Here is a 72,089-nt window from a genome sequence, read left to right as displayed (position 1 = left end):
ACCTCCCAGCCACCCACACACACACTCAGCCTCCCATTCAAATATTTGGGCAACCAATCAATAACCCATATGGCTACTCTTATAGCTACTGATCAACACAAGCAGCAGTTTACACAACAACAAACATACTGATGCACGAATTAAGACAGTTTAGTCACTAACCCATGCACTCAGTGAGACACATTTAATCACTCACTCATACAGTCAGTCATGCACCTACTAAATTCTTCATCCAGACACTTATACATCCACTCATTCTTCAATATGTGAAACATATTTTAACTTTACAGAAACATACAGTCACTGGATGTTGTAATCAGTGATGTCATCAGTGATGTCACTGACCATGTCATGAATGATGTAATATGTGACATCATCAGCAGTGGATTGCGGGTGCGCGATATATAGTTAGCGCTTATAGTTAGCTAACTATATATGGAATTTCAATGGTTTTATGCGAGTAAAATAAGGTTTTGTAAATGCTAATTCCTAACTATATATGGCCTATAACCTATGGTTTTTTCATTGAATATATATATATATATATATATATATATATATATTTTAAGCTCAGTGGGGTGTCCATCAGTAAAGCAGCACTCGAACACAACACCACTTTTCCCCATTGAAGCATTTATTGGTATGTACAGCTTCCTTCTTGGTCCTCAAAAGCATACGACTGCTGCTTTACGCGTTTCGTGGGCTTCTCTTCTTCGGAGGCTACAGCAGTGGAAGAAAGCATTGCGTGCCACAACTTCCTTTTAAGCCAAATCGTACGCTGACTTTCAGATGCTCTTGATGAGACTGTATGTGAAGGTTGCTAGGAGATGCAGTCAGTTTATATAATCCTCAGATGGATGCCTCCTTTATTGTTGCTGATTTAAAGCTCTTCGTGAGCCCCGGGAAGCGAAGTTGTACTCAATCCAGGGTGCGCGTTCCACTCAGAGCCCCATGTTTGAAACTCCGTGGCCCCCTTTACCAGGGGTGGTGCTCGCTATATATAGGCATATGAATGTGTTTTATTGTCCATTCATGAATAAACTTGAATAACTATAAGATGGCCACGGCTACCATCCCAGCTCAGAACCTGGCTACATGCAAATTAGTCTGTCCCTGGCCCAGTGCATCATGGGAACAGGGCAGACCCCCTTTTCTGAATCGTTTTGTCCACCATAAGCGTGGAAGGGTATGCTCAGACATGAGTCCCTTGCTCATTGCACCATCAGGATTCAAGCAAGCCGGGCCGAAGACGGCTGTAATGCCAGAAACCGGTCCCCGGAAGCTTGTTTCCTTCCCAGTAAAAGAATTGGATTGGTAGTTTGGCCTGCCCTGTTCCCATGATGCACTGGGCCCGGGACAAACTAATTTGCATGTAGCCAGGTTCTGAGCTGGGATGGTGCAGTGAGCTAAAAAACGGTGATGGATCAAGCCCTGATCTCTTGACTGGGTACGAGTGTTCTGCTTAATTCAGATACTCTGTCCATCACCACCCCCTTTTCTGAATCGTTTTGTCCACCATAAGCGTGGAAGGGTATGCTCAGACATGAGTCCCTTGCTCATTGCACCATCAGGATTCAAGCAAGCCGGGCCGAAGACGGCTGTAATGCCAGAAACCGGTCCCCGGAAGCTTGTTTCCTTCCCAGTAAAAGAATTGGCTTGGTAGTTTGGTCTGCCCTGTTCCCATGATGCACTAGGCCAGGGACAGACTAATTTGCATGTAGCCAGGTTCTGAGCTGGGATGGTGCAGTGAGCTAAAAAACGGTGATGGATCAAGCCCTGATCTCTTGACTGGGTACGAGTGTTCTGCTTAATTCAGATACTCTGTCCATCACCACTCCCTTTTCTGAATCGTTTTGTCCACCATAAGCGTGGAAGGGTATGCTCAGAAATGAGTTCCTTGCTCATTGCACCATCAGGATTCAAGCAAGCTGGGCCGAAGACGGCTGTAATGCCAGAAACCGGTCCCCGGAAGCTTGTTTCCTTCCCAGTAAAAGAATTGGCTTGGTAGTTTGGTCTGCCCTGTTCCCATGATGCACTGGGCCAGGGACAGACTAATTTGCATGTAGCCAGGTTCTGAGCTGGGATGGTGCAGTGAGCTAAAAAACGGTGATGGATCAAGCCCTGATCTCTTGACTGGGTACGAGTGTTCTGCTTAATTCAGATACTCTGTCCATCACCACCCCCTTTTCTGAATCGTTTTGTCCACCATAAGCGTGGAAGGGAATGCTCAGACATGAGTCCCTTGCTCATTGCACCATCAGGATTCAAGCAAGCCGGGCCGAAGACGGCTGTAATGCCAGAAACTGGTCCCCGGAAGCTTGTTTCCTTCCCAGTAAAAGAATTGGCTTGGTAGTTTGGTCTGCCCTGTTCCCATGATGCACTGGGCCAGGGACAGACTAATTTGCATGTAGCCAGGTTCTGAGCTGGGATGGTGCAGTGAGCTAAAAAACGGTGATGGATCAAGCCCTGATCTCTTGACTGGGTACGAGTGTTCTGCTTAATTCAGATACTCTGTCCATCACCACCCCCTTTTCTGAATCGTTTTGTCCACCATAAGCGTGGAAGGGTATGCTCAGACACGAGTCCCTTGCTCATTGCACCATCAGGATTCAAGCAAGCCGGGCCGAAGACGGCTATAATGCCAGAAACCGGTCCCCGGAAGCTTGTTTCCTTCTTAGTTAAAGGATTGGCTTGGTAGTTTGGTCTGCCCTGTTCCCATGATGCACTGGGCCAGGGACAGACTAATTTGCATGTAGTCAGGTTCTGAGCTGGGATGGTGCAGTGAGTTAAAAAACGGTGATGGATCAAGCCCTGATCTCTTGACTGGGTACGAGTGTTCTGCTTAATTCAGATACTCTGTCCATCACCACCCCCTTTTCTGAATCTTCTAGTTTTTATGGCTGCTTGTAAAAAAGATGCCATCACAAGACCCACATATGGCGTTTCCAATTGCTGAAGAACTAAGTGTGCTAAAGTGTGGTTGGTTAAACTAAACTTTTGCAGTAAAGGGATGATATACCTTTTCATTTCTTTCCCAATGAAGCAATTACATTAAATTATCTTTTCCTTTTGAGACCGCTGTGGGTGCACATCTTTGTTCTAGTTCGGTTGAGCGGGAGTTGTGCTGCTAAGTGTGTGAGAGTGTGTGTGTGTGTGTGAGAGAGAGAGAGAGAGAGTGTGTGTGTGTGTGTGTTCGCGGACACATATATATGTCCAGCACTCAACATCCAAACAGATCTCCTGGGCAGCATTAGAGGCCATTTAATGACTTTGAAAACAGTAAATTAAATTATATAACAATATATTGATTTTGCTTATTAGGTCACCCATCCTACTGAAAGCAAAAGGATTTGCTAGTTTTGTTGGAAATCAGTTTTCATTACTATGGCCTTGTTAAAAGAAGGGTGAATAAACGTAATGCATACATTTGCACGCAGGGGTCAAGTATTGTAGCGCCAACGCTCTTTTTATTCCAAGTACAAAAGAAAAATAAATATTCAAGTATGATTGTGTGACAAAAAGACAACAGTGTATGCGAATCGAATACAAAGCACATCATACAAAAATTGTGCGATTATTCATTTATTTACTGATCACCAAGAGTGATCTATTTAGGATTATTGGTAAGCATGTGCCCTGGGAACACAGTGATTACAGTAGTAAGTGAAGACTTTCATGATGAATCTTTGAACAGCCCACATTATTACTAATAATCTATAAATACTTGATCGATGAGGTTATTTGTGTGGCGCGCCAGTGTGAACATCAGGTTTAAAGTCGGTGTACAATTCTAGCAAAAACTATACATGTTGCAGACACCAGTTTATACGCTGTGTCAGAATCACTAGTTCTGGCTTGCATTTTCAGTTATATGCTTTACTTGTTGACCTTGGCAAAACCACTGGGTGTTGAATTTGTACTGTAGGAGTAGGGGAGCTGGCAGGCATGCTGAATTTTATTAGCAAACCATGGGTGAATTTGGTTGCTAGAGTCCCCAAAGTGTTGTTCTCATAATAGAAAGCATTCGAGGAGCAACCTTATGATCTTACATACAATTACTTTTGCCATAAAACTAACAAATATGTCTTGCAATAAAGAAAGACCAATAAACGATAGCATTTTGTATATACTGAATGTAGGAAATATAGAACTGAATGTAACACAGTCTGAGTGCACTTTTCAGATGCAGATATTATAGTCCTATCAATGGAGCCTCGTTACTAGGAGATGTGAGGATACACCAAAGAGACATGAGGTGTGTGACGCATGCGCCTCTGGGCTAATGCAAGATGGGATTGGTGCTTTCCAAAGCAATGGCTGAAGGTGTCTAAGCGAAACAAGCCACTAGTTGAAGGGCGTAGAGAGAAGCCACTCTCAATCTTTATTGTAAACAATAGATCTTGCATGTAGCTACACTATCAAGCAATTCTGCGATTTTCATGTACGAGCATCGCAGCTTCAAAAGGAAACTTTGAACAGTAGGACGACAGAATGTCTGCAGACACATTAATCTGAAAATGCCCTGCAGCATTTTGAAAACATTGCAGTTTCCTTTTTTGGTGAGGTGCTGATTCAGTGTATAAAGTATTACAGTGGTTAATCATAGCTGGAAAGAAAAAACGTCGATTGGTATTAAATCCCCCCACCACCCACAGCTAATTAGTCAATATTCTTTTTGCAAGATATAGAAGAAGTCGGAGTTCAGCACTTGAACTTAAATTGCCAATAGTAAGGCATTATCTAAAATACTTCACTTCATACTTGGAATACATATTTTGATTTATCACAGCATAATTTGCATGAGTGGTTTAACATCTCTTGATTGCTAGCTAGAAAGCTTCCATCTCCTCCAGATTCTAAAATGTATTAAAATGGCTGTTAGTCAGTGGGGCTCCTTACTATGGTCTCAAGAGAATTTTATTTTTGTACTTTTATGCAGCACAGACAGCGTCGTAAAACATAAGGATGCTTTACTGATACAAAGACTAAGTTGCAAATGTAAATTAATATACAGTTCCTGTATAGAGACAGAGAAAGGGATATTAATAAAAATAATGACAGGTTATGTGAACAATGTTATAAAGAAATTTGAAATGCAGATTTCAATACGTTATAGAGCATCTTTTATGACCATGCCGTAGCCCACAATGGAGATATAGTGTAAACTTAAAAGCTACAGCATGTTAAGTGTGGTCTAAAAGGGTAATAAAGAGTAAAAAAATATTGAAATAAGTTTGCTTGGGGAAAGAAGAAATAACATTCAAAAGATTGTAGTACTAATTATTTGTAGGAAAATGCCTCTTCTTGCATGATCACTACAATTTAATTTTGACTGATGCTGCAGTTCTGTGCACTGAGTCTCTGCTATCCAGGCCTCTGTGCATGTGCTCTCACCCCAAAAAGCATATTGAAGTTGAATATACCCTTAATTGGCATATCTAACTCACCTGTATGCCCTTAGTATAGGGCACCACGTGTGTCCAGGGCCTGTCAGTTAAATGTTACTAATGCAGTGCAGCGCCCATTGTGCCACACACTACAATGACAGTACAAACAGGGCTGTAAACCTACCACTGTAACCTGTCTGTGCAGTTTTAAAACTCCAAATTGGACCAGTGAAAATAAACTTTTTGGCAGGCCTAAACCCTCCCTTTAAATATTGATAAATCACCCCTAAGTAGACCCTCATGTCCATAAGGTAGGTTGCATAGTATTTAAAAGTAGAACATGTAAACGTTTTATGTTAAACATACCCTTACAATGACAAGGCTCTAAAAGCTATTTTCAGTGTTAAAGTGTAAACTGTTCCATAGTAAAGCATTGGGATACCATAATAAAATTAATAATATTATCTCCCCATACAAAACAGCTACAGAGCTCATTCAATGACTTTTTAAAATATTTATTACAATGAGAATTTATTGGTAAAGTCGGATTTGTAATACATATTCTGCAAATATTACTTTTAGAAAGTCACATTTTTCATGCTGAAAACCTCTAGACGCCCATTTGAATGAGCTTAAAAATATCACCCAGGAGCTGAATAGACCACTTGATGAGGTGTGAACTTGCTCCCAGAGCTGAAACAATTGACTTGGGTGTTAAGAGGTATTCTGTTTCTTTGGCAAGACGACTTCCTGGGCTATGCCCAAGAACTAATTTAACTTAAAAAAGGTTTACTCTCACACACAGATGTAGCTAACACATGGGAATGCCCCTTCCTTTGTCCCTCTACTCAGCCTGGCAACAATCCCAGTGGAAGAGGATTTGTGCCCAAAACTGGTTTTAACAGACCACAGGGAAGGGTTTGCTCATTTCTCAGACCACAAATTTAGGATCCGCACAGGAGCTCTGCATAGGGAAGGAAAGGATCTGGAATGTTGGATTTAGGTAGAGAGGGGCAATGTGAATTTGTTTGTTGTAGCACACTCAGGAACTGCTGAAAAAGCTAGCAGAGTTACCCCTGGGAGCTTTTACCCTCTTGGTTAGGGAGAGGCCAGAAGTCACCCCCACCCACAAGCTAGTGCCAGGCATACATGTGACATCCCTGAGCACCCTCTTCAGAACACTACTAGAAATATGGAACAAAAGAAAGACTGCACCTGCTGATGGGGAGACCTAAAAGTCTGGAGCTTCTCCCACATGTACCCAGGACAAGGATGCGGGCTCCTAAGGTCAGTTGACTGACCACCTGTTAAGCTACAGGTACACTAAAAGCTGGCAGAAGTCCTAATCCTGAAGAGCCCACCTGATCCTTTCCAATTGGACCTGCCCTGGACCCTACTAGTGGCTTCTGCTGGAGTGAATCTTGACTTCCCAAGTGCTGTCCCACGGTTCTTTGCCCCCTGACTGTGGTAAAGTATACTCCTCATAAAGTCCTGAAAAACCTGGGTCTTAGAAACTTTTTGGTTCCAAAGAGACTGAGAGAACAGGAACAAACCTGCCAAGTTAATCCAATGACAGTGAATTGCTGCTCGGCCAAAGTTTCAGGTTGCTCTTGCTCTGAACTTTTCTGCAATAGCAAATCCCTTTCAGCTGGACATTGCCAAGAAGGCTTTGTAAAGCCTTGATTGGCTACAGCTTACAGCTTTCCCCTGCTGGAGAAATCTGAGCTCCTAAAATGTGACTAAGTTCAAATGTAGACATTCTCGCCCAAGGGAAAGCGGCAAAAGTATCTGGCCAGCAAGTGGCCGGTATTGGTAAAAAATGTTGAAGTTGTCCGGCTAAAAGTCAACAGATTCACTGGGTCTTTAGCAAATGGCTCTCCGGCTTTGTGACGCTCGTCTCATCCACAGACTGCTACCATGCCTTTGCTCTGCAGAGGATTTCTGGCTTCCATTTTGGAGACTACGGGCCTGATTACACTCTTGGTGGCAGGGTTACTGTGTCAAGAACGTGACAGATAGCTCGTCTGCCAAATTACAATTCCATTATTTTCTATGGAACTTGCAATACGGCAGACGGGATATCAGTCACATTTGTGACGGAGTATCTCAGCCTCCAAAATTGTAATCAGGTCCTAAATCAGAAGGTAAAACTTCAGACTGAGATTATTCTGCTTTCTGTATTCGACTCGCACTCCTTCATGGTTAGCATTAAATCGCACCTAGTTTCCAGTCAAGCACAGCCAGGTGACTGCTGTAGTGCTTTATGCTTTTCTGCGCTATTTTCACTTCAAAGGTAAAAAAATCATATTGTCAGTTGCTCTTATTGGATGTTTGTTGTTTAGGTTTCATTTTGTTCATTAAAGTCTTTTCTATTTCTATGAATTGGAGTAGGATTTTTATTGTGTTTTGACTTTTTAGCTGTTTTGGTACTTCTAAATGCTTTTCTTATTTTCTTTAGTTAGCCTGTCTACTGTGTTCCACCGAGCTACCATGAGTTGAGCTCAGGTTTCAATTACTGAATCATTTTACAGACCTAACAAAAATAGTGATAGTATTATTTGTACTGGACTCGCATCCACCCCAACTAATAATCTACTTTCTCACAATATCGATATTAAAATATTGAGATGTAGAAATATCAAAGCCAAAAAATTGACACTCATGATATTGTTAACCAAATATTTATAAAATTAACAAAGAATGGTATCCAAAATATCATTATATGTCTAAAATTTAAAAATATCAAAAACCAAAATATTGTTAAAAATAATATAAACTTTTAATATTGATATTAACCCCTTCGATGCTCATGATGGAATGGTTCCGTCATGAGCATTGGCGCTCCTGTGCTCATGACAGAACCATTCCGTCATGAGGACAGGGGAGGGATTTCTATTTTATTTGTGCCTCGAGAGGTGGGGAAAAGCTTCCCCATCCTCCCAAGGTCCATCAGCTGTTTTCAGTCTAATGACGATTGCGAGTATGGTTAGTTTCAATTAAAGTGTTTCAGTGCTCGTGGGACTATCTCAGCCCCCCAGCACTGAAACACTTGGGAGAGGTATAGTTGGAAAGGGGAGAATCAGTTCTTTGGCTCTGAGGCAAGATGGCGCCCGAATGACATCTTCTCCGCGATGCTCCGCTGATGGGAACCCCCAATCACTGCCAAAAGTGCTTTGTATGCCTTCTACGCTAAGTATGCAGTAAACCAAACGCAAAGCCTCGGAAAAACCTTCCACGTGTGTTAAAAGTATTCCTTTTCTACACGCAAGGATTCACGCTCCCACCTCTTCCCAGCCTCATGGCTCGGGCTTCCTGGATTATTCCTGACCTGCATGATCCTCCATCAGCACGATCAGAATGCAGGAGCTCAGCGAGGACATACAGTGCGCTCTCTGCCAAACGGGAAGCTACGAGGATTACACAGTGCTTGGTACGGTACAGCGATCTTCTGGAAACCAGAGTCGATTCTGTGATACTTTGTTGCAGCGTCTGGAACTGCCACAAACAAGTAAGGATGGCCGGCAGGGAGACCAAAGCTGTCAAAGGGAAGAATGTATCGGCGCTTAGTGCTTAAACACATGCAGCCTCACAACCCAACTCAGCGCTATCAGTCACCCGGCAGAAAAGGCTAGACACTCAGGGCACCTGAAGCAAAAGTGGGGGAGAGAAAGGGGAGAAGGGGGAGTGTATTGATAAAAGCAGTGATAAAATCCCATGTGAAAACCACTCAGAAATCACTGAGCCTATTAAAAAGGTCTAGCTAAATCACACAAAGAGACCAGCTATTCTCAAACGTTAATCACTAGCAGTTTTAGCGCAACAGGGGGGCCTGGCACTAAGCCTAAGTCTTTAGAAGAAGCTTTAAGTTGACAGCAGAGATAGTGGAGCAGATTGAAGGAGCACTGACTGATCCGAAATTGCCAGCTGCACTGTATGAATTAGGGCCTCGAAGCACTCCCTTCCCTGCAGATCTGGGGGATAAAACAAACTTTGAGGCTCATTCTACACCTGTGACCCAGTCAGTTGAGGTTTGCTTTGCGGACAAGGTGGCAAGTTTCAGCAGTAAAATCAGTAATTCAAGTGATGGTGCAAATATCGCTGGTGGAACTGTAGAATCTATACCAACACCGCAAGCTGCAAGCAAGGCTCCCCAAAGCCATTCGTTCAAAATACCTGACAATCAAGACAAGTACCATTCATTAACAGATGAATCAGAGCTGTCATTCATAAGCATTTCCAGTGTCAAGCGGGGTGATGGTCCCAAACGGTACAGTAGCTCTAACACGGACCCTCAGAAAAGCAAACATGGTTCAAAAAACTAAAAAAAAAGAAAAATGGGGTCATCAAAAAAAGAAACATGATATCCCAGACAAAGAAAGTGCTACAGATTTTAGGTGGGACTATTCTGATACTCAGCTTACAATATTAACTGACTCTATGGCCGCCTCAAGTGGTAATCAAACAATTACAGGTGGCAGCCTAAGCGGAGACAATGGAGGACCGAAGAGCGAAAAGCTCTGGCAGTTGTTCTTCAATCTATCAAAAGCTTCCAGGAAGAAGCCAAGGCAGACAGCCGTAGATCATGCCTGGCTGCCAAGAAACTGCAAGGGGGTGTCAGGAGGGTCGGTAAAACCTGCGCTGAAATCGCAGATCGGATGGCTTCCGTGGAGGAAAGGACCGAGCATTTAGAGAAAGATGTAGCCACACTTAAAACTCAAAGAAAGGAACACAAGAGTGTAGTCAAAAATCTAATGTGGAAGATGGAGGAGAAGGAAAATAGGCAGCAGCGCAACAATCTCCGCTTCCTAGGGATCCCAGGAGGGGTGGAAAAGGAGGATCCCAGACGTTTCATGACTACATTTCGTAAAGGGGCTTTTCCAGAGCTAGATTCCTGGGACTGGGATAAAGAAGTTCAGACAGTGCACAGATTCCCTCTCTCCCCTGCCAAAAACACCCTGTCAATGCAGCAACATCCTCGTGCCATGTTGTTGTTTTTTGGCAACTTTCTTATCCATCAAACTCTCTATGATTTGGCCAGACCCACGAGCAGACGATCCTTCGATGGAATAACTTTCTTCACTAGACCTGATTTTGCGCATGCCACAGTCGAACGCAGATGGAGGGTCAGGCAGCTCTTTGCTCCTTTTCAAAAACTTGGACCGATGTATACCTTCAGAATCTTGCCAGACTTAAAATTGTATATAAAGGGACCACTCGTAGTTTCGTTTCAGAGATCCAGGCTGAAAAATACTTAGAGGAAGTTTCTGAAAATAAATAGTGGTAGCAGTAATATAATGTTCTTAAAAACCATAAGGACTTCTATCCTGACTTTAGGAAAATCATGTAGCTGCATCATCACAGTAAATAGTATTTAATGTTTCTGCAAATTCTTTTTTTTCTTCTCTTTTTGGGTAAATATGTTTTTTTTGTTTTTTTTATTATTTAGACATGAAGGTGCTACTTTTGGGGGAGATGCTCCGGTGGGCCCGTGGGGCTCTGTTGTCTCGGATGTCAAACCCCTGGCCTCGGTTAGGCCAGGTAACCTAAAAAACTGGTTGGGAGTGGAGGGGTGGGGGAGGGAGGGGGGTGAACGTTGTCAGACAGGTACTTAAAAAAAATTATATGAGTAACAATCTTTGTTTGAATTGGTTTGTTGTTAATACCAAGATATTTGGCAACATATGGGTTGTGCAGTGCTTTGAGCATGGAGGCACATCTGGTATGCAGGCTCTAGCTAGATGGGAGTACTAAGGGTTTTGTCCATGAATATCTGCGGGCTTAACGATATTAAAAGAAGGCAAAAAGTAGCTGTAGGATTACAGGCAACGGGTGTCAATATTGTCTGCTTGCAAGAAACACACATCGAAGGCTTACAAACACATACTTTAAAAACACTAGGGTTTAGGTTGATATGCGCAGCAATGCAGGGTGCTAGGGTCTGTGGGGTAGCTATTTTAGCCAAAGGGAGTGGGCTTGTGTTTAGTCGATCTAAAGCTGACAAATTTGGCTGCGGGGGAATCACCGAATGTCAATATGGGAGTGGGCAAAAGCTAACACTTTGTGCAATATAAGGAAGCAACACTAATGATCCGACGGTTTTTGATGAGATCTCAAATGAACTTACGCACTGGCCACTTCCCTTAATGATCTGCGGGGATTTTAACATTAACCTTCCTAATAACTGGTCTCCGAAGGAGGACTGGAAATATGCTGGCCGTAAACCTAAAGTCTTTAGGGCCTTGAAGACTATGTGTCAGACATATTGGCTAGTGGATGGTTGGCAGACTTTAAAACCCAACGATCTAGGATATACTTTTTTTTCTAATCCGCATCTCACTCATGTAAGAATGAAATCAAAATGCCAAATGGAGAAGCTACCACGTGTCCTATCGGATCACAACCCATTAATCTGCACCTTACAAATAAGTATGGGTAAGCTACCATCAAGGTTCTTGACCTTCGAGAAATCCCTGCTTTTTAGATGTTGAATATTGTGCGCACATGAGAGACTGGATCCCAAACTTTTTAGCAGATAATCTAGGGAGCATGTCAATTGAAGTGGTGTGGGATACCTTAAAATCACAAGTTTGTGAAACACTGAGATTCTCAAAAAATGCCAATAAACTGGCTAGGGAATCTACGAAATTACTTCAGGAAAAATTAAGGTTGGCCAAGAGGTATTGGTATGGTTGGCAATAGGAAACAGTGGGGCAGAAGAACTGTCAAAAATACAAAGTCAGGTTGCCATTGCTAAGGCAGCAATTACCAACACTTTTACCGACAAAGCTGTTAAAAAAGCTTTGTCACAGAAGGAAATGGTTTATGAGGTGAATGAACAAATAGGTCACCAACTGACCGTACGCACAAGGCAACAGACCTGTGCAAATCTAATACGAGAGATATGTGATCCTCTGTTAGGCCAAGTAGCCGACCCTGAACTTATAAGAGATGCCTTTTGGCATTTTCACCGGGACTTATACACTGCGGAGGTAGGGGGTGATCTATTAGATATCAAAAGGAATTTAGATAAGGTAGATAATGAAAAATGTGACTATGTAGATTAGGCCACCTTAGAGGATACACCGGACACGGAAGACGTTTTAACGACAATCAAAAGTTCGGCAAAAGGGAAAGCAACAGGAATGGACTGTATCCCATCTGAATTCTACATCACCTTTTTGGATCAAATTAGTAGTATTTTCACAGATCTCATTATACATATATTATTTTTAAAGGTGACTAGCCTCCAAGCTCTTGGTCTTAGGGCTAAGATAGTTATTTTTCCCCCAAAAAACAAGCCTCCTGAACAACTAGACTCATACCGACCAATTACTCTCAAAGATCTATTAAAAAATCCTTGTCAATAGAATTGCACACTGTTTTGTGCCAGGGAGATCCACTATATATCATACTTAGAGAGTGATCACACTGTTTGACTGTATGGAGGCTGCTGGAGACTCTATGGCATTGGTTCTATTGGATGCCGAGAAGGCCTTTTTTAGGGTCTCCTGGCAATATTTGTGGGCTGCCATGTCTAGGGTTGGAATCAATGATGTGTATATCTAGGCGGTGCAAAAAATGTATACTGAACTCATAGCGGCAGTAATGGTGAGTGAGATTTTAACTAAAGAATGTACAATATCACACAGAACACGACAGGGTTGCCCAGGCTCAACACTTTTATTTGCCATATACATCGATCCCTTCATTCGTAGAATTGAAGAAAACAGGGAAATGAAACCTATTTGGTCACAGGATTATCCCACAAAATCCCTAGCTTATGCAGATGATATAACTGTGGTAACTGCCGATCCTAATCTGGCCATTATAGCCATAGAAAGTGAGGCTGACAACTTCGGATTAGTATCCGGATACGCACTGAATCAAGGTAAAATACAGTTAGTATTGAACAACAATGCTAATATGAATGAAATCTGTGTAATAGAAAAGACTACATATTTAAGAGTTTGTATTTCATCTAAACTTGGTAATGTGGTTACTCTAAATCTAAAACCAATGATGGACAAAATGCAGTTAGATCTCCAACGCCTAGATAACTTGCACCTTTCTATCATTGGTAGAGTTAATGCTGTGAAGATGGTGTTTTCCCCTAAAATTCTATACCTATTTAGAGCGATTGCCTAGAATTTTCAGCTCAATGGTTTAAATCAATAGAGCATATGTTCTCTAGCTTTATTTGGGCATACTCTCAACCTCGGCGGGCCTATAAATTCCTCACCCACCCTAAAGATAGGGGAGGGTTAGTGCTCCCAAACTTAAAAGCATACTATTGGGCCCGTGTTATTATATAGCAGATTGTTAATACAGAACAAGGAGGGGGCGGAGGGACCCGGGGACAATACACCATCTATCTTCCAACTGGTCCTAGGCAGTAAGAGTAGAGGATATCTCTAGCGTCATCTACATGACAGCTAACACAAAAAAGTTAGCTATAAAACGCTTTATAGTGGGTTTAAGGAATTGAAATCGGTAAGAAGAATGCTCGGTATAGGGAGAGCGAATATTATTCAATACCTCCTTAAGTGATAACCCAATCTTCCCGGACATTTTCAGAGGTAGCTGTATAAATAAATGGAAAGAGGTGGGAATTGTTCAGATAGGCTGTCCAATTTCCACTACAGGAATACAATCTTTTGAAGAACTAAAATAAGATTTTAAGCTGGACTGGCAGGATTTTTTCAAATACCTCCAAATCAGAGATTTTTTTGTCAGAAAAGGTGGGGGGAAGGACACGATTTGAGAAAGTGGGTATTGTGGAGAAAGTAATTCACATTAAAAGAAGCACTATTGAGGAAATATACTCTCTAATTAATGTGGTATTCCCTGACGATATGGAGAGAATTGCACGGAAGTGGCAGGAAAAAGTAGGAATGTATAATGATGAGTTTAATTATGCATACTTCATGTCTCAATCTATTCTCATATCAACGAAATTACAAGCACAGTTTTTTAAAACTTGTTTTTTCTTTATATTATACGCCTGAAAAAATTGCTAAGTGGGGGAGTGGTAAGGGGACTTGCTGCCCAAGATGTAAGCTATTTAACGCCGACAGCATACATATTTTTCCCACATGTGTCAAACTAAAACCATTAAAGAAAGAGATAGAGAAATTCCTGACCAAAGTACTCAAAATTGAAAGAGTACTGTCTAGTGATGTTATCTTATTAGAGGCGGCAGATCCCAGTAATGCAAGGGTAGGTCATGAACTACTTTTTATTGCTATGGCAGTATTAAGAATTTGCATTGCCTCAGCATGGTTGGATCCTGCGGCCCCCTCCTTCCAGCAGTGGCGAGCTAGGCTGTTAGCAATCTCCAATATGGAAGCTGCCATTTACAGAAGGGTGGGAAACAGCGTAGAAGAGGAGTGAAGATCCGATCCCCCCTGTTAGACTGGTATCAGTCCCAAGTTAGCCTGTAATCGACGGAAGACTATATCTTAGTACTGATAATACTATGTTCAATGGGGTATTCTTCTTAAGAGTGAGGTATGTAACAGTTATATGAATTGTAATTGATTGTACTCTGTTATAAGTTGACAGATAAGGTTATAAAGTATGATGAATTAAGGATCTATATGTATTCCTGTATGACAGGGGAGGGTGGGGGGTGGGCTTGGGGAGGGTTTTTGGTTTTGGAGAAAAACTGAATAAAGATATATATATTTTTTAAATAAGGCAAATTAGGGGTGGGGGCTGCCCAATATGGACACGTCAAAGCCCACACTGACTGCACAATTAAAGTCTTTCTGCCCTCCCTGTGGGGGGGGATGGGGCAGAAGCCCCCAATCTGCCCCCCGAGGGGGGGGGGGGCAAAAATCCCACCAAACACCATTTTTTTTAAAGATTTAATTTAGGGGTGGGGGCTACCCAAGATGGGCATGCCAATGCCCCACCCGTCCCTCCACACAATTGCAGTCTTTCTGCCCCCCTGGGGGGCAGAAAGCCGACTAGAACCAGGGAATTGTTTTTAAATATGTAAATTAGGGGTACAGGCTGCCCAATATGGGCGCGCCAATGCAACAACTCCCTGTGTACATGTAGAGTCTTTCTGCCCCCCAAACTTCAGATGGCGCAGTAGCTCCCAATCTGCGCCCCTCCCGGGGGGCAGAAAGCCCACTAGACACCAGGGTTTTTTTTACATTTAATTTAGGGGTGGAGGCTGCCCAAGATGGGCATACCAATACTCCCACCCCTCCCCCCATGAAATTCCAGTCTTTTTCTCCCCCTGGGTGGCAGAAGGGGGCAGTAGCCCACAATCTGCCCCTGGGGCAGAAAGCCCACTAGAAACCAGGGATTCTTTTTTTAATGTAAATTTGGGGTGGGTGCTGCCCAATATGGTCACAGCAAAGCCCCAAGCACCCCTGCACAATAACAGTCTTCCTGCTCCCCGGGGGTCAGAAAGCCCACTAGACAACAGGGTTTTTTAATGATTAATTTAGGGGTGGGTGCTGCAAAAGATGGGCATGCCAATGCACCCACCAGTCCCCCCCCACACAAAATTCCAGTCTTTTTGCCTGCTACTGGGGCAGATGGGGGCAGTAGCACCCTAGACGCCAGGGATTTTTTTTTGTGCCAGGGGTGGGGGCAACCCAGAATGGTCATGCCAAAGCCCCCACCCTACCACCCCAAAGTAAGAATAATACTTTCTGCCTGTGCAGAAGGCAGATGGGGGCAATAGCCCCTGGTAAACCCACTAGGTGCACTTGGGGGTGGCGGCAGCCCAGAATGGGCATGCAAATACCCCCACCCAAAATAAGACAAATCTACAGCCTTTTTGCCCCCCCTGGTGGGCAGATGAGGGCAGTAACCCCCAATTCCCCCCCCCCCCCAGGGGGCAGAAAGTACCCTATATGCCAGGGATTTTTTTGCACCAGGGGTGAGGGCTGCCTACCACCCCAAAGTAAGAATTGGACTTTCTGTCCTCCCCAGGAGGCATATGGGGGCAATAGCCCCTAATCTGCCCCTTGGGGGGAGGGCAGAAATCCCACTATGTTCCAGGGATTCTTTTTTAATATATACGTAGGGGTGGGGGCTGCCCAGAATGGGCATTCAGATACCTACACCCAAAAGAAGAATTGCGACAGTCTTTTTGCCCCTCTTGGAAGGCAGGTGGGGCAGTAGCCCCTTATATGCCCGCCGGGGGGGCAGAAAGCCCACTAGGCACCAGGGATTTTTATATTTTCAAAGTTTGGGGTGGGGGCTGCCCAGAATGGGCATGCCAAAGCCCCAACCCCCACAAAAAATGCCAGAGTCTTTCTGCCCCCCTCAGGAGGCAGATAGGGGCAGTAGCCTCTAATCTGCCCCCAGGGGGGCAGAGAGCCAACAAGGCGGCAGTGATTATGCTGACTTTTTTTATATGTAGGGGTGGGGGCTGCCCGGAATGGTTATCCCAATGTCCCCACCCACCCACATAAAATAGCCAGTCTTTCTGCCCATCTTTCTGCCCCTCTTGGGGGCATATCGGGGCAATAGCCCCAGGTTTCTCCCCTCCCCAGGGCGGCAGAAAGCCTACTTGGCACAGATCTTTTTGCGGAATGTGCCTACTTCTGGATTTTGGGTCCTAGCGCAGCTAGCACCCAAGGAAACATACCAAACCACATATTTCTGAAAACTAGACACCAAGGGAATTCCAGGGAGGTATGGCTTGCATGGATCCCCCAAAGTTTTCTTAACCAGAATCCCCTGCAAACCTCAAATTTAGCTGAAAAAAACACTTCTTCCAAACATTTTTGTGTGGGAAAGTTGTGGCATCACCGTGCTGACACAAATTTCCTACCACCCAGCGTTTCCCCAGGTCTCCCGATAAAAATGGTGCCTCACTCATGTGGGAGGCACAAGTACCCGCAACAGGCAAGGGCCCAAAACGTATTGAGGTAACATCAAAATTGCCTATCACAAATCGACCTGCTTTTGCAAGAAGGTCACCTGGGCTTTTAGCCCCATGCTCAGCATACAGCTAGGGAAACCTACCAAACCCACACATTTCTGAAAACTGGGCACCCTGGGGATTCCAGGGAGGTATGGCTTGCGTGGATCCCCCAATGTTTTTTCACCCAGAATCACCTGCAAACCTCAAATTTAGCTGAAAAATCACTTTTTCCACACATTTTTGTGTCGGAAAGTTGTAGCATCACCAGGCTGACACACATTTCCTACTACCCTGTGTTTCCCCAAGTCTCACGATAAAAATGTTTCCTAACTCGTGTGGGAGGCCCAAGTATCCGCGACATGCAAGGGCCCAAAACGTATTGAGGTGACATCAAAATTGTGTTTCACATAAAGACCTGGTTTTGCAATGGGGGTCACCTGGAATTTATGTCCTGTGCTCGGCGGCCAGCTAGGGAAACCTACCAAACCCACACATTTTCAGAAAACTAGACACCCGGGGGATTCCAGGGAGGTATGGCTTGCATGGATCCCCTAAAGTGTTCTTACCCAGAACCCCTGCAAACCGCAAATTTAACTGGAAAAAATCACTTTTTCCACACACTTTTGTGTGGGAAAGTTGAGCATCAACAAATTTCCTACCACCCAGTGTTCCCCCAGGTCTCCCGATAAAAATGGTGCTTTACTCATGTGGGAGGCCTAAGTACCCGCGACATGCAAGGGCCCTAAACATATTGAGGCAACATCAAAATTGCCTATCACAAAACGACCTTGTTTTGCAAGGGGGGTCACCTGGGTTTTTGGCCACGTGCTCGGCGGCCAGCTAGGGAAACCTACCAAACCCACATATTTCTGAAAACTAGACACCCAGGGGATTCCATGGAGGTATGGCTTGCGTGGATCCCCCAACGTTTTCTTACCTAGAATCCTCAGCAAACCTGAAATTTAGCTGGAAAAAAAACACTTTTTCCACACATTTTTGTGTGGAAAGTTGTGGCATCACTGGGCTGACACAAATTTCCTACCACCCAGCATTCCCCCAGGTCACCCGATGAAAATAGCGCGTCACTTGTGTGGGAGGCCCAAGTACCAGTGACATGCAAGGGCCCAAAACGTATTGAGGCGACATAAAAATTGCCTATCTCAAAATGTTTTGGGCCCTTGCCTGTCACGGGTACTTGGGCCTCCCACACAAGTGAGGCCCATTTTTATTGGGAGACCTGGGGGAACACTGGGTGGTACAAAATTTGTGTCAGCCCGGTGATGGTACAACTTTCCCACACAAAAATGTGTGAAAAAGTGATTTATTCAGCTAAATTTCAGGTTTGCAGGGGATTCTGGGTAAGAAAACGTTGGGGGATCCACGCAAGCCATACCTCCCTTGAATTCCCCGGGTGTCTAGTTTTCAGAAAGGTGTAGGTTTGGTAGGTTTTCCTAGGTGACCGTCGAGCACGGGGCCAAAAACCCAGGTGACCCATGCAAGTAAGGTACTATTATTCTTGAAAGACTTTGGAGAACGCTGGGCGGGTGGAATTTTGTGAATCCACGCAGATTCCAGAAATTGCCACCACAGAAATGTGAGTAAAATATGTTTTTTTGACAATTTTTAGGTTTGCTATCAGCCGTTTTCAGCCAGGATAGTTTGACTCCAGTGGTGTGGAGAGCATAGGACTCAGGTCTGAGCATACCCATCCCACTCGGGGTGACAAATGCAAAAACAACAGTTGATGTACAGAATGCAGAACAATGTTATACATTCACCCCAGTACAGTGATCTGGGCCTAAATCCATCATTGTTTTGCACTCCACACCACCCCAGTTCAGACATGGTCATATGCAAATCAGCCTTGACCCTGTGCCTCATAGGAACAGTCCAGCCCGAACTGCCAAGCCATGTCTTTCCAGGCTATCAGCCGTCTTCAGCCAGGATAGCTGATGGAGTCAAGCTATCCTGGCTGAAGATGGCTGATAGCCAGAAACCGGTCCTAGGATGCTTTACTCTGGTCCAGGAAAGACATGGCTTGGCAGTTCGGGCTGGACTGTTCCAGGGTCAAGGCTGATTTGCATATGACCATGTCTGAACTGGGGTGGTGTGGAGTGCAAAACAATGATGGATTTAGGCCCAGATCTCTGTACTGGGGTGAATGTATAACATTGTTCTGCATTCTGTACATCAACTGTTGTTTTTGCATTTGTCACCCCGAGTGGGATGGGTATGCTCAGACGTGAGTCCCATGCTCTCCACACCACTGGAGTCAAGCTATCCTGGCTGAAGACAGCGGATAGCCAGAAACAGGTCCTAGGATGCTTGATTCCGGTCCAGGAAAGACATGGCTTGGCAGTTTGGGCTGGACTGTTCCCTTGAGGCACAGGGTCAAGGCTGATTTGGATATGGCCATGTCTGAACTGGGGTGGTGTGGAGTGCAAAAAAACAATGGATTTAGGCCCAGATCTCTGTACTGGGGTGAATGTATGACATTGTTCTGCATTCTGTCCATCAACTGTTGTTTTTGCATTTGTCACCCCGAGTGGGATGGGTATGCTCAGACGTGAGTCCCATGCTCTCCACACCACTGGAGTCAAGCTATCCTGGCTGAAGACGGCTGATAGCCAGAAACCGGTCCTAGGATGCTTGATTCCGGTCCAGGAAAGACATGACTTGGCAGTTCGGGCTGGACTGTTCCCATGAGGCACAGGGTCAAGGCTGATTTGCATATGGCCTGGCATGTCTGAACTGGGGTGTTGTGGCGTGCAAAAAAATGATGGATTTAGGCCCAGATCACTGTAATGGGGTGAATGTATGATATTGTTCTGCATTCTGTCCATCAACTGTTGTTTTTGCATTTGTCACCCCGAGTGGGATGGGTATGCTCAGACGTGAGTCCCATGCTCTCCACACCACTGGAGTGAAGCTAACCTGGCTGAAGACGGCGGATAGCCAGAAACCGGTCCTAGGATGCTTGATTCCGGTCCAGGAAAGACATGGCTTGGCAGTTCGGGCTGGACTGTTCCCATGAGGCACAGGGTCAAGGATGATTTGCATATGGCCATGTCTGAACTGGGGTGGTGTGGAGTGCAAAAAAAATGGATTTAGGCCCAGATCTCTGTACTGGGGTGAATGTATGACATTGTTCTGCATTCTGTCCATCAACTGTTGTTTTTGCATTTGTCACCCCTAGTGGGATGGGTATGCTCAGGAGTGAGTCCCATTCTCTCCACACCACTGGAGTCAAGCTATCCTGGCTGAAGACGGCTGATAGCCAGAAACCGGTCCTAGGATGCTTGATTCCGGTCCAGGAAAGACATGACTTGGCAGTTCGGGCTGGACTGTTCCCATGAGGCACAGGGTCAAGGCTGATTTGCATATGGATTGGCATGTCTGAACTGCGGTGGTGTGGAGTGCAAAAAAATGATGGATTTAGGCCCAGATCACTGTATTGGGGTGAATGTCTGACATTGTTCTGCATTCTGTCCATCAACTGTTGTCTAAACAAATGACCCCTTGCTGAATTCAGAATTGTGTCTACTTTTCAGAAATGTATATCTTTCCAGGATCCATTATTGCTTTCTTACCCATTTCTACCATTAACTGGAAGGAGGTTGAAAGCACAAAAAATAGCAAAAATAGTCTATGTCCCAGAAAAATGCAAAAACTGTGTAAAAATAATTTGATTTTCTGACAAAAGTCGGCTCGTCCCTGAAAGCTGGAAAGATGGTGATTTCAGCACCACAATCAGGGCCAGACTGGCTACCGGGCAGTTTGGAATGCTGCTGAGCTGGGGGCTGATTTCGTTCATGGAGACCTGAGTGTGCTAAAAGAAATTTGTTTTGCTTTAATTATTTCGAAGCATACGCTGGTCTCGATGAACGAAATTAGCCCCCACCGCAGTGAAATCAGCCCCCTGCTCGGCAGCATTCCAAACTGCCCCGTAGTCAGTCCGGCTCTGACCACAATCCCTTTTTTGATACCAGTTGCAGGGAAAAAACCAGACGCTTTCATCTGTAGCCCTTTTTTCACATTTTTCCCACAAAAAGCAAAATGTAGCTGTTTTTTGGCTAATTTCTGCGTCCCCTCTAGGGAAATCCATAAACCCTGGGTACATTTAGAATCCCCATGATGTTGGAAAAAAAGGACGCAAATTTGGCGTGGGTGCCTTATGTGGTCAAAAAGCTAAGGCTTAGCACGGGGGGAAGGGTAAAGGCCTAGCAGTGAAGGGGTTAACATAACAAAATATTGACAAACAAAATATAGACTTAAAAAACAATAGATTTTTTCAATATGTCATGGATTCAATTACAATTGATTTTAAGCTTCAAACATTGGCAAACTTACTTATAAAATATATTGTTATAAAATTAAAATAATTGAATAATGTAATCATTCCATAAAATATCATATTTACATTTATTAAATAATATATTTGAATATACAAAAATATAATACATAGCAATTAAACAAAATTAAAAATGTAATATTATTTCTATACATACAAAAAGAGTCACAGTTTTATTTAAACGTTAAAAATAAACATTTATTTATTTAGGAAGTACAACATTTATGAAACATATATATATTTTGTTTTCAATATTTCAATAAATTAACATAATTATTTAGGGAAACATCAATGTCTGTGGGTAAATAATCACTGAAATAGAAAGAAAAAAAATCTGTATACAAACACCATAGATGGTCCTGGAACCTAAAATAATACTCATCCCTGAGTCATACCAACTCATTACTGCCACTATCCTCTCCCCAGCCCAGAGCCCTAAAAACTCCTTACTAACCACAGTCTCTGCTGATCTCTGAACCTTAAAAACTCATTTAAACCAATATTCATTAGCCACCCTTTCGCCTAAAATCTAATTAGCAAACGGGGGTAATACCCATCCCCATGCCCTAAAAAGCAAGACAATACTGATCCGTGCACCCTAAAATCAAGTCAGTACAATGGTGCAAAACATATTTGTGCACCCTAAAACTAATTAGTTACCTTGTGCGATACCCACACTGGCGTCCTAAAAACTAATCAGTAAACCGGGGCTTCTTTTTTTTGTTAAGTCGATTCTCTTTATCTTAAAACATCAAAGGGAAAAAGGAATCTGCAGCTGACGTTAGCTACAATTGAAAGGACGTCTTTTACCTGAAATAATAAATTCAAGGGTGAAACTTTTGATAGGAGTGCAGTAGGTTTACGGACAAGTTGGATAAAAACATTGTTAAATGAGATGTTAGGTGTTTAATGTGCATGGTTAGAGCCACTCTGATGAAGGTTGAGGTCCCGTAAAAATAGACACTGTGATAAGAGTTGATTGGTTGATACGTAAGATGGTAAATTGATTGTTCCACAATTATTTTTGTTCTTAGCCGTTCGGCTGTGAATGGTGGTAAGTCTCATGAAGGAGAGGAGAGGCGTTTCTGGATTTGATTTCAAAGAGATGGCTTTGAAACAAGTTAGACGAGTTAAGGTAAGCATTTGCAGTTTATTTAGGTCACTAGTATTTTACTGTGACCCTACCAGGGATCTATGATGTTACAACGCGTTATTTTACAACGCATGCTGTAACATCGCAACTTTTACAACGCAGCTTCCATTACATCGGATGCCATTACAACGCAGGATATTACATAGCAGATGCTATTACAACGCATACCATTACATCGTAAGTATAGGTAAGTATAACTTTTTTTAAAAAAAGTAATTAAGTTAATATAATTAATTTTATTTTACTAATATAATTAAATTAATTTTAAAAATGTAATTAATATAATTTATTTAAATAAGTTTAATTTAATTTAAAATAGGAATTAATGTAATTTAATTAATTTCATATAATTTTATTATTTTGATTTAATAAATTTTATAATAGTAATTATTTAAATTTAATTAATTTAATTTAATTAATATAATTGAATTAATCTTAAAATTGTAATTAATTTGATTTAATACATTTAATTAATTAAAAATAATTTAATTAATTTAATTTAATTAAAGTCGTACTTTTAAAAAATAAACCCTAAAAATACCCCTGTACCCCAAAACCCAAACCCAGCCCTAAACCCTAAAAATACCCCTGTACCCCAAAACCCAAACCCAGCCCTAAAACCTAAAAATACCCCTGTACCCCAAAACCCAAACCCGGCCCTAAACCCTAAAAATACCCCAGTACCCCAAAACCCAAACCCTGCCCTAAAACTTAAAAACACCCCTGTACCCCAAAACCCAAACCCTGCCCTAAAACCTAAAAACACCCCTGTACCCCAAAACCCAAACCCTGCCCTAAAACCTAAAAACACCCCTGTACCCCAAAACCCAAACCCTGCCCTAAAACCTAAAAACACCCCTATACCCCAAAACCCAAACCCTGCCCTAAAACCTAAAAACACCCCTGAACCCCAAAACCCAAACCCTGCCCTAAAACCTAAAAACACCCCTGTACCTCAAAACCCAAACCCTGCCCTAAAACCTAAAAACACCCCTGTACCCCAAAACCCAAACCCTGCCCTAAAACCTAAAAACACCCCTGTACCCCAAAACCCAAACCCTGCCCTAAAACCTAAAAACACCCCTGAACCCCAAAACCCAAACCCTGCCCTAAAACCTAAAAACACCCCTGTACCCCAAAACCCAAACCCTGCCCTAAAACCTAAAAACACCCCAGTACCCCAAAACCCAAACCCTGCCCTAAAACCTAAAAACACCCCTGTACCCCAAAACCCAAACCCTGCCCTAAAACCTAAAAACACCCCTGTACCCCAAAACCCAAACCCTGCCCTAAAACCTAAAAACACCCATGTACCCCAAAATTACTTAAATTAATATATTTAATTTATAATATTTAAAAACATAAATAAATATTTTTATTTATAATTAATAATAATTAAATCAATTATATAATATAAAATAAAATAAAAAAAATTATATACTTACCAATACTTACGATGTAATGGTATGCATTATAATACCATCTGCTATGTAATGCCATGCGTTGTAATGGCATCCGATGTAATGGATCCTGCGTTGTAATAGCTGCGTTGTAACAGCATTACGACGTAAAAGTTGCGTTGTAAGTGTTACATACCCCCTACCAGCAACTCTGCCTTTACAGTCATAACAACAAATAATGGTACAGATGGGAGATATCAAAAGAGCCATGATATTTTGAGATATTTCTTTGAGCCATGTATCATTCACGATTAATTGATGAAAATCAGTATTGATGATTATGCCAGTTATTTCAACACAAAAACATGTTTTACAGCAATGTACAGTTATGTAAGAGACAATGAACAACAGCGGACCACCTTAATCATGGCTGTAGGGATCAGGTCAATGGATATCTGAATAAGGTTAGCATGAAGTACTTTCTTTGATGATTGTGGCCATTACTTTACCCTGAGATAGCAGTAGTAATTGCAGGCTAATGATTGTTGTGGATGATCCTTAAGAGAGACATTCTGTGAACAATAATAGGTCAAGAATATCCTCAGGAGAAAGATAGGAGATCGTTACGAAGGACTCAGAATTCTGTTTACTACAAGTCACAGTTCCCAGTCTGAGCACTCAAATGCACAATATAATAAGGCAACAGATTGTGGACAGAGCTCCACTTTGTGGCTTCTAGGGAGTTAGTTGAAGATGGTTGTTGGAAGTAGAAAATGTACACTGGGTCAGGAGCGGCAGATGGGACACTATGGGCCCTATTAGGATGGCGGGAGGACTTTAGTTCGCCCCCAACCATGGAGGTGCTGGGACTGGCTGCCAGCGGTCCCCCACCACCAATTAGGATGCGACCGCCACCCTGGCGGTCGCATTCCACATCTTCAGCATTGCGTCGGATGCTGCTGTAAGCAGCACCCGCCCCAATGCCAAAGAGACATGCTGTGCATTGCCATGCACAAGATGGCAGGCACCGCACGGTGCCTGGCATCTTGTGCATGTCAACAAAGGGGGGTTCCATAGGTACACCCCAAGTGCAGCCCCCAGCCCCCCAGGGGGCCCGCAACAGGCCCCCAAAGCAATTCCCAGAAAGGTCTTTACCAACAGGCATCATAATATGGATGGCGGTGCCTTCCCGGCACCACCACCATATTATGCCCAAGTTCGGCCCAGCCGCCAATCCAGACGATTGCCGACCGGCAGAAAAGTGACGGATGTACTTTCCGTCCGCCGCACTACCCCCCACCATGGTAATATGGCGGGGAGTAAATGTAGTTGTGGCCGGGCGGTGGCAATCCGCCTGCCATCATAATCACCCCCTGAGATTAGATGGAAGAGACACCAGTGAGCTCTGGGGCACTCAACTTGTTTCTGAAATCTGAAATTGAATAAGGGAGAGTCTGAGATTTTAGAATATTGTGGCACTGTAGAACCTGCAAACCGACTATACAAAATATTGTGTCTAGGAGCAATACCAAGCTGCCAAGAGCAATGTGTTGTGCAAGCTGCAGTGGCCTGCCAACGAGAGCCCCAGCACTTATTCTTTTACTAATTAAGCACTGGATTCAGATATTTCAAGCAAGACAGGGATTGTACAGAACCGTTTTCAGTAATATTGTACAGTTCAATAAACATGCCAGCAAGGAGGCTTCAGTGCCAAGAAAAAGCTCTATGCTCTTATACATCGGGGGCCGCAGGAGCTGTCCCAAGTTTTCGGGATAACCACATGAAATACATTTCATAGAAAGATAGTGAAGTACAGCGATTTCTACCCTCAGAGATGATCATAAAACTACTGTCCTTCATATATCTGCAATGGACAACCACGTTAGAGTATCACAGCAGTACAAGATTCCCTCACGCAAAGAAAACAGGCGTGGGCCACTATGGGACACGTGCGCCCAACACACACACACACACCCACCCACGCACGCACGCACACACACACTTTCTAAACGCATACCCAATTTCTTTCATTCTCTCTCTCACGCTCTCGCTTTCTGTTATTCCCACTTTCCACACACACACTCGGTGTTATTCCCACTTGCTACTCCAAGAAGAACATTTTCGAAATGACACATACAAAAGGATGGTTTGCTCAGGCGCGCAGCACCCATTGGGCTCACCGGGCTTCAGCCCCCCCCCCCGTCGTCTTCTTCAGCCCGGGCTAATTTGACACGCACTGAAATGACTTCGCATCGGAGCTGAGAATGTCATTTTTATGATGCTTTCTGAGTGGCCCAGCAGCCCGAGCCAGCCAGCCTCTGAACAGTTTCAGTGAACCCCCTGCCCCCACCTCTTGTTTTCCTTTACTGGCACCGAGGTGATATCCTTGCCTGAAGGCAGGGATTTCACCTAAGCACTTGATGTGTTCAGAATGGGGTGGGAGTGGGAAGATGCACACAGCAGGGGGAAAGGGACGGCCAGTGCAGGTGACGCTTTTCCTTTGTAAAGGAATTTCTGCTGGAGTCATAGCCCAGGGTGTGCTTTCTGTGCACTTGAATGGATGTGTATTCCATACAAGTGCACAGACAGCAAACCCTGGGCTATGACGCCAACAGGAATTAATTTACAAAGGAAAAGCTTCACCTGCACGGGACATCCCTTTCCCCCTGCAGTCTGTGCACTTGTAGGGAATTCACATCCAGGGCGCTGCTCACCAGATAAATGGTGAACAGGGCCATTTCTCTTTTTGCATCCAAGGGCACCAACGACGCAGAAGCAGAGGAGGCCCAGGCAAGGAGAAACCAGGAAACAGTTGACCCACACCTGTCCACACTGTGAGATTTTCGGGAGGGGCTAGATGCCAGGATGCAGTGCTGCTGATCAGCCCAACTCAACTGAATAGTATCAGAAGAGCAGGCAGCCGTTTTTTATGTAAGTTTCAGTAACTTTAATGCATTCTTCAGCACAGCATGACCTACTGCCTGCATATCTAGGTTACTCTAAGTGAATGTTGTTTTTTACTTACATGGAAACGTCAAAGAGGAGAGTTCCCTCTGAATATGCAAATGTAGTGTAAGTTTGTAGTGTTCATTTTTTGGGGTGCTAGTGGGTAAATTTAGGGTTCAGGGTAGGTGTGGGTTTTAGGGTGCCAGGGAGTAATTTTAGGGTTCAGGGTGGGTTATGGATTGGGGTGCCAGGGGCTAATCATAGGGTTCTGAGTGGGTATGGGTTTTAGGGTGCCATGGGTAATTTTAGGGTTCAGGGTAGTAATGGGTTTTGGTGTGCCAGGGGGTAATTTTAGGGTTCACGACGGGTATGGGTTTTGGGGGCCAGGAGGGTAATTTAGGGGTTCAGGGTGGGTGTGGGTTTTGGGGTGCCAGGGAAAATTTTACGCTTCAGGGTGGGTATGGGTTTTGGGGTGCCAGGGGGTAATTTTAGGTTTCAGCGTGGTTATGGGTGTTGGTGTGCCAGAGGTAATTTTAGGGTGCAGGGTGGTTAAGGGTTTTGGGGTGCTATGGAGTTAATTGTAGGGTTCAGGGTGGGTATGGGTTTTAGGATCTGAGGGGGGAATTTTAGGGTTCAGGGTGGGTGTGGGTTTTCAGATGTCAGGGGGGCAATTTTAGGGTTCAGGGTGGGTAGGGGTTTTGGGGTGCCAGGGGGTAATTCTAGGGTTTAGGGTGGTAATGTGGTTTGGGGTGCCATGGGGTTCATTTTAGGGTTCACTGCGGGTATGGGTTTTAGGGTGTGAGGGGGGGCATTTTAGGTTTCAGGGTGGGTGTGGGTTTTCGGGTGTCAGGGGGGCAATTTTAGGGTTCAGGATGGGTATGGGTTTTGGGGTGCCAGGGGAGAATTTAATGTTCAGCATGGGTATGGGTTTTGGGGTGCCAGGGGTAATTTTAAGGTTCAGGGTGGGTATGGGTTTTGGGGGGCAAGGGTGTAATTTTAAGGATCAGCGCGGGTATGAGTTTTGGGGCTCCAGGGTTTGATTTTAGGATTCAGAGTGGTAATGGGTTGTGGGGTGGCAGGGGGTAATTTTAGGGTTCAGGGTGGGTATGGGTTGTGGGGTGCTAGGGAGGTAATTTTGGGGTTCAGGGTGGTAATGGATTTGAGGGGGCAAGGGTGTAATTTTAGGGATGGGGTATGGGTTTTGGGGTGCCAGAGGTAATTTTAGGGTTCAGGGTGGGTATGGGTTTTGGGGGGTAAGGGTGTAATTTTAGGGATCAGCGCGGGTATGGGGTTTGGGGTTCTAGGGGGATGATTTCAGAGTTCAGGGTGGTAATGGGTTTTGGGGTGCGAGGGGGTAATTTTAGAGTTACATGTTTTCTCCGCTTGACCTGAGCATTATTCGATCCTGATTATCTGCCATTTTAGCCCTGCCCCATTGATTAACATTAGCCACGCCCCTTCATTTGCCATGTTAGCCCCCCCCCCCCCGAAATTAAGACCTAGTTGCGCCCCTGGGTTTGCTTGTACAAGTTGGTTGTGCGTTTATGTTCCTCGTGGGATAACGTTGTCTCGAACTTGTGTTAACAACCTAACATAACACCAAGATTACTTCCTCCATTTCCCAGTGTGAATTGTGCTGAAGATAATGGGGTGCGCCGAACACGCCTGGCTAGTTAGTAAGAACTTTTAAGTTACATGTCTTGTGAGAAATTAGGACACTCAAACGAATGCAAGACCAACCCAGGCGGCCAATTATCAAACGACGGAGCCTAATTCTTTTTCAGTTTATTGACATCGTGTTTTCCCGTTTCCCCTATGGTTTCTAAGGTCAACAAATAAAAACATTTACTGAGCCATAATTCGTTCTGTGTGATAGCGCTGCGGCGCATCGTATTCCCTTCAGCTTGTGCACCAGAACCACGGGGTGCTCATCAGGGCAGTGGGCTCGGAGACTGCAGCTGCTAATGTATGGAAATCAACCCGCGAGGCGGCGCGAGGGTTCGCATTAAATGCCGCTCGTCAAGTCACAGCCTTGCTCAGTTTACTGATGAACGTTTGTCGTCTGAATATTGCCTGACCCTTGTAGGCGTCATCCTTTATGCAAAGTTTGTTTTTGTAATTCTGTCAGAAATTATATGTCCCAGTCATGAGGCACTGGTAGAATACGTGTTTGCAATCTTGACTATGTTATCTAATATGTATACCATTAGGAACATTGACAAATGTTAAATTTCCAGCCTAAACGTTGCATAAATTGTGACTAGTATTAAAGCACAAAGTTACTCATAAATATTTATCTCGTAGGCAGCTACATTTGAAAACAAACAGTACTCATAGATATTACACGACCCATATTGCAGGATTCACTATCTTTGTATTCGATCCCCTGCTCTTCCCGAGGCAGCTTGAAAGTGCAAACGACGAAATGTTGAAACTGCAAACCAGTAGTAATGCTGGACCCTGAAAAATTGTTTATTCAAGATGTTTCCAATGCCCTAAGCAGATATTGACTTAAAAGATGAAAGTGAATTTTACTGTTTAGGACTGTACATGTGTTTTACTGTTCTCACCAAGGATGCAGACTTGAAACACACCTCTAATCTGGGTATTCAAAGTGAACAAGCCTGACTCTACCCTTTAATCTTCCTTCCGTTCATCTATCCATCAATTCTTTCAACCTTCTACCTATTCATCCATTCTCCTGTCAGTCCCTTCTCATTTCCATTCACCCAACCATTCATCCATTGACCCTTTCATATAGCCTTTCACTCTTACCTATCCATTTTCAACCTTTCATTCACTCACCCGTTCAATGTTCAATCCTTTTACTCTTTCACTCATCCGTTTGCCCTTCCATCTATTCATCCGTTCATCTTCTATCTCCATCCTTTCACCTTTTCAGTCTATTTTTTCAATCTTCCAATGTATTCTTCCTCCCACCATCTTAAGTTTCTCTTTTTCTGTGCTATTTATTTTCACTGCTCTTCCATTCACTCTTCCCTTTTATTCCTATTCTTTCTTTACTATTTCTTCTCATCCTTTGTCTCTCATCTCTTTTTCTATCCCACACACCCTTTTGATGGCATTTCCTATCATTCATTAGCATTTTGTTTGCAGACCAGGACGCCCATAAATGACTAATTTCAGTTTTATTGGAACATATTTCAAAACTCCAACAGCCCCAGTGAAAGTTCGAGCTTAAGCTGCTGATGAGGGTATTCACTACACCACTGGTTGTAACTCAGTGATTGCGTGCCAGTACATGTAGACAGGCGTAGATGTCTAATGCCACGGGAAGAGGAAGTTACATTACACACACTTTGGCCCTATGACATCCCAGGAAGTGACCGCATTGACCTTTGTCCTTGGAACTTCCTAAAAGTTTCGTCACCTGAACTTAACCCTGATGATATCACATTAATTGACATCACTCTGAAGTTCCACAATAACTGCATGATTAACAGCTACATAGCACAGATAAATATCTAATTGAGATACCACTGGTATTCCAATTAGAATTCTGACATGATTAGCCAAGATTTCTCTTTGCCTTACATGAACACGCATTGGCATAGCCAATAGGTCTTGCTTTTGGGACCTTATAAGTATTTAGTTATGCAGCACAATATCCTTGGCGCAACAACCATAAACTGTTGCATGGGTAAACACTTATAAGGTCCCAAAACGAGACCTATTGGCTGTGCCAATGCTTGTCTTCTAAGAAGTTCCTTTCCTCTATTTAGGTGTGACCATGGCAGCTTTAGCCGTTTAGACTACCCAGTAGTGATTCTTCGAAACAATACAGTACGTAGTACAGGGAGACTGTTATTTAAGTCGGCCCCATGTAGTCATTGGTTTTCATGGGTTGCCGTTGTTTGGATGGGCTGTTATTCGAGACCATGGCATTTCCTGTGTGATTGTGTTCCGTTCGTTCTCATTGGGTTTCAGTGAAGGGGAATTATGTAGTCCCTTAGTTTTACTTCATAGTCAAGGTGTGGCTTGTAGATAAGACCCAGCTGATGAGACCCAACGTCTTTTCTTTGATGTATTTACGGTGCAGTAAAGATAACATTTTATTTGCAGATTTACATGCAAGTGTGTGCAGTTTCTATGTTTTAGCCTGGGTGAAAGACTGTTCATTGATCACACATGGATGCATTTTTTCACTTTGAGCGCAATAGTTATATCAGATGCCGTAAATTTAACCTCTTAGGACAGAGGCTTAAGAGCAACAAAAACACAATCCCTTTGCTTTTATCGGGGCACCCGCGCTTTACTTTTAATGTTAAAAGTAAAACGCCGGTGCCGCGAATATAGCAAAAGTAAAGAAATAGAAAACATATTTATTTCTTTACTTTTGCTATAATCGCGGCACCCACGCTTTACTTTTAACATTAAAAGTGAAGCACGGGTGCCGCGATTAAAACAAAAGTAAAGAAATAGTAAAAAATATATATTTCTTTACTTCTGCCATGTGTTAAGGAACCAACTACAGAACAGGCATATTTGGACTCCATGATGTAATGTCTTACTTCAGATCAACTATTAAATGTAGTGAAATGACAACCTATCCTTTTATTTATTTCCTTTACTTTTGCTATAATCGCGGCACCCGCTCTTAATTTTTAATGTTAAAAGTAAAGCGCAGGTGCCGCGATTATAGCAAAAGTAAAGAAATAGATGTTTTTTCGATTTCTTTTCCTTTTTCTGTAATTGCGGCACCAGCGCTTTACTTTTAACGTTAAAAGTAAACCGCGGCATCCGCAATTAGCATGAAGCTGAAGAAGAGGGAGTGGGAGAAGGGAGGGGTAGGGGAGGGCATTCACACGCATGCTGAAAGAAGCCAAATGGCAACTGTGCACATTGCGCACACGCTTGTGCGCGTAATAGCAAGCTGGTGGCCGGCCTGGGTAGCACTTTAAACCAGCTACTAAATTTCTCCCCAGAGCAGCGCATGTGCTGGCTCTAGCAAAACCTAAAAATGATGTGCCCTTTTTTAGAGGAATATATAGTGCCACAAAACACAAAAAAATTCCGGGCTCTTGACTCATATATAGCACCAAGTGTTATAATTTAATAGCTCCACTAGTGTATAACTCAAGAAAAGAGTATTAATATATCAAAAAAAGAAGAAGCAGAAAAAGAGATTTCAAAAACAATAATAGTCATGTCCACATTTATCCCAACCAAGTTGCAGCATAAATCCCTTCCCAGGGTGGAAATGGATCACCACCAAATTCAGTGCAGGTGTAGAGGGAGGGGCTTCTTTACAGTGAAAAATATTTTCCTAATAGAGAAAAAAGAAACAGAAAAAGTTAACTTGCAAAGGGAATCCACTTACCCTGAGCATAGGTCTCTGCTATAAAGTTCTGCATATTGGGAAAGGATTCGAAACTAGGAAATCATGTTGTTAGACCTGGCACTATTGGCGTGGGTCTCCTTTCCATTTTTCGCTGTTGTCTCCTCTGTTTGTGCTGGAATTAGATGCTCTGGGCGCTGTGCCAGTGCCATTCAGTGCCACAGCGCAAATGCTCCCTGTGTAAATATGACTGTGAATTGGCATATCCCTGATTGGCTTATTTGGTTTACCTGTTAGTCCCTAGTAGTGTGGCCTGTTTGTGCCCATGGCTGGTAACCCAAATGCTGCTGGTGGGCCTGCAGCGCTGGTTTGCACCACCCACATAAGTAGCTTATAAAGTGTACCTCAGGCCTGCCACTGAAGTGTCTGCACGCAGTCCAGAACTGCCATCTTGGCTGTGAAGTGCCCACACTTCGCAGCCCCTGACCCTTCCCTTAGCCTCATGTCAGTCACCCCTATGGTAGGTTCATTGTGTGCGTAAGGTAGGACATGGCTTGATATGTGTAGCATGTCCTGGTAGTGAATCCCCCTCCATTTTGTTTTTCACTGCTGCAAGGCTATCTGTTCTCCATAGGCTAGAATGGGCAGACTGGCTATTACATCTTATAGTCCAATATGACACAGGGAACATGGTAGAAATTCGAATTTAGTATGCCTGAGCTCAGAATAATAAAATGCATATTTTAGTGAAGTTGGTTTTAATATTCTGTGTTTGAAAATACCACTTTTAGGAAGTAGGTATTTTCTTGCCTAAGCCTCCAGTGTGCTCTGCTGTTATGTGTATTGGCTGTCTGGGTTTAGAGGGGCAAGGCAGGCTGAGTCAGAACTGGGTTGAATAGAGAGATCTGCATTGAGTATTGGGGAGGGGTAGCTCCTTGTCCTGAATAGGGCTGTGCCTGGCAAGGTGAATGCTGGCTCAACCTCCTACTGTGCGTCTGATGGCAGACCCCTCTTTCTGAAAGAAAGGATGCAGCCTGGTAAACAAAGTGATCCAGGCCTGAGAAGAACTGGTTCTGGCTGGGTTCAGTGACTAGAGACTTCTGAGAACAAAGACTTTTGGGGTATAAATATCTGTGCCCAGACCCCATATATTTGTATTGCTCCTGGATGTCAAGAGGAACCTCTGCCCGTGTTACTGAAGGAATCTGCAGGAGAGGACTGTCCTTGTGCTTGGGTGCTGTTTCTTGGATTGGCCTTCTGTAATTCCCCTTGGACTTGGAAGAAGAGGGAAAAAGAACTTTTGAGAGACTTTTATCTTTGCTAAGCAATCACCCAAGGGCTAGAAGAGAGCTAGCCTCCTGCTGGAGTCACAGGCACATCTGACTCCCCCCACCAGCCTCCTGATTCCTCTCAGCGAGGATTTCTATCTGCAGGTGAGGCCCCCTGGGAATTCCAGGGCCTCTAGTTCTACTACAGAGAAAAGAGAGCTGAAAATTGTCGATAACGCCGTTTGCGAGCCGAAGCAACTGAAAAGTGTAAGAAAAATCCAAGCGCTGCTGCCGCCAAGCGCTCGCAAACCAAAGATCATTGCATCGCACGCTTGCGGGCCCCAAAGTGCTTGCTAACCCCAGAGATCATTGCATCGCACGTTTGCGGGCTTCTCGAAGGCTCGCTGACCCCGGATCATCGCATCGAGATCATCGCAGCATGGACGCCGAGAGTCCGCCATTATCCTCGCATTGCTCCCTCCTGGAGCGCCATTCTCTTTCATCGCAACAAGATCGCACACGCAACAGGATCAGCGCATCATCCTCCCTCGTGGCAAGGATTCAACGCATCGCTGGCCTAGCGTGAAGAAATCTGTCACTTTGTCCCACATGTACCCGCAGCCCAGCGCATCATCCTCCCTTGCGGCAAGGATTCCCTAGCGTGGGAAAAATCATCGCTACAGCTCCTTTGTGACATTTTGTTGGTTTTGCTACGAAATCCAGGTACTTTGTAAGTAAGAGGGTCGCAGAGACCACTGCTTTGAACTGAACCCCTATTTGAACCCTTGAACTCTTTATCCAGCTTTTCAAGAGTACCCCCATTTTCAGTATTACGGCTTTTTACTGTTATTGGTCTTGTGTTAAGTCTATATATAAAGATACTTATTTTTTATAACTACTTGTGTGGTGTCCCTTTGTAGTGTCCTTCACTGTGGTACTGTGTATGATCATAAATGCTTTACACACTGCCTCTGAGATAAGCCTAACTGCTCGTGCTACGTTACCACAGGGTCGAGCAGGGGTTATCAAAGGGTGTAGCTCCCTGACTCTGACTTAGGAGGAAGGGTCCCTACTTGGACTGTGGCCAGCCACTGCCAACTAGAGACCCCCATTTCTAACACATGTGATTTCCAAAGAAACATGCATAGAAACCTGCATGAGCTGTAGCGTTCCGTCGAAATTCAGATTGGGATTTGTGAATACCCAAAATAGTAAAACTACACTGTAACGTAGATTTAAAAATCAGAGTGTATTTTTTACGCTTTTTTGTGATGTAACAATCATACACTGAATATGAACTAGGACAGTGGCTTAAATTGTTCCTCATTGGTAATAGATTTGGATTTTTGAACACTTTAAAAACACTAGCATTAGTGTGAAGCCCAGAGCGGAAGATTGTGTTCAAATATATTTTTCAAGTTTTCACAATAATGAAACATACCAACACGGTGTTTAAAAATGTTTTTTTTACTCCTTCCATTTTTTTATTTAACCATAAGAGTATGCTTTGTACTGCTCTGTGTTAGACCTGACATCCTTGGTGTGGTATTTCCCCTAACTTTTTGCCTTCACCCCTCCTGTTTGATGAATTTGTTTTTGTTAACTTAAGAACTCTGTGCACTTTAACACTGCTAACCAGCGCTAAAGTGTTTGTGCTATTTCCCTAAAACAAGGTACAGTTGGAATCTATCTGATTGGTACATTTAATTTATTTGTGAGTCTCTAGTAAATGGTATTACATGTACCCAGCGCCTGAAAATTAAACGCCACCAGTGAGTCTGAAGCACTCATTGTGCCACCCATAAAGTAACCTTTTAAAGCATGTCTCAGGCCTGCCACTGCAGCCGTATTGCAGTTTTAAACATTTTGAACTTGGTAATGAAGCTTTTGTCAGGTATAAACCTTCTTTTTTAAAACATATAAGTCACCCCTAAAGTAGGCACTGAAGGCTCATAGGGCAGGGAGTATTTTATTTTAAAAGTAGGATATGTGTACTGAAGTTTTACATGTCCTTGCAGTGAAAAACTACAAACGTTGTTTTTCACTATTGTAAGGTCTATCTACCCCATTGACTAACACTGGGCCACCTTATTACATTTAATATGTGGTAACGTTAGATTGGGAACATATAGAAATATGGTGTTTACACTTAAATTGTCATTTGAAATCCTCTTTAATGGTGAAGTCAGATTTTAAGACACAATTCTGAAAATGGCACTTTTAGAAATTTGAAATTTTCTTGGCCCAACCATTCTTGCCTTCTGCCAGTGTCCTGGGCCACATGACTGGGAATCGTTCTGCTGTTGGAGTTTATGTATTGCTTCCAGACAGTAATATAACAGGGGTTAGGTGTGGACAGGATGGGCCATCCTGGCAGGATGACTGGAAGCTATACCCAGCCCCTTAACACTTAAAAGGGCGTTGCCTCTTGCACACACAAAGGAACATGATACCAGGCCTGCCCTGCCTTTTGTCATCCCCATACTATTTGGAGCCTTCACAAGGTAAGGGGATGAACTTCCCAGAACCAAATGTGAGGGTAGGACAGCGAGTCCATCCCGTAAAGGCTGGCATTGGGTATAAGAATTGGAATTCCAGAGCTTTTCTTTAGAACACTCTTGGGTCTGTGGCCGTTAAAAAGGAAGGACTGCCCTACTGCTGAAGACTGCCTCGCTGTCTGAGAAGAAGCACTGAACCTGCTTACCTTCACCCCAGTCTTACCCAGAGTGACTCCAAGGGTCAGTTGGTTGACCTCATGCATGAGCTACAAGCACACAACAGGCTTCTGAGGCCTCCCTGTAACCTTTCAGCTGACTTGCTGCATCTATTCCCTGACCCCTAAGAGGTAAACCCCATGTTTCTGGTCCTTGGCTGGCATCAGAGTGTACTAGTCCTGGAGAAAAATGGAAAAATCCTGAAGTTTGGGATCCTCACAACTGTAAATAGACCTGTTCACACTGATACTCTGTTCCTACTGATGACTGTCCACATGAAGCTCCTGTGAGACTTGCTCTACGAGTTACAGTGACCACCAACGACAACGGGCAATGCAAGTGCTGCCCTTAGTGCTATAGAAACGATCGTCAGTAATGCCCGGCCTACTGTTAGCACTACAGAGACCACCATCCACGATGCTCTACCTATTCCTCGCAGCCTCCTCCACCACAAATGGAACTCTTTGCACCAGAATCAGAAGGTAACTCTTCAGGGGAACTAACTTGGCCTTTTTATCTGATCGGTTCTCTATTGTGGTCAGCTTGAACTTATAAATTTCCCTCGGACTAGGTCAATCAGATAGTCGCAAGTGACACTTTGTGCTTTTAGGGGCTATTTTCACAAAAAGCTTTGAAACCACATATCTCTGGATGGATGACAGAGAGATGGGGCCAAAGAATCACATGTGTAACAATACTACCAAGCGTAGGCAGTGTGGAACAATCAATAGGCATCAGGTGAAGGCTCTGAAAGACACAGTAGCCCATATCACTACTCCCAGGTGCCATCTGGTGTCCTCGCTGCAGGAAATTTTTCTAATGTATTCCACCAGGTTGTAGTAGCACACAACCAGGAGAGTCAATATCCATTTGCACTGGTTCCCCTGGAATGGGGGATGTCTCAGGTTCCTTAAGGGTAGCTGCCAATCCAGCCGTGCCTGTGGTTTGTATGCTTAGAAAAAACATGGGGCAAACCATTTAGAAGGAGATGGAGTTATGTTCCCACTTGGATATGTTAGGGATGCATGAGTAGGTGTGCCTGATCACAAAGTCCATGGTAGCCTGAGAGGGAAGACAAAAGGACCTTAGCTTGAACAAGTTGCCCAGGTACCTTCCAAAAAGAGGAATGGCAGGAGCTGTGGGAAATCCACTCCTGAAACACTCATGGTCCTAAAAGAGGCAACAACTGAGAGTAAGCCCCAGAACCTACATGGAAGAACATTTTTGCCTTGGGGGGCCTAACTAAGCTGGCTGGTTGGCAAGCTGAAGTTGGACCATCAAGACAGAGTTCTGCAAAGCCCAGAGAGAGTGCCTTACTCTTCAGGATCTATGGGGACAGGTAGTGGCCCAGGTAGCTGGAAACACTTCTGTTGATTGCCTTAATTACTGTGAAAATTATCTCAGTTATAGTAAGCTGAGGGTTCCTGAACCTGGGGCAACCCCTGTGTTAGTGGTCCCATAGTGCTACAGGGACCTTTTTACTGGGTTCGTCTTATGATCCGGGTCTGGTGGCTCAGTGGACTAATGCTTCCACTGCAGGGGCCTGTGTTCGACCTCATGGTCACAGGTTCAAATCTCAGCGGGTCCCCACAGCCTTTCATCCATCTGAGGTCGATAAAATTAGTACCATTGAGTTGGATAACAAGAAACATCTGTTATTCAGCGCCAAGATACCTCCGGGTGAACGTGCGCTTTACAAATACACATGTTATGTTATGTTATGATGTACCCCTGCCAGGAAATCCAGGTGAAGACAAAACCTCTGCAAGGCTAGTCACCAACGACTACTGGCCCTGGATAAGATTGACCTCTGATGAACTCTGCATGTATTGTTCTTCCTGCCAGGCCAGTGGGAAGTCAGGGGCAAAGCATAAGTCTCCCTTGGTTGCCCTTCATGTCATAGGCACCAGCTTTGAGAGGATGGGCATCAACATTGTTTGGACTCTGGACCCCAAGACTGCTCTAGACAACACGCTCATTCTGGCTGTGATGGACCATGCCACTCGGTACCTGGAGGCCATACTTCTGTGGATGGTGATAGTGCCAAGAATTTAAGGATTTCTTCCCCGGTGCATTTTCCCCAAAGAGGTGGTTCTGAACAGGGCACAGGCTTCATGTCAGCATACAAGCGGTCAATGTGGGACAAGTGTGGAGTAACTTACAAGTTCTCTACACCCTATCATACTCACACTAATGGGCTTGTTTAAAGATTCAACAGGACACTCAATGGCATGATTATGGTGCTGTCAGAGCCCTTGAGGTGGAAGTGGGACGTCCATGCCTGTTGCTTGCACACAGGGAGGTGGCATAAAAGAGAGTTGGGTTCAGTCCCTTGGAGCTCCTGTATGGCCACCCTGTCAGAGGGCCTCTCAGCCCAGAAGGAACAGTGGATGCAAGCTCCCAAGAAAATTCCACAGGTTGTAGCCCCTTGAGGGTTCTGCACATCAACCTCATTAAGCCCCACTTTAAAAGGTCCGAGGTAATCATGTTCCTGGTGATGGATGACTGAATGTATAACAACTTTATTGTTGGTTAATTAAAACCCTAACAATATAAAAACACTTGCAGCATATTCTTAAAAAAAAGCACTATATAAAGGTACAAAGTTAACATTTTACTTAAAACTCTACAGAGCTTCTTGGCAGTTAGTGATCGACTTGGGTACCAGGTTGGGGTCAGCAGATTGATGGTGGTTGGAAAACAGTTACCTGACCCAGGGATGGAGTGCTGCACTGGCCTAATGAGGAATGGTTGGAATCGCCAATGACTGTCAGCAGTTTTTGCACCTTGGTGACAAGTTTTGTTAACCCTATATTCAGCTTCGTGTTGTCCGGGTTTAAGGCTGCTAATACGGCTTGGAAAAAACAACAAGGGTTTGGCTTAAGCGCAGCAAGGCCACGCCGAAATCTGAATAAACAAATCGAAATGCCAGTACTGCACTGTTATTTGACCATCAGTTCAAGGAACAATGAATGAAACAATTGCCCTTGGAACACCAATCTTTCAGTTTGAATTTAATCAAAAACCTTTATTTGTATCTATCTGAAATCATTTGTCTTCTTATCTTTCTACAATCTTTTTGGGAATTTCTTTAAATTACAAAACAATATAATCAATTTATATTTTCCGGAGCCCCTTTTAGAATTGAAATTCACATTCATTCTCTAAAATACAGACTTTACATACAACATATATACCATGTCAGAATCATACACCTATTGCAATATTCCTCACATCCATCCATACATTCTCACACCATACAAACAAACAATGCCCACCCTTGGCTAGCTTAACAAAGCCCTATTTAAGGTGCAGCACTCTATTACGGCTTAGCGGCATGATCGAATTCTGAGCCTAATCCATTCATCTCGCAGTAGAAGTCGTCTGACAGTGAGTGTTGCAGGACATAGGCAAACTATGTGTTGAATTCCTTCAGTATGGTAGCCGCACAGCCTGCATTGGGTGTGATTATCAGGTTGGCGCCATTCTTGAAGGTTCTTTAAAAAAGGCCATTTACCCATCCTTAGAGCCAGGAACTTTCTTTTCCAATAAAGTGTGAACGTGCTAGCTAAATAAAAGGGTACAACTCCTGGTTTAAAATTTGTAATCACTTCACAGGCATGTTTCCTTTTTGACAATATTGCCCTATCCGAATTAAAGGACCATAACCTGATGCTCTTCTTGATGACTGCTCTCAATGCCGACTGGGAGGGATTTGTTCCCCAAAGTTCCTTGACACCGAGTACTTGTAAACTATGATTCAGGTGAAGCCGATATTTGTGACTGGTGTGGCTTTTCTGGTTTTCTTGCCAGAGTCTGGCCTCCAAGGAACTCTCCTGGGCATTGCGCAATCTGTTGCAAAACTTTATAAATGCGCTGGCCTCTCCACAGTGATGGTCAGATAGACCTAGTTTGAGGCGAACTTGTGCTGTCGATGCTGAATTTGGCAGATGAAATGCACGTTTAAAAATGTTGATTTTTCGTTTATTTAAAATAGTGTTTGTGGTACCCTTCGTGATCTCATGGCCATGATGGTGATGGATGGCTGGGTGGGGGAGGAGAGTGAACCTGTCCCCAACCTCCTATCTTTCCAGGAGTAGGATGGGGCAGTGTAAGGTGTTATCCTATCCCCCACACTGACCCCAGGAAAACACTTGTTGGGCAGTTTGCCTCCTTATTCTCACTTATCCCTTGGCTCACCACCTTGTGCACCTACAATATTGATACTGGGGACAGCATGCCTGTTGAAAATACAATTAACAGGCTGTCTGACCAGATGGGAGGGCCACCTCATACACAGGAAATTCTTCAGGCCCTGCAGAAGGCAGGCCTGCCTATCAAGGCTAGTTGGAGCCAGATAGGGAAGGAGTCAGTGTCTACTTGGGACACCAAGGGGGTGGGGTAAGGTGCATCCCTCCAGGCTAAAATTCAGACCATCTGTTGTTGGGAATCCCCAAAACCCAGACTGAGGTGAGAGTCTTCCTGGGCCTCACCGGCTACTACAGGATATTCATCAAAGGCTATGGCACCATGGTTGCCCCATTGACAGAGCTGACTTCTATAAAGCTGCCCAAAAAAGTGATCTCATCGAAGCATGCTCAATTTTGACACCTTGAAGGGGGTCATGTATACAGCACCAGTGTTCAAGGCCCCTGACTACTTTAAGTAATTCATTGCCCAGACAGATGCCCCAGAGCATGGAATAGGGGCTGCAATCTTTCAGCTGAAGTAAGAGAGCCTAGACCCACCTGTCATCTTGATTAGCAGAAGGCTACTTCCCAGGCAACAAAGGTGCAGGTCAATGGAAAGAAAAGCCTTTGCAGGGGTCTGGGCACTGATGAAGTGGGACTATACTTGTTTGAGACTCTCTTCTCGGTTCAGATAGACCCCACACCTCTCAGATGACTAGTACAGATGAGGGAATTGAGTCCAAAAAGGTTAAGATGGTCCATCTCCCTACAGGAAATGGACTTTATTTTGGAACAATGCCCTGGAACTGATCACACCAATGCTGGTGGTCTTTCAAAGTCCTTCTGCCTGAGCAGTGAAAAAACTCCTTGAGCATGGGTTGTTCTCTCTGCTTTCAGCGAGGAGAACAAATGTTAGGCCTCACATCCTTTGTGTGGTATTCCCCAAACATTTTTTGTTCAACCCTCCTATTTGCTGATTTTTTATGTTGACTTAAGGACAGTGTGCACTTTTCCACTGCTAACTCACGCTAAAGTACTATTGCTCTCTCCCTAAAACACTGTTCAGTTGCAAATAAATTAAATATACATTTAATTTATTTGTAAGTCTCTAGGTAAATCGTACTACATATGCCAAGTCCGATAAGGTAAATGCTACCAGTGGCCATGCAACATTCATTGTGCCACTCACTAAAGCAGCCTTTTTATAACATTTTGCAGACCTGTCACTGCAGCCTGTAGTGCAGTTTTAAACAGCCATTTGACATGGCAAAACAAACCTTTTGTCAGGCATTAACAATCCTTTTCAATACAAAAAAGTAACCCTTAAGGTTGGCCCTACAGGCTCATAGGGCAGGGTACACTGTGTACCTAAGTTTGACAAGTCATACAGTGAAAAACTCCTACTAAACGGTAAGGCCAATCTCCACCTGACTAACACTTGGGGCCATATGTATCAAAATGTTGTTTTGCGATTCTCAAATTGCAATTTTCAGCGAATCGCAATTTGAGAATCGCAAAATGCAATGTATGTGGGATTTCCAAATGTTTTGCAAATCCCACATATTCCTTATTTGCAAATCGCAAATTGAGATTCGCAAATAATGAATACTTTCCCATTCATTCCTATGGGCTATGAGGCACATTGGAATGAATGGGAAGGCATTCTCAATTTGTGATTAACAATGGGAGAATCACAAACTGAGAATGCAATTTCAAGGGTGGCAGGGTGTCAAAAGTACACCCTGTTGCACCCCTGAAATGTGCATGTGTGCACATGTGGTACACATACATGTCCTAAGGGCATGTATGTGCACCACATGGCACTTTAAAAAATGCTAAATAGTGCATTTTTAAGTGAAATCGCAATTTACCATCAACTCGAAGTTGGTGGTAATTTGCAATTCCTTAAGGCTAAATCGCACTTTCTTTTGTGCTTCTTACATTGCATTTAAAAATGCAATTGCAAAATAAGGAATCACAAAATTATGATTTCTTATTTTGCTAGGGGGTTTTTGTGTGCTACATTGCACACTGCTAATTTGCGATCACAAACACTGCAATTCTGCGAATTTCAGCATTTGCGATCGCAAATTAGTTTCATACATTTGGCCCTGAGTTACATTCTCAAATTTATTAAGTATTAACGTTTGATTGGGAGCAGATGGAGATGTGCTGTGTACAATCAACATAATTGGAATTTAAAATCCTCTTTAATAATGAAATTGAATTTTAAGTCATAATGCAAAAAATGCCTCTTTTAGAAAGTTAGTCATGTCGAAATGTGAGTGCACTCCTCCCCTTCACTAATAAACATTGCTTGAAAACTTCTTTAGTCAGTGCGTGCGATCAGAAGCCGTGGATCGACCCTAGTCACAGTCCAAATGAAAGTATAGAACAAAGTAGAGCACACATCTCGTGCTCATAACTGTCGCACTGCGATGAGTGGGATTCGTCCCCCGTAGTAACCAATTTATCTCAGAACTCCTCAGTAAGATAATGATTCCGTTCACTTATCAAATTCATTTTGTTAACTTGACCTTTTTCATATCTTGCACCTGCATCTTTTATTAAACTTTTCATACTGCAGCTGTATGCCTTTGGGGGCTTTGTACAACGGTGCGTTTTATACAGGTGAATCAATAGAGTTAACACGATGTAAACAGACCCAATGCATTTCGAGCCTATGAGGCTCTTCGTCAGGGGTTTCTATGAAAAATAAAAGAAACAACTCAGCTGACCAAACCATGTGAACATTATAGCCCAAATCCCACTCATCGCAGTGCGTCAGTTATGAGCACGAGATGTGTGCTCTACTTTGTGTTTTCTGCCAGTGTTCTGAGTCACATGACTGTAAATGGCTCTGCTGTTGGGGTTTGAGTAGTGCTTCCAGACAGTTATGCAAACGGTGCTTAGGTGTGGACAGAATGGGCCATCCTGGCAAGATGACTGGAAAGGGGCTGCACTAAGTCCCACTTACGCTTCCAAGAGCATTTCCTCCTGGACTCAAAAATGAGCCTGTCACCCCTGACCATATGTTAGGGTACATCAGGGAGCCCCCCACACACAAAGGCTTGCACCAGGTATAAATATTGGACCTCCAGAGCCACACTTCAAAAACCTTTTGTACCTGTTGAAGTTACAGAAGAATGACTGTCCTGTTACTGAGGACTGCCAGGCTGTCTGGGAAGGAAAACTAGACCTGCTTACCTTCATCGCAGGCTAACCCACAGTGACTATACAGGCCAGTTGATCGACCTTCTGTGTGAGCAATAGGGACACAACAAGCTTCAGAGGCCTCCTTGCGACTGCCCAGCTGACCAGCTGGAACTAGACATGTCTGGATATGCAACTGGATCAGCCGGAGCCCTGCTGGCCTCTGCTGGAGCCCCTGTTCATCAGGAGGTACCTCCTCAGGTCTTGGACCCTTGGCTGGCATTAGAGTGTAGTCCTCCTGAAGCAGAGGTGAAAAATCACAAAGTTTGGGCTCCTCACCACTGCAAACAGGCCGGTTCACCCTGAGTTTTAGCTGCCCGGGTTGACTGCCAATGTAAAGCTCTGGTGATACCTGCTATTAGCACTTGGGCGACCGCCAGTGATGACCTGCTATGCGCGGGCCACACTACGCGCACTACAGCAATGACACCCCATGGTTACCATCAGCCTGAAGCTATGGCAACAACTGTTCATGACGCCAGATCAATTCTTTGCTCTACAGCAATTAAAGGGCTGGCATGCTTGGCCTGCTCTTCGAGCTACATCGATGACCATCCTCAATGCTGTACCTGATCCTCATGGCTTCTCAACCACAAACGGATATGTTTGCGCCGGACTCAGAAGGTAACTCTTCAGTCGGACTGACTTGGTCCCTGTATCATACCCATGCTTGTCATGGTCAGCCGGAACTTGTGACTTCCCCAGGTCTATGGTAAACAGATGACCGCGAGTGAATCTTTGTGCTTCTTGTCGCTATTTTTACTAAAAACTTTAAAACTGCATATCTCTAGTTCTACTGATTGGGTTTTTGTCATTCTGGTATCATTTTATTTATGGAAATTTACTGTATTTTACTAAGTTTGTTTGGGCTTTTCTTCTGTTGTATTTTCCCTTAATTATTGTTTGTGTGCTGCATATATACTTTACACATTGCTTCCAAGTTAGGCCTCCCAGCTTTTATGCCAAGCTACCAGAGGGTTAAGCACAGGTTAATTTAACTTTTGTGGTTCACAATGACAAGGATGGTGGCTGTTGTGGGACTGGGGCCACCATTTCTCTCAACCAATAACCCAATTTCTTACACTTCGTGTATGTATTTTATGGAACTGATAGAAGAATGCCATGGCTCTCAGCAGAAGCAGTAGAAAGTAAACAGTGCTCATTGCAGCATTGTTACCATTCTGTCCTTGGCACTACTATTGCTACCCCAGAGGCCTGAAATCAGAAATACAGTCATAAAGGCCAAGGCAATAGCTCCCAGTGCCCCCATGAATTGTGTGACGTCTTCGGCCAGTCATGGCTTTTTAGCCCATAGCAGTTGACATGCTGTGATTTACAAGCCCATACTAAGCCTGGCAAAAGCAAAATTGCAAGTCCCACAAGCAACGAGCTGTTACCTGAAAGCCAAGACTTTCATCAGTTTCTAAACCCAACCATGTCAGTTATATAAAAGGGCCATGTAGTGATGGGACCCCAGAATCAGCACAGCAGCAGTGCCATCACCTCCATTTTTCATTTGTGCTTGGGTATTCCCCTGGATTCTTGACTGTGGACAGAGTTTGTGGTATCCCTAAATACAAGTGATCCCCCAATATGCACTTTTGTGTTTTATTGGACACCCTAAGAGGTTCAGCTAACTACAAAGCCTGAAATATAACCAGCTATGATGCCCTCCATACTACTAAAGCCACATGGTTTTATGTGCCAAACTCTTAATATCTAAGTGCACTACATGCTAGTATTTTGTATCAAAACTGGCCCTACCGGCTAAATGTGATGAGAGCCACTCAAGGATTCACTTGTGCTGGCCTCATATCTGTTAGAGAAATCACTTAAGCTGAGTGTGCCCATCCTAAGGGGTGATAAAGATGTAGTGGACAGGTGATTCCCTCCAATAGGCACAACTGCAATGTTTTCCCATGTCATTGCGTGATATGCTGTTCCAGTCCAGTTTTTTTCTTTGAATTCTGGGATTTGTAGTCCTGTTTCATATTGGCAAAACTATAAGCCCCAGAATTTGCAGAAAAACCTGTACTGGAGTAATACATCCATACATGCCAACAGACCCGGTTAGAGACTCTCGATTTTCTAGGCCCAAAATTGTCTTATTTTGGCTGTTTGCCACTTCAAATATCCTCTTCTTCAATGTAATTAAACAGGAAAAATACATTCCTCCAAATGTTGTAGCAAATGTTCTCTCTATTTGAATTATAAAATGTTGACATGCATGCACATTACACATGGACCTGGAAAATCTGAGGGCTGGATTCGGTCTTCTTTCCACGGATTCAGTTTTTCCCTCGGGACTCATTTGTGAAAGGCTGCGTTTACGCAGCGGAGGAGGAGTGAGATGACTGCAGTGGCGTCTGGCATGGCTTACGAGTAGGGGGTTGTGGGGGTGTCGAGTGTGGGGGGTCTCGATTGTGGAAGGGTACGTCTGAATTAAAAAAATAATAACTTACCTTTCTGCTGAGTCCCGGGTCCTCTGGTCCTGCTCCTGCTCCCCTGCTTCCCACTTCAGGAACAGGAAGCAGGCAGCCAGGCTCCATCCCCTAAACCAATGACCACTCTGCAAAGCAGCGTTGGGATTGGTCTGAGTGCCGTTAAACGGCGCACAGCCAGGGACTGTAGGGGTGGGCATGTGCTCCATGCAGGCTGCACGGAGAAGGGGAAGGGGAGCAGGACTGGTTTGGGCGGCCCGAGACCGCCGTCCAAACTGTCATTGCGCACTTAGTAGTGGGCAAACCACTCCTCCCCTGCCCTGCTCCGTGAGCAGAGCAGCCCTGATGGGAAACATAAAATGTTAATAACTTAAAGTTATTATCATTTTATATTTCCTTTCCTTTCCTCTGCACGAAAGCAGTGGGGCGATGCTCCTCCGCCATAGCGGAAAAGCCACCTACTGTGGAGATCCTTCTGGACCTAAGCGCAGCATTCAACACTGTAGCTGATTCCACCTTGCTACAGTGTCTGAATGATGGAGGGGTGTCAGGGGCTGCGCTTGGGTGGATTCGATCTTTCCTGACAGGCAGATGCTTTCAGGTCCGCCAGGAGAGTGCTATTCTAGGGAGATTGGGTTGCGCCAGGGCGTGCCCCAGGGCTCGTCCCTGAGCCCGACTTTGTTTAATCTGTATGTCTCCCCGCTGGTGGCCATAGTTGAAAGCCATGCACTACGTCTGGTGTCCTATGCCGACGACACGCAGCTGGTTATACCCCTCACGCGTGCCCGGTCTGATGGCGAACAATTTCAGAGTGTGCATGCAAGAACTGGCAACCTGGATGTCCGCCAACTGCCTGAAACTTAATGGCAGTAAGACTGAGGTGCTCGTGGTGGGGGGATGCACATCTGTATGGTCGTCAGCTTGGTGGCCATCCTGCCTAGGAGAGACACCTGTTCCCTGCCAGGAAGTGAGGAATCTTGGGGTGTGGTTGGACTTTGACCTTGCCCTTGGACCCCAGATTGGCCGAGTGGTGGGGGCATGCTTCGGAGTTTTAAGAACTCTGGGGAAGGTCTTGGATCTTCTGCCCATTACTGCTCGTCGGACGCTGGTGCATGCCTTAGTCACCTCACGCCTGGACCACGGCAATTTGCTGTATCTGGGGGCCACGGGAAAGGCTCTCAATCGCCTCCAGGTGCTGCAAAATGCTGCCGCTCGCCTTATTCTGAGGCTTCCTAGAAGATCATCCTCAAAGGCAGCACTCCAGGCCTTTCACTGGCTTCCTGTTAGGAGCAGGGTGGAATTCAAAGCTCTTGCCACGTGTCACCGCATTCTGGGTGGCAAAGCCCCTGCCCCATTACAGAGTCTGGTCACCAGGTATGAGGCCACAAGGACTCTGCGCTCCTCCTGCACAGGTCTCCTGAAGATTCCAAAAATCAAGAAGGCGCGTATGGGGGGAAGGTCTTTCAGATATCTGGCAGCGAAGCAGTGGAATGACCTACCGTCAGAGTTACGCTTGGAGTCCTCAGAATCCGTGTTTAGAAGGAAACTTAAGACTTACTTATTTACACAGTAGACGGTTGTGATGGCTGCTCGGACTGCTCACCCCACTTATCATAGCGCGGGGACACCCCTGTGGGCGTAAACCAGGCGCTTTATAAATCTCCCTAATAATAATAATAATAATAATAATAATAATGTTAGTGGGGGAGCAGGTTGCCAGACTTACTTGTCCAAACAGCCTTGTATGTACATAGCTCTTTAAATGCCAGCATTTGTAAAGTATTTGTAAAGCGCACTTTAGTTGTGATAACGCATGTAAAATAGCTCCCTTAGACCATCGCACAACCCAAAATCAACAAGCTCTCGGCATTCCTATGGCGGGGGGTGGGCGGGGGAGCGGCAGCCTTTGAATTCTGATGCAGAGGCACAGACAAATGGTGGTGCACGATGTGCACGCGGGGGGCGGGGGCGGAGGAGCAGCAGCCTTTGAAGTCTGATGCCGAGGCACCGAGAAATGGTGATGTGTGATATGGCTGGCTCTGTGCACGCGCATAGATCACATGAACTGTATGCAATCTGCAGCCGTTAAGGTAGACTGTTCTTTTCCGCTTACTATAATCCTGCCGGAGCAATGTACAAGAGCATTGGCTCAGGCGAGACCTAAAAACCAGAAGAAACGCAAAAAAAAGATGAACTCCCCTCCCAGTCCTATGTCCGAAGGTTACCCACTACAAAAAAATGCTACAGTGAAATGAGGCCGAACGCATCCGATCATAAACACTAGAAATCAGTCAGTTCCCACTGAGCTTTCTCCAGCAATGGCGCCGGCTGTGCTGGCTTTGAGGTCACTCTTGGCAAGGGGACACTAGTACCTGAGTGCCAAGTCCATCAAAGCCATCCCTGACTTCAAACACGGCAATAATATTAGCTTTGCCCTCGGCAGATGTTCTAAAGCTGCTTCAAAGGATGTTGGGGAAGGAGATTCGAGCAGGAAATACAGAAAATCTGCAAAATCAATAGGTTGTGTTTGAGGGGGGGGGGGCAGAGCTACTGTTTACCTGCATCTATAGCTACACGCCTATTTATTAAGGATGGAACGTTTATATTAGAAATATGTAGTCTAGTACATTGAATAGACGTTGATTAAGTTAAGTATGGAGGAGTGGAGCGGAAAGGACAATTATAATGACGATGGTGGGGGAGAAACATGAACAGATATCAAAGAAATGTCTAAAACGTCACGAAGTCTATGCATTCTTAATTATACTGTAAGAGCACGAAGCACACGCGGCGCTATTTCATCACTTCACTATGCACAGCCAAGGTTAAGCTTTGGCTTTTTTTTTTTTTTTTTAAAGTCCTTCAACCATGTTGGAGGGCTGCATGATAGACAATGTACTCGGCAATGTGAAGCAAAGATTTTAAAGGCAAGTAGAAAAAATGAAATCTCAAAATAAAGACAGCACTCGAACTATACATGTCAATGTTGGCTCTCGGCAGTTTGAACGGGTGCAATACGCAGGCTGTGACCTCAAGGCGCTGGGTGCACTTGCATTCAGCGGATCTGATGAGTGCACAATCGCGACCTTGTGGAAAAGGTTGGCCCCTGCGTGTCTCACAGGAGCTTACAGCCTGATTCATGAAAGGCCCATTTTGCGAGTCTTTAATAGCGATTCATAAGGAATCGCTATTACAGGCTCGCAAAACGGGATTCATGTAGGAATCGCAAAAAAAAATGCGATTCCTACATATTCCTTATTTGCGATTAGCAAATTGCTAATCGCAAATAAGGAATAACTCCCCATTCATTCCTATGGGCCAAAAGGCCCATAGGAATGAATGGGGAGTATTCCTTATTTGCGATTAGCAATTAGCTAATCGCAAATAAGATAGCGATGTAAAGGGTGCCAGGGGTGTCCAAAGGACACCCTGTAGCACCCCTTAAATGCAAATTTAAACAGGTGTTGCGCTCACACATGCTCACACATGACCTCGCGGTAAATAGCGGGCCGAAATTGCGATTTCGCAATTTTAAAATGGATGATGAATTGCATTTAAGGAATCTCAAATAGAGATTCCTTAAATGTCATTCATCGCAAAATAGCGAAATCGCTATTACCGATTTTTGCATTTGGGATGATGAATCCCAAATGCAAAAATCGCACTCGCAAAGGGCCAGATTCTCAGAATCTGGCCCTTTGCGAGCGCAATTCAGCTTGATGAATCAGGCTGTTAGTTACTTAGGAGTTGGCAAGGTTGCTCTAAATAATGCTGACCTTCTTGTACCAGCTTCTCTTTAAATAAGAAAAAGAAAGACTCAACACACATTACAGCGGTTAGTAAATGGGCCAGCACTTATTTTTCACAAATAATATGCACTTCATTTTGAAATCAAACTTGCGTTCATTTTAGTCCACAGGCCTGCTCCGAAGCTTCTCTTTGGAAAGAATCAGCAAGTGAGAAAGACCTGGGCATAAACAAAGAAGGCAGATTTAAAGTGAGGTAGAGGTGTGAGAGATCAGAGAGAAAGTGATTGTGAGAAAGGTAAGATGAATGTGTGAGGAAATGAGAATGTGTGAGTGTGTGAATGAGAGAGGGTTGGCAAGAGGGTGTTTGGGACATAGAGGAGGATCCAGGGAGAGTGTGAGAAGAAGGTGAGGCTACAAGGTATGTGAAAGGAGGTTGCGAATGAGGATGGTGAGGTGATATCTGGAATAAACGGTGTGTGAAAGTGAGGTGAGCTAGAAGAAAGTGAGCGAGGCGGAGAGAGCAAGGCGTTAGAGGATAGACAAAGTGGAGGTGCACAAAAGAAAAGCGTAAGTGTGAGAGTGAGAGTGAAAGGAAAGTATGTGAGATAACGAATGCGAGGTAAGGGTTTGGGAATTTGTGTCTAAGAAAATGAAGGAGAATAAATGATAGGGACGGTCAGGAGAAAAGATGTAAGAAACAGGGGACAGCGTGAAATCTAAGAGAGCGCAAGGCCAACTTTTGGGCAGACAATACTATGTGGATACCTAGACTTCCACCGAAAAGGGACCTCATATCACTGGTACAAGCATCATTTGTGCCACAATTTTTGAGGGAACGTGTGGAAAATGTGTCTTCACCTTTGGGGGCAAAGAATCCTTGCACAGGCCTGCAGTGGTGAAAACAGAGATAGAAGTAGGAGATTGGAGAAAGCGAGGTGAGTGAGAATTGGTGGAACAGCAAGGAAGTTGAGAACTGTGATGCAGGTATGAACACAGATTTGAACTGTGAGTGTCTGGGATGTGACGTAAGAGCAGAGGGTGAAAAGAGTATTGAAGGTGAAACCAGAGGAAGTTGAGAAGAGTGAAATGAAAGCAAAGTGTTATGTAATGATGATACTTGTAAAGCGCACTGTTACCCCAACTCGGGGTGTCCTGGCGCTGAAGACCGCTGGGGAACCCGTCCTGGCTTTCCCTGTGAGATGGTCCCTTCTGGGTATCTCCAAGGTGAAACCAGGCATCCCCGGCGTCTGTGGGGGGCCGTTGTAGAGATGAGGCAAGCTTAATGCCCAGAGTTGCCGAGTGTGATCCCTGGTTAGAGTAGGCACTGAGGCGAGAATTATCGAGTCCGTTGACCCTGGTCCACGACCCTGCCGCGTCGGGAATTGAACCCTGGTCCCGGGCTGTTCTCTGCTTCCGGGTCTGCCGCCTCTAACCAGTGAGCCACACCACTCCACTACCAGTGAGCCACACCACTCCACTTCAAAGTGTTGAATACAGGTGCGACAGAGTGGGCGGGAGAGAGAATGAAAAACGCGCTTTCTGATTGCTTCAGCTTTCTTGTTCTCCTGTGCCAGAGTTCGTGTGTGTGCTGGGGCATCTCGCTGCTTTACTGGTCACTGGAGGCTGAACTACTCGCCTCATCACCCTGGTGGGACTCGGAGTCCCAGGGTGGAACACTAACTGCCCAGATTACCAGCAGCTGCCGCAGGGGGAGGCGTCGTCATCATCATCATTGCGCTATAAAGCGCTGCCTCGACCCCGTGGCACGGGACACGTGCGTGCTTAAACCCGGGCCAAGGGCGGGCCCGTCTGAACACGTCAGAGACTGGGCTGGGGCACCCCACTAACTTTTGACTTGTAAGCTGTCAGTGCCTGTAGACACTGATTTTGTTATTCTATCAGTCGCTGGGGCTTTGTAAAATGAGTAAACAGAAGGTGGGAGGGGGATCTGGGGTGGTGGGTACATTCAACGCTCTTCTCACTAGGGCAGAATCAGCGTCAATTCACCAGATTCAACTTACTGAACTCAGGTTATCACTAGAACCACAACCATCTCACAGCAGTATTGCATTGTCATCTCCTCCCCCGCATATCCCTATTGATGAACCAATCTCTCAATCTAGCCAGACTCCCCCTGCACACTTAGATTCCGCACTAACTCTTTCCTCCAGCCTGAAAAGTTCACCTCACACCCCTATGGTCCTCACTAGGAGGCAGAAGTCTAGTCAGGCAAACGGCATCGAACCGTCGTAAAAAAAAAGGAAAGCAGGAGGCACACTGAAGCCTAATCACCAGGTATCCAGAGTTGCAAAACGTAAGGCTGTTGCTAATGGGTGCGATGGTAACCTGAAGCCCAATACCGCGCCCATTCATTTGTGTACTACCGTCGCTACCATTGACTCACCATCACGTCTAAATGAGGAAGAGCTCTGCACACGGCTAGAAATGAAACTCTCAGCCCTGATTGACCCGTTACTATTAAAATTGACTGTGATTGAAGAAAGACTTATTACAATAGAGCAGTGCATCCGCAGCAGGGAGAAGGGATGGACAGACATCCAGCGAGGGGAGTAGAATCTAGGGTAGAATAAAGGACACGATCCCCCACCCCCAGCTGTGATAGTACCCGAGGTTACTCAAACTACTCATCCAACTCACAGTGGTAAACCCCCCCATTAGATTCGATAGTCGGCAATATTTGCACACGGAGTCCCCATCAATATGTTGGTAGTTGTTTAACCGCACACACGTTTCTACATCTCCGCTCAGAAGCAACTCCTTACACAGTTGTTTTGGCTAAAGTCCCAGTGCTTCGAACTACAGCACAGGAACATCGGTCAACATTAAGAAACAAGACCCTACATTTGCTGAGTGCCAGGACCGGTATAAAAAACCATCTCTTTTCCGAATTTAAAATGGTTTGTAGAGTATCCTGGATCGGCAAATCACAAACGTCTCTTTTTGCAGACTGTGTGGTCTTAAGTTTCAGGTCCCCCGGTCTGGTCCAGCACATTTTGGACAGGGCTGGAAATCGCCACACTGAGATTGATGAAATGAATATATTTCCCCTGGGCTTTTTCTACCAACCGAATGGAGACCGCAGGCGTAGTGCGTGGTGGGAGGCACCCCAAGCTCATGGCCAATACAATTACTCAGTACCCACATGCAATCACTTTGAAATCTTTGCCTCCTTAGAAGACATAGATTGACTTGGATCAACTGTCTGTTCCTCCTTTATTGGAACCCAAGAATACAGGGGATATGTTGGGGCTGACTCAGAACCAAATACTCTTAATCATGGGGAATCCTCCCAAAACAGGGAATTCACAAAGACTGGAGTTGAACACGTAGTTAGTAATAACATCTTAGGGGACGTCAGCCAAGGTGGGGTGGAAATGAGCACTGTAGCGAGGGAGGAAGATCCCCCTAAAACCCCTTCAGCAGGACCCCCATGTCCATCAGCCCCTCCAGTCTGGAAGCCTCGGGTAATGTCAATGTATCTAACTCCCAGGCAACCCCCAACACTACAATTCAAAGGCATATAAAGACAAATTTGTCAATAGTTTCCTGGAACATAGCGGGTTTATCCTTTAAATTTTCTTTAACTGAATGGTCTGCACACATTGAGGACTATGACATCTGTGCATTCCAGGAAACTTGGTCCCTGGAACAAATTATTACCCTGGGTTTTTAAATTTTTCTAAAGCAGCTTTGGTGGTAAAGAGGGGTAGACCCATAGGGGGACTCGCCTTTTGGGTTAGACAGTGAGCAGGCTATAAGGTGGAGGAAGTATACATTGATAGTCTGGATATTATGGTTATAAGACTCCGGGTGGCAAACGTACCTGATATACTGATTATCAATGTCTACGCAAGAGGGATGCCAGGTGGTAGAGGATCCAATACAGTTGCCCTTCTAGATAGTTTTTTAGATCAGCACAAGGGACGCTGCAACTTGATAAACACAAGAGATTTCAACTGCTCTTTTGAGCCTCTAGACCAAGATGATGGTACCCTTGGTGTGGCGGAGCATGCCCAGTGGAACATTCCGTCCTTAGACCTCTGTCCAATCAAGAGATGGGATGAGACCGCACTACAGCTCAAAGGGTTGTGTTTGGAACGGGGAGGGAGGGCTGTCAACTGGAGGTCCAAATCAGACAGACTGGGTTCCCATACATTTAACAATGGGTTGAGAAGTAGTCGCATAGATTATATGTTTCTCAATATAGAATTTTGGTCATCCCTATTGGATATGATAGTACAGGAGCAGAATGAGAGCGACCACAACCCTCTGGTACTATCACTACAGGTACGAGGTCTTCCCACTTTTAATTGTCAGGTAGCTGAGAAAGTAACATCAGATGTCAAGCTCACAAACGACACCAAGAGAGTTAGATGGGTTAAAATTACAGATAACGACAGGGACCTAGAACAGATGAAGGAGATGGTTGTTTGCTCGATAGATACTCTTCATAATTGTGATACAAAGGAGGACATCAGCTCAATTGTTCTACAGGTTCATAATGATTTGTTTAGCTAACTTAAAAACGTTTTCATCAAAATAAACAAATAAAGATTCTCGCTCCAAGGCAGCCTCCTGGTACAATAAATCGTGCAGAGAGGCTTATAGGAAACTATCAAGAGCCATTAGATCAAAAGTTATGGGCAATATTAAAAAGGCAAGGGCTGGGTACAAGAAAACCCTACAACAAGCAAAAAGGGACTGGGACGAAAAACATTGGCAAGGCCTGCTTACAGCTAGTCAAGGGAAGAACATGGTTACATTTTGGCACCTTGCCAAATGGGATAGTGGCGAACCAATTCAAGCACCAGCCAACCATGTAGCCCCTGAGCTGTGGGCTTCGCACTATGAGGCCCAGTTCGCCACCACCAACGATAGTTTAGATCAATTCCAAATGCCAACCCCAACTACCACCTTGTATTTTTCTAGGCTAGAGGTTGAATCTGCACTTAAATCGATCCGAGAGGCAGGGCTCCAGGTCCTGATTGTACACCAGTGGATCTGTTTATGTATGCAAAAAGAAAACTGTGTAACCTACATTCAGTTACTTGCCAATGCAATAGCTAGTGGTGCCCCTATTCCCGATACATGGTCTGGTGCTGAAATTCTCCCGGTTTATAAAAAGGGGGATCGCTCCCTACCAGGCAACTATAGGCCAATAAACCCTATTGACTCTATCCAAAAAATTGTTGCCAGGCTAGTGTTATACAGAATCCAGACCTGCATAGTAGATACGGACATCATGACTCCACTGCAGGCAGGGTTCCGCCCACACACTGGTACCAGAGATCAGGTTTTTACGTTTGTGTTAATTTACTGGTGGATTGCTAATACCGCAGGGGGCCCCATCTATGTGGCTTTCATTGACCTCAAATCGGCTTTCGATTTGGTGCCCTGTACCGAAATGTGAAGAGCTTTTGCGGATATGGGGATGCCACTGGAATTACTGGCTATTCTAGTTACATTACATGATTCAAATTATGCACAGGTTTGCTGGGGTACGCAGGGGAATGTTACGGACAAGTTCCCCATCTCCAAGGAGGTATGACAAGGGTGTGTCCTGGCACCTACCTTGTTTTCTTTATTTATTTACAGGATTGTGCAGTATTTTTCTAACCTTCCTACAGATGCCCCCACATTAGCAGGTATGAAGATACCCCTGCTCATGTTCGCGGATGACACCTTGATAATTTCAAAGACCCAAAAAGGGTTGCAGTCAGCCCTTTCTAGATTCAAGGTGTTCTGTCGTGACCATGAGCTGGTGGTAAATGTGGAAAAAACCAAGTTCATGATTCTCCACAAACACAAAGTTATTAAAGGGAGAGTTTTTATAAATGATGTCCTTCTAGAGCAGACAGATGTTTTTACATATCTGGGGATTACACTAGGGAAGAAATTAAATTGGAAGCCCCAGATCGATATGTTGGCCCTTAAACATACTCAATTGGCTGGTGTACTTATGAAAGAACAGAGACTTTCTCATAATAAGCCTGCTGCTCCAGCCTTAAAAATCTATAATTCCAAAATCAGTGCCTCAATATTGTATGGTGCTGAGCTGGGGGGCTTTGAGGACTTAGCGCCCCTGGCTGCAGCCCAGAACAAATGGTGAGAGCCTTAACAGGTCTCCCACAATCAACACCGTTATTGCCCCTTTATTTAGATCTGGGTTGCTATAATATAGAGGAAATAGCATGTTTTAGACCCGTGGCTTATTGGAGAAGGCTTTGGGTTACTCCCGAGTTGTCCCTGTACGCTCAAGCTCTCCTTGAAGTTAGGGGGTAGATCGTTCATGTAAGATCTCCTGGTTAAGAAGGACAAAAGAAACTTTGATTGATATGGGGATGAGTAGCTTGTGCAAGGGTCCTGCAGGTAATCTATTCCCACCAAAAAAGGAGTTCAAGGTAGCATATTTGAACATGGTCATGACAAAACGCTTTTCATCCATAAGGAGGCCTACTCTGTCGGGGCAATTTTTGGAGCTCAAACAAGAAACCGAGCTTGAATGTTATTGGGACCTCATTGCTGCACCGAGTGATAGGATATTGTATCACCAGTTCAGGATGGGCTCCCTTCCTATAAAATCTTTTACATGCAAATGGCACCCCCTGAACGATGATAAATGTACTACATGTCCATCTCAGATTGAAACACTAGCACACATCTTGTTTGTATGCCCAGCTTATGAGTTTCCTAGGAACAAATGGCTCAAACCAATTTGTTTGATTCTGGGCACTAGATCAGGTATGGAGGCACTAAGGATTTTGAAGTCAAACACACAAGAGTCCATGGTGATTGTTGTTGCCAAATTTTTGAGTTGGATGTGGGTCATTCGAGCCAAAAAGATGAGGGAATAATAGTTCTGTCAAACTTCATCAAAAGCCCTTGCTTTACTGGTTTACTTGTTGTTCCATCACTTGTCTAGGCATATGAATTTGCCACTTACATAATGTGTTAGTGTTTGTGAGAAGTTGGCCTGGTATATAATGCTCACTAATTCTAGTCCTCCTAGGCTTCTGGTTAAGTCCACCTGGGGGTCTGAATGGGTTGTTACCAGATTCAGTCACAAATAGGCTTAAGTTAGCCTGGTTCAGTCTACTGACCAGCACCTGACTATTTCTGTCATCATCTGACTCACTGCTCCCCCCTTCTGTCTCTTCTTCCTCCTCATCTACCTGAGGAGCTCCAGTGATGGGGGCTTCCTCATCTACCAGGATTATAGGGACAGGGGCTTCTACAGTGTCATCCTCAGAAGGATGGCCTCCATCAGCATTCCCTGTGGGGTCTGCCTTAGAGGTCTTTAGAGTCTCAGACTAGTCCAAGATCTCTCTAAGGTGGTCTGTGGTAGGGGAAGGCCCTGTCCTCAGACCCCTTAAGACACAAAGCTGTCTTAATTCCTTAAAGGAAAAAATAGCAAATTTGGATGGTGCCCTTGGAGGGTCACTCTCAACAGGGATGTTCCCAGTGGAACCCTCTGCTCCAGACATTGCTCTAGTGTGGGTGGATGTGTTGCAATCTACCTACACTGGTGTTTACCTACTAAACCTATCTAGTAGTTGTAGTCAGGGTGTGCTACTCCCTTTGCTCTACAACAACTGAGTTCAGTAGAACTTAAGTATACTAGTCTTGTTTTATATGTACCTAGCAGGTACCTGTATGATCTTTCAAATGATAATCTCAAAGATTGTAATGGTAAAACAACAGCAAGCTCAGATCCCAATCCGCTGCTCACCAATGTGAGAAGTTGGCCTGGTATATAATGCTCACTAATTCTAGTGATCACTTTGTACCATGCCAAGCAACCCTTATGATGATTGGTTGTAAGTCAACCTTATAGACCAGTTATCCTAGTGGTAACGTGGACAAAGCAGTCTTAGGCTAAACTCTGAAAGGCATGTGAAGCCAGCTGTATTACCATACACAACCCCCTTGAATACCAAATGAAAGGACACCACACAGATATATATTGAAAATATATATTGATTTATTAACTAAAAGTATCCCCTGGACTCTTTATGAGCACAGAAGCACAAGCGTTAAACACAAGACAGTTTAAAATACACAAAAGTTGCACAATATGGATGAGCCCTAGGGGCCACCTAAACCATATACTAAGAAAGTGGTATAAGAGATACCAATCAGAAAGGAAACAGGCCTAGGGCCTTGGGAATCGCTGGAGCTATTCAAGACTAGCAGTGACTAAGTCGGGAAAGGCCCGCGGGACTCGGGTGCAGTGTTTAAAGTGCACGCACTCACCAATGCAAAGTCTATGGTGCGTAAAAAGTACAAAGTTAGTTAGTTCGGAACCTTCCGAGTGACCTATAAAGCTGAAACTTGAGACACAGGCCCTAGAGATGAGTACCAGTGTAGGAACACCGGCGGAGCTGAGTTACCTCACCCACAGGAAGCGGGTGCACAGGGTCGAAGTAGTGTCGGGTTTTGTCACGCTGGTCGATGGTGCTTGGAGCTAAAGATGCTGCAGGCGGCTCGAGGTGAAGAGTTCCGGTGGATCCAAGGGTGGATCTGAAGATGTGAAGACCTGAAAGCAGAGGGGACAATGTTCAAAGTCACTAGCCAGTGACTACCGTGGAACCAGATTGGAACCAGGTGATGTCGGGTGCAAACAGGCGTTGAAGTATAGCTTCTCTCTGCAGCCACATGGACACCGGGGGTCGAGGACGTCCAGGAGTCGGACACGAGCTTTCCCACGCAGGCTTCTCGCTGTTGGCGGTATTGGCAACTTGATTGTAGCAAACAGGCCTTGGCTAATGCAAGCCACACAGGAATCGAAAAAGGCTTGTTACTCGGACCAGCAAGGTCTGAGCAGGGGCTCCTTTTTACAGGAGCTAGGGCAAGTCTGGAGCAACCAGACCCGCAGTGTAGTTTGTAGTTGTATTCGCCAAGATGGCCGCTGACCACGTGGCTAGTGGCCGGGATGGCGCGTCGAGTGGCACAATGCAAAAGAGCCCCACGCAGATCGTGGAGATGCTGGGGGGGCTGATCTTCAGTGCAAGGGCTGCTCGGTGGCGGGGGTTCTCAGTCCCCAAAGCACAACGTCAAGGATGCCTCTGGTGCTGCGCTGTCAGCTCTTCGGGTGTCTTCCAAGATGTCCGGTCCCACGTCTCTCGGTGCCTCCACGGGTACCTTCTTTGCAGGGACTGTGGATCGGGCTGTGACAAGTCTGGGAGTCTGGGTCTTGTCAGGCTCTGGGCTCGGGCTCCGGCGGGAGGCGGCGGCAAAGCAGACGTTGATTCGCTGGTTGGTGCCTGTATTCACAGGGTGGCCACTCCTAGGCCACAAGGGAGATTCTCTTCAGTCTTCTGAGCAGCAGAATGTCGAAGTCCAGTCTTCTTCTTTGTTTAAAGTTGATTTCAGGATGATCTGCTGTGCAATGGCACTGCTCCCACTCTTATTCCCAATCTGAGGGGTGGATCACCTACTAGGTCCCTCCTCTGGGTGGGACCAGGAAGGGGGGCGGTTACACCCCCTTTCCTTTGTCCAGCTCCTCGCCAGGCCTGGGTCTGGAAAGTCCCAGGACCGGTTTGGACTGGCTTATGCACGGGGACACCTTGTGTGCCCCCGGGCATGTCTGAATCTATTCAGCCCTGTCCTACCCAATACACAAAACCCTGTCTGGGGTGGTGCTCGCACCTCCCAAGGCAGGAAACCCTTTGTCCAAGCCTCTCTCGCTGGAAGGACTCCCAGCAGCAGGAGGTTAGACTTGTGTCTGTGGTGGCAGCATCCATTTTGTGATGCTGAGGCTCTGGTTAACTTTAACCGGGGTTAAGGCTACACACATGTCGTGTCCCTCTAGAAGGGTGGAATGCTATCCCCGTCGACAGAACTGTCGAGGGGATAGTATTCCAATTCGTATGACACCTTACTCGACATGTTTTGATAAAGCCAAACCAAAGATAGCATATAATGCGAGGTTTATAATGCACTTAAGAGTATATGGTATGGCAATATCCCGCAACAGCTTAGGGAGTGGTTCCCGACAGCTGCAGACAGGCTCAGCTCATGCTAGAGCACCATCTCACATATTTCCAAGCACTCTGCCTCCAGGATTGAAGAGGCCTTCCATAGGAGTGGCTGATAGGAACATATGTGTCCAGTTTAGGGTTAGATATAGGGATACTATATCTAAGCAAGAGGTGATTACACCAACTTACCGCAGCTGAGTGATCAGCCAGTTGTGTCAAAAGATGGAGGCCAGGCCAGGGGTGGCACAATACATGCTGCAGCCCCTGGTAGGCCTTGGAAACACCTATGCCCTGGGTACCTAGGGTACACTGTTACAGGGGCCAATAAGGTGAACCAGTATCCAATTCGTAATGCACCTAGAGTGCATTGGCAGTAATTTAGAGAGAGAACAGCAGGCTGTGGGTCTGATTAGCAGGCCCACAGCCACATTAAGTCATAAACCAGTGAAGCAAAAAGCAAAAAATTTGGGGTGACCATAGGATAGCAGACCCTACTCTCCTACACAACCCCCCCCCCCAAACGCAGGGACATTAGACTAACCTTGACCAGTTGTGTCTTCATGTTCTAAGTGGAAGTACCTGGAGAGACCATCTGCGTTGCCATGGTCAGTCCCTGGGCGGTGCTCCACTGTAAAGTCCATCCCCTGTAGGGAAATGGACCACCTGAGTAGTTTAGGGTTTTCACCCTTCATCTGATTAAGCCATAAGAGGGGCTTATGGTCGGTCTGAATCTTGAAGTGAGTGCCAAATAAGTATGGTCTCAACTTCTTCAGGGCCCACACCACAGCAAAGGCCTCCCTCTCAATAGCTGACCAACGTTTCTCTCTGAGGGTCAGCCTTCTGCTAATAAAAGCAATGGGCTGGTCCTGGCCATCTACATTAAGCTGTGAAAGCACTGCTCCCACTCCCAACTCAGAAGCATCTGTTTGGACAATGAACTCTATTGAGTAGTCAGGACTCTTCAGGATAGATGCAGAGCACATGGCCTTCTTCAGGTCATCAAATGCCTTTTGACAGATTTCTGTCCACTGAACCTTTTTGGGCATCTTCTTAGATGTCAGATCATTAAGAGGAGTCACAATGGACCCATAGTTCTTAACAAACTTCCTGTAGTACCCAGTCAGGCCCAAGCAAGCTCTGACCTGAGTCTGGGTAGTTGGAGGGGACCAGTCCTTTATGGTCTGGATCTTACTCTCCAGTGGTTGAACTTGGCCTCCACCTACAAGGTGGCCCAGGTATACAACCTTGCTCTGCCCTATCTGGCACTTGGTTGCCTTGATAGTGAGGCCTGCCTTCTGCAGAGCCTCAAGCACTTCCTTCAGGTGGACCAGGTGATCCTCCCAGGTGGAGCTAAAGACAGCAATATCATCCAGATATGCTGCGCAAAAGCCATCCAACCCAGTGAGGACTTGATTCACCAACCTTTGGAAGGTGGCAGGTGCATTTTTCAAACCAAAGGGCATTACCACAAATTGATAATGCCCACTAGGGGTAGAAAATGCTGTCTTGGCTTTAGATTCCTCAGCTAACCTGATTTGCCAGTAGCCAGCTGTCAAGTCAAATGTGCTCAAATATTTGGCAGAAGCCAACTTGTCAATGAGCTCATCTGCCCTTGGAATAGGGTGTGCATCTGTCCTGGTGACAGCATTGAGTCCTCTGTAATCCACACAGAACCTCATCTCTCTCTTGCCATCTTTGGTGTGAGGTTTGGGGACCAGAACCACTGGGCTAGCCCAGGGGCTCTCTGAAGGCTCAATGACACCTAATTCCAGCATCTTTTGCACCTCAGTCTTTATACAGTCCCTGACATGATCAGGTTGCCTGTAAATCTTGCTCTTTACAGGAAGACTGTCACCAGTGTCCACCACATGGGTACACCAGTTAGTCTGACTGGGTGTCAAGGAGAACATATGCCTGTATGCCTGCAGAACTTGTCTAAAGTCATTTTGCTGATGTTCAGTGAGGCTGCCATCTAAGGCCACACCATCAACTGAGCAATCCTCAGGGTTCTGAGTGAGCAGGTCTGGGAGAGGGTCACTCTCTTCCTCCTGTCCCTCATCTGTAGCCATGAGCAAGCCCATGTCTGCCCTGCTGACATATGCCTTTAGTCTGTTGACATGGAGCACCCTGTGGGGGCTCCTGGGAGTTCCTAGGTCCACCAAGTAGGTAACCTCTCCCTTCTTTTCCAGAATTGTATGGGGTCCAGACCATTTGTCCTGGAGTGCTGCTGGGGCCACTGGCTCCAACACCCATACCTTCTGTCCAGGCTGAAACTCAACCAGGACAGCCTTTTGGTCATGCCAAGCTTTCTGTAATTCTTGGCTAGCCTCAAGGTTTTTGGATGCCTTTTCCATGTACTCTGCCATCCTGGAGCGGAGACCAAGTACATAGTCCACTATGTCCTGTTTAGGCTTTTTGAGAGGTAACTCCCATCCTTCCTTCACCAGAAACAGGGGCCCTCTTACAGGGTGCCCAAACAACAATTCAAAGGGGCTGAAGCCAACCCCCTTTTGAGGGACCTCTCTGTAAGCAAACAAAAGGCAGGGTAGAAGGATGTCCCATCTCCGCCTGAGCTTTTCTGGTAATCCTTTGATCATACCCTTTAGGGTCTTGTTAAACCTTTCAACAAGCCCATTACATTGTGGATGATAAGGAGTGGTGAACTTGTAGTTGACACCACATTCCTTCCACATAGCTGTCAAATATCCTGACATGAAGTTGGCACCTCTGTCAGATATTACCTCCTTAGGAAACCCTACTCTGGAGAAAACTCCAAGTAAGGCCCTGGCCACAACAGGAGCTGTTGTGGTCCTAAGTGGAATTGCCTCTGGGTACCTGGTGGCATGGTCCACCACCACCAGTATGAATCTGTGCCCAGATGCTGTAGGGGGATCCATTGGACCTACAATATCAATCCCCACTCTTTCAAAGGGAACCCCCACCACAGGTAGTGGTATCAGGGGGGCCTTTGTGGTGCCACCTGCTTTACCACTGGCTTGGCAGGTTTCACAGGAGCGACAAAACTCCTTGGTATCTTCAGACATGTGAGGCCGGTGAAAGTGAGGGACAAGCCTGTCCCAGGTCTTATTCTGGCCTAAGTGTCCTGCTAAAGGAATATCATGGGCCAAGGTGAGAAGGAAACCCCTAAATTGCAGAGGTATAACCAACCTCCTGGTTGCACCAGGCTTGGGGTCTCTACCCTCTGTGTAAAGGAGTCCTTCATCCCAATAAACATTATGGGCACCTTGAGCATTCCCAGCAGCCTCAGCAGCAGCCTGCTGTCTGAGGGGTTCAAGAGAAGGACAGGTTAACTGAGCCTGCCCCAAGTCTGCCCTAGAAGGTACCCCTGTCCCCAGAAACTCAACCTGATCAGGTTCAAGTTCTTCAGAGACAGTTCCTTCAGGGGTCTCAAGACCAGCTTCCTGTGAAGCTTGATCCTCACTTGTAGGCAGTTGGGAAGGCACAGCCTTAACCCTCCTGTTCTTCTTCTTGGAAGGTGCTTGGTCCATTGTTCCAGGATCCAAGACCTGAGGTTCAGAGAGGCACTTTTTGGCCTGTGACCTGGTCAAAGCAAGGACATGTGATGATATCCCTAACATCTCTGCATGAGTCCTGTACTCAACTTCTGACCATAGAGAGTTCTCCAGGTCATTGCCCAACAAACATTCAACTGGGAGATCAGTACTAACGACAACTCTTTTTAGGCCAGTTACCCCTCCCCAGGAAAAAGTTAACAAGTGCCACACTATGTGTAGTAGTGACATTGCTGGCATTGGTCACCAGGTAATTATCACCTGGCATGTATTGTCCAGGGTCCACAAAGTTAGGTGTCACCATTGTGACACTGGCACACGTGTCCCTGTAAGCTTGAGCCACTTTGTTATTAATCAAAGGTGTCTGTCTGTATTTGCCCAGGTTACTGGGACTTATGTCAGGGGTCAAATCTATGTCCCCTTCACAAATCAGAACAGCCTGTGTAAGGGTTCTGACTAGGTCAGAATCTCCTTCAGTTCCCAAGGTGATACCCACTACCCCCTTGGTTTGTGGACCAGCACTGCTAGCTGTACTAGTGGGTGCAGTTGCCTTAGGGGCTGCAGTGCTGGGGGCTCCACCCTTTTTACACTCACTTGTCCAGTGAGAGGTGTTTTTACAAGTTTTACACCAGGGTTTCTTCTGACCTTCTTTCTTCTTTTTCTTGGAAGTTTGGGACCCACCCTCTGTATCATTTTGGGGCCCTGTTGAAGACTTCTGGTCTTTAGCTTTCTGCTCCCCACCCTTCTGGTCTGTTTTCTTCTGGTCACCACCCTGGTTCTGGTTCTGGTTCTTTTGCTTGACTCTGGTTCTAACCCATTTATCTGCCCTCTTTCCCAATTCTTGAGGAGAGGTCAAATCTGAGTCAACCAAATGTTGATGCAACTGCTGGTTCTGACAATTATTTAAAATGTGTTCTCTCATCAGCAAATTATACAATCCTTCATAGTCTGTAACCTTGCTTCCCAGCAACCATCCCTCCAGAGCCTTAGTGGCACACTCAACAAATTCAGACCAGTCCTGAGTCTGTGTCTTCTGGGTATCTCTGAACATTAACCTGTACTGTTCAGTGGTTAAGCCTAACCCATCAATCAGAGCACTCTTCAGGACCAGGTAGTTTCTAGAATCCCCATCACTAACTGTGAGGAGTCTGTCTCGGCCTCTACCTTCAAAGGAGAGCCACAAGATTGCTGCCCACTGCTCCTGAGGGATCTGCTGTATTCTGCAGGCTCTCTCCATTGCAGTTATCCATTTATGGATATCATCCCCAGCTTTGTAGGGGGGCACATTCTTAATCAGGTTTCTGTTATCAAAAGACCTGTCTTTATCCTTGTGGATATTGCTGCCACCAGTGGGTTCTATTACCCCACTCTCTCTAGGCTGTCTTGCTCTAGCAAGTTTCTCTTGGGCCAGGGCAACCTTTAACTCTTGTCTCTGGATCCTCAATTCAGCCTCTCTCATTTTGGCCTCATGTTCCCTTCTCTGAGGGCTAGTCATCTCCCTTCTGGAGTGACCATGAGAACCTCTAGAAGCATGGGAGTTGTTAGAGTCACCTGAGTGAGTCCTTTTCCTCCTAGGCTTCTGGTTAAGTCCACCTGGGGGTCTGAATGGGTTGTTACCAGATTCAGTCCCAAATAGGCTTAAGTTAGCCTGGTTCAGTCTACTGACCAGCACCTGACTATTTCTGTCATCATCTGACTCACTGCTCCCCCCTTCTGTCTCTTCTTCCTCTTCTTTCTCCTCATCTACCTGAGAAGCTCCAGTGATGGGGGCTTGCTCATCTACCAGGATTATAGGGACAGGGGCTTCTACAGTGTCATCCTCAGAAGGATGGCCTCCTTCAGCATTCCCTGTGGGGTCTGCCTTAGAGGTCTTTAGAGTCTCAGACTGATCCAAGATCTCTCTAAGGTGGTCTGTGGTAGGGGAAGGCCCAGTCCTCAGACCCCTTAAGACACAAAGCTGTCTTAATTCCTTAAAGGAAAAAATAGCAAATTTGGATGGTGCCCTTGGAGGGTCACTCTCAACAGGGATGTTCCCAGTGGAACCCTCTGCTCCAGACATTGCTCTAGTGTGGGTGGATGTGTTGCAATCTACCTACACTGGTGTTTACCTACTAAACCTATCTAGTAGTTGTAGTCAGGGTGTGCTACTCCCTTTGCTCTACAACAACTAAGTTCAGTAGAACTTAAGTATACTAGTCTTGTTTTATATGTACCTAGCAGGTACCTGTATGATCTTTCAAATGATAATCTCAAAGATTGTAATGGTAAAACAACAGCAAACTCGGATCCCAATCCGCTGCTCACCAATGTGAGAAGTTGGCCTGGTATATAATGCTCACTAATTCTAGTGATCACTTTGTACCATGCCAAGCAACCCTTATGATGATTGGTTGTAAGTCAACCTTATAGACCAGTTATCCTAGTGGTAACGTGGACAAAGCAGTCTTAGGCTAAACTCTGAAAGGCATGTGAAGCCAGCTGTATTACCATACACAACCCCCTTGAATACCAAATGAAAGGACACCACACATATATATATTGAAAATATATATTGATTTATTAACTAAAAGTATCCCCTGGACTCTTTATGAGCACAGAAGCACAAGCGTTAAACACAAGACAGTTTAAAATACACAAAAGTTGCACAATATGGATGAGCCCTAGGGGCCACCTAAACCATATACTAAGAAAGTGGTATAAGAGATACCAATCAGAAAGGAAACAGGCCTAGGGCCTTGGGAATCGCTGGAGCTATTCGAGACTAGCAGTGACTAAGTCGGGAAAGGCCCGCGGGACTCGGGTGCAGTGTTTAAAATGCACGCACTCACCAATGCAAAGTCTATGGTGCGTAAAAAGTACAAAGTTAGTTAGTTCGGAACCTTCCGAGTGACCTATAAAGCTGAAACTTGAGACACAGGCCCTAGAGATGTGTACCAGTGTAGGAACACCAGCGGAGCTGAGTTACCTCACCCACAGGAAGCGGGTGCACAGGGTCGAAGTAGTGTCGGGTTTTGTCACGCTGGTCGATGGTGCTTGGAGCTAAAGATGCTGCAGGCGGCTCGAGGTGAAGAGTTCCGGTGGATCCAAGGGTGGATCTGAAGATGTGAAGACCTGAAAGCAGAGGGGACAATGTTCAAAGTCACTAGCCAGGTACTGTGGAACCAGATTGGAACCAGGCGATGTCGGGTGCAAACAGGCGTTGAAGTGTAGCTTCTCTCTGCAGCCACGTGGACACCGGGAGTCGAGGACGTCCAGGAGTCGGTCACGAGCTGTCCCACGCAAGGCTTCTCGCTGTTGGCGGTGTCGGCAACTTGATTGTAGCAAACAGGCCTTGGCTAATGCAAGCCACGCAGGAATCAAAAAAGGCTTGTTACTCGGACCAGCAAGGTCTGAGCAGCTTTACAGGAGCTAGGGCAAGTCTGGAGCAACCAGACCCGCAGTGTAGTTTGTAGTTGTAGTCGCCAAGATGGCCGCTGACCACGTGGCTAGTGGCCGGGATGGCGCATCGAGTGGCACAATGCAAAAGGGCCCCACGCAGATCGTGGAGATGCTGGGGGGCTGATCTTCGGTGCAAGGGCTGCTCGGTGGTGGGGGTTTTCAGTCCCCAAAGCACAACGTCGAGGATGCCTCTGGTTCTGCGCTGTCAGCTCTTCGGGTGTCTTTCAAGATGTCCGGTCCCACGTCTCTCGGTGCCTCCACGGGTCCCTTCTTTGCAGGGACTGTGGATCGGGCTGTGAGAAGTCTGGGAGTCTGGGTCTTGTCAGGCTTTGGGCTCGGGCTCCGGCGGGAGGCGGCGGCAAAGAAGACGTAGATTCGCTGGTTGGTGCCTGTATTCACAGGGTGTATTTCAAAGAACAATGGTCCTAAGGGATCAAGATATAACAAAAAATGGCAATACAGACTACAATGAGTACTATATTTTTGAAACACGTCCAGCCGGACGTAAGTTTATTCAAAAGATAACATGAAGTTGTTGGCCCAAGAGGAGGCCAAAAAAATAATGGCAAGATAGGGTACAGTCCTGTACCTATCCCGAGAGGTTTAAGAGAAGATAAACCAGGAAGCCCTACATTGCAGATAATGTTTTTGAATTGAACATCTGAATTTTGAGGTTGTCACTATATTAACCCAGATGTGTATGTATGCAAAGCATGGTCGGTCAGCACCACTCGCCTGTTCCATTAATATAATTCACTCCACTTTCGTAGCAGCACTGCATGCCATAATGCTCCATGTGTTAACCTAGTATATATCACTCCTCCAAACTCTGATATTATCAGCGGGTAATTCGCAAGTATTGGATCACGCTTCTCCCAAACCATTCCAAGATGTCTGCCGCACACTTAAGAGTATATGGTATGGCAATATCCCGGAACAGCTTAGGGAGTGGTTCCCGACAGCTGCAGACAGGCTCAGCTCATGCTAGAGCACCATCTCACATATTTCCAAGCACTCTGCCTCCAGGATTGAAGAGGCCTTCCATAGGAGTGGCTGATAGGAACATATGTGTCCAGTTTAGGGTTAGATATAGGGATACTATATCTAAGCAAGAGGTGATTACACCAACTTACCCCAGCTGAGTGATCAGCCAGTTGTGTCAAAAGATGGAGGCCAGGCCAGGGGTGGCACAATACATGCTGCAGCCCCTGGTAGGCCTTGGAAACACCTATGCCCTGGGTACCTAGGGTACACTGTTACAGGGGCCAATAAGGTGAACCAGTATCCAATTCGTAATGCACCTAGAGTGCATTGGCAGTAATTTAGAGAGAGAACAGCAGGCTGTGGGTCTGATTAGCAGGCCCACAGCCACATTAAGTCATAAACCAGTGAAGCAAAAAGCAAAAAATTTGGGGTGACCATAGGATAGCAGACCCTACTCTCCTACAGTGTTGTTCCCTGATTTGATACGGGGTCAAATAGTGTTGCCTAAGACGCAAAGGTATTTGTTTGTTGTGTACCCTTGTGGTTTTTATACTTAATATATACTCATTTATTTATTTATTTTAAACATATTTTTAACATAAAGTGTTTTATTAATGTGGTCCTCTTTTGCTAAACATTTTATTGTTCATGGATCTGCATTTTTTTAATATTATTAACTTTTTAGGTATTTCTAATACTGTAGCTGTATAACGTCTATTATGATTACGACAATTGAAATAAAGACAATTTGAACTGAACTGAACTGAAAGAAAAAATAAGGGATTAAGAGAACTGATGGAAATAGAGACTGGATAGAAAGACAGATAACGAGAGAAATATCTATATAAAGAGACAGGAAAAGACAGGAAGAGACAGGAAGAGGCAATGAGGAGAGAACTTAACAGTAGCATACATTTGAATTTTTTTGCTGTTGCCCTATGAAACATCTTGTCTTTAAATTAACTTACATCGGTCTTTACAGAGGCCTTTTCTCGACTACCCCTTCACACCACGAGTAGAGAAGGTCTCTGTATTGTTATACGTCCTAGCTTGTGAGATCTAAGTTTCATTCACAAGTGGGTATGTGAAGAGGAACAGTACGATCTACAGGAAGTGACCAGGGCTGGACTGGCTGTAGTGGGCACTGAGTGTTTACCCAGTGGGCTGGAAGGGTGGGGGCCGGTTTTGGACTGTTGGGGGCTAGTTTTGTTATTGGAGACTGGCAAAATGGGCCCCTTGTTGCCAAAGGCCAGCAGCAAGCAGTGTTCCTAACATCCCCCCCCCTGTGATACGATGAACCTTGCTGCTATCTGTAACTGTCATGTAAATGCTTGCTTGCTATATAAAGAAGGTGCGTTTTCCCTCATGTTGCCACAAAAGCAAGTGCTTTAGGCCTCACAATGTGCATGTAAGCACTACACTTAACTATCAATAGAATACCATTTATACCTGTTCTATAAAAAGAGATTATTCCTCTGTTGATGGTTAAGCTCTACCCATTCTGTGAGGAAGAGAAGTTTGCACTGTTGCTTTCCTGTGTCTGTGGCAGAACCTTGTGCCTCTGCTCCTGACACTGTCACTTCTCCTGTTCTTATTCCTGTGTTAGGAAAGCTTGCACTGTTGCTCCTCATGCTGTTTCCAAGTTGTGTATTAGCAAATCTTGCATGAACCTTTTTAACTATGCAAAGTCCAAAACAATGTCCATTGCGAACATGTGCTTTAATGCACAATGAATATGACGGAGTGAACGGACTAAATCACTTTATGACATTTTTTAAAATAGCTGCCAAATAGATCCATCATATGTAACATTTTAGCGCATCTTTGCTTTTTACACAACATCACGTTGCGTTTAGTTTTTTTTAAAACTAGAATTCCCAGAATGCAGAATGCTGTTGGGTGAAAAACCAGGATTGGCGGATAGTATCATATGTGACTAAGGCAAATGGCAGCCTTGATAAAAGTATAATAAATTCCAGATTGTGATTTGTATGCCTTTTTCATGAGGTAATCAAGTGTTAAATAATGTACGGGGTGTGATGGTCTTTTGACTCCAGATGGAAGCATCCAACTGGTAATGCCCAAACATTAAGACTGCTCTAAAATAAAGGAGAATGCAAAAAGTGCCTAATTTTCCAGTACAATGAGATTTCAAATGTGGTCTGGGAAGGGGAATATAACAGGACCTGTAACCTTTAACCTCCTGTGATTACACTGCAGTTACAGTAGCTTCATTTGCCTGAATTGACGTGAAAATGTAATGCCCGGGGGAGTCTGTTCTACAGCCCACCGCAGTCTACAGTCTCTCACACCTGCAACACATCTGTTAAACACACTGCTTTGAACAGTGCAACCCATTTTACAGGTGATGCACCAGGAGTGAACTGGTGGGTCACTTAACTGTTGCGGTGAATCAGCACATGGCACTTGCTCTAACACACTGATAAAAACTTGATAAATAAACAACTCTAGGGTCATTTTCAGATAAATGTAAATGGTCCGCCTATCCTACGGAATATGACTCCTTGTCCCAGAGTACCTGTTTGCTGATGAGAAGCGCCAGAACTCTCCCTTTTTTAAAGCATTGAAGCAGAGCTGAGAAGAGCCAGTTCTATCTCTTCCAAATTCAAGAGGTGTAGGTACTGAGTACTTGATTGATTGGTCTTCTGCAAAGAATCTCTCCCAGACTTCTTTCCTTCCTCCTCCCATTTCTTTACTGAATTAGTTTTTGCTGGTGAAAGGGTAAGGCTCATATGTTCTAGAATTGTCTAGAGTCAAAATCTGATGGTTCTTTTTCGCTGCATGGACGTGTAAAGGGGAGAAAAGTTGTTATTGAAACAATCAATTAGCTAACAGTTCCCTTTTTCTACCTAATAACTAACAGACAACTAATTGAGGTTAGTTCATTTATTACAAAGCCAAAAACAGCTGAACATAAAGACATCTCAACACAAGACTATATAAGGACAAAGGAATCGGTATAACGCCAAATCTCAGCATCCAGTTTGACGGTGCAGAAATTGCAATACAATTAATTCAAGAAGTAAGGTACAGAAAACCAGGAAGCATGAGTCCACATTTCCCTGCATTGAGGGTTGGTGAGTAAAAAGCATTAAATCTGTCCCAACTCTAGTACTAAGATGACATCCCTAAATAAGCCTTTTCAGGAGGAAGGATACAAAGGTGTCAGTACATGGAGTCTCCCTAAGAAGTCTCTCCATGATCAATGGGTCAAATAGCATAATGCTCAAAAGCCAGATCTCGTTCTAGGATGCTCTCTCTCTCTCTAAAGGCAAGGAAGAAGTGGTGAACTATACCTAACTTCAACAGCAAGTTATCCATAGATAGGATCGGTGGTGAGTGGGCGGTGGCAGAGCCCCTTTACTGCTGAAGCTATCTGGGACTACTGTCTGGTTCCTGCTCTTTGTTTTAAAACTAATTGCCCTGTTATTTTATTTACAAACTTGTTATTTTAACTAACTGCAGCGAGCGTGTTAAACTCTGAATTAATTTACCTCTGGGGGACAGCTGACGGCCTGAGCTCAATTCCTTCTCCTCCCCGCCCCGGTCCGACGTGGTAACTAGTACCGTTGCGCGGAGGGCGAGGGAGGAAGAGCCAGGCATTTCCGGTGGGTTGGTCAGCGGTCCAGTTGTTGCTAGAGGGAAGGGAATAAAGTCACATGCTGAAGCGGCCGTGCAGCGGCCGTGTGCCGCAGGCGTGCCGAAGGCGGCCTAAAGCAAGCCCATCTGCGCCCGTCCGCGGCCGTTTGGGGCCTGGGGCCAGAATCCCTGGCTATCCTGGACTGGTCTTGCAGTTCAGCTCTCAAGAATTGCATGCCCTTTGTCCCCCTTTAGACTGAGCAAAGCAGACATAGCATATTTGGTGACAGCCAGGGCTGGAACTGTGAGCATTGCTCATTTAAGTCCTCTCCTGGGAGGGTGATGGAGGAGGTAAGCGCGCGCCTGAATTGCTGCCTGTTGAATTGTAAATCTCTTAGGAAGCACAGATTAGAGATTTTCGATTTACTCTCTGATGGTCAGCTTGATGTATTGTTCCTTACCGAGACCTGGTTGGACCCGGACTCCGTGCCGGAGATCATAGAGGCACTACCTAATGGCTATGCGATCATTA

Source organism: Lissotriton vulgaris, chromosome 7, assembly GCF_964263255.1.
Source record: "Lissotriton vulgaris chromosome 7, aLisVul1.2, whole genome shotgun sequence".
Taxonomy (NCBI): domain Eukaryota; kingdom Metazoa; phylum Chordata; class Amphibia; order Caudata; family Salamandridae; genus Lissotriton; species Lissotriton vulgaris.
Note: the sequence above shows the minus strand (reverse complement) of the source record.